Here is a 67,004-nt window from a genome sequence, read left to right as displayed (position 1 = left end):
AAAGTTTAATTAAAGGGCAATTCTCTCAAATAGCACTTTTTAAGTTTTTCTCACAAAAAATAAACCTCAAGAAAAAAAATGACCAAAATAGCCTCTTTTTATTTGAAAATTTTAATTTTTTTTTATTTTAAAAAATTTGAAACCATATCCCCAAAATCCACCCCTTAACTATAAACACTAAGTCTAGATTAGTTAACCCCAAGGTAAAAAACATTTTTAGCCTTTAATAAATTTATTTTTGTCATTTCTTCATTGATGGCTATTTTTTTTGACAAAAACTTAAAAAGTGCTATCCTAGGGAATTTCTCTTAATTAAATATAATACTAGTTTCGTTTTACTTTTAAGTTTTTTTGAAAATATTAACATTTTGAAAACTGATAAATTATAATGATGAATTATCATATTAATTATTATATTCTTAATTATTTATGTTAAATTTCGAAATTATTATATATATTAATTTAACATATGTATAATGTTTTTAGTGTTGTTAGTTTGCTTTATTCGATATTGCTTTGTATTTTATTATGAAATAAACAGTTTTTTGGAAATATTGACATTTTTAAAAATAAATATATAAAATAACGATTTGTCATAATATGATTGATTATTTTAAATCCTACATGGACGCTCTCAATGGCTTATAACCTCAACTTTTATATAGAAAAGTAAAATTTTTTGTTAATATTACTATTTGGCTTTTGATTTTCTATTTTACTATAAAAGTTTACATTTTTAAGTAACTTGTCAAATCTTAATACCTAATTTAGTTTAACTAAAGATATAATTTATTTTAATTAAATATAATACTAATTTCGTTTGACTTTTAGGTTTTTTTGGAAAATATTAACAATTTGAAAAATGATAAATTATAATGATGAATTGTCATATTAATTATTATATTCTTAATTATTTATGATAAATTTCGAAATTATTATATATATTAAGTTAATATACGTATAATGTTTTTACTTTTGTTAGTTTGCCTTATTCGATATTGATTTGTATTTTATTATGAAATAAACAGTTTTTTGGAAATATTAATATTTTTGAAAATAATTATGTAAAATAATGATTTGTCATAATACGATTGGTTGTTTAAATCCTACGTGGACGTTTTCGATGGCTTATAGCCTATTTATATTTGCGCTTTAAATTTAAAGAGCGAATATCATAGTGATAACCATAGTCTCTGTTAATGGGTTTAATCTTTTATTTTTCTGGTAACGTTAGTGGATTTTCTCTTTAGAATGTGTATCTATGAAAGGAAAAACATGCAACTGTCCGTAGTAGGCCTAGTCCATAGGTCCTCATTTTTATAAAACCCAACCCATACTTTGGGATGTAATCGCGTATCTGAATTTGGTTAGAACCGACGAACTTTAGTTACTGATGATGCGAAAGGTGAACTAGTAGTTAAATACTGATATCTCCGATGTATTTTACTACTTTCACCTTTAAAATAAAAGACTCTGCAATAAAGGTGAGATATGTTTCAATATATTCTTTTATAAAAGTGATTTCTAAATATAGAATAAAAAAATAGAAAAATGCTATTTTTTCTCTATAAATAGAGGAAAAATATAAATTTCTATTAAATAAAAAGAAATAGAGGTGGTCGGAATAATTTCATCTATAAATGTTATTATAGAAATGAAAATAGTAACGGGTAAAATATGTTTTAGGCTACATGATTCTAGGTATCTCATATGTAGGGATGGCAATTGGACCGCGACCCGCGGGCCTGGCCCGTAAAAGTCCCATGCGGGGCGGGTTTGGGCTTAGATAACTTAGGCCCGATAAAGTGCGGGCCTTGCGGGTTGGGTAATTTCGGGTTTGGACCATAGCGGGTTGGGTCTATGCGGTTTAGCGGGACGTGGGAAACCCGCACTTCTTCATTTTCATCCTTCAGACTTCTCACCGACGAAGAGACGACTCTTGCGACCACCAGAGCTTCTCTCCTTCCTCCAGCCACCGCCGGAGCTTCTCTTATCCGTCGATCAACCACCATAGGCCGTAGCTTCTCTTTCTCGGTTAAACAGGTGTCGATTTCTTCCTCTGAGTAGACACCATTTAAGGTTAGTCTCTGCATGCATAGAACTCTGGCTTGATCTCATAGAAGAGTTTGTTTCTGAGCTCTTAATTTTTTTCTGAATAAGTGGCAGTTGTTCTAATTCATAGATATTTGTTTCTTATTTTTGAAGTATCAATAGTGATCCCAAGATCCATATGGATGGTTTTGACTTTTGTATGCAAGCTTGAAGAGTACACGCCTGTTCGTTCAGTTTGGCTTCTCTTCCTGCCAGACCCGTCTCGTATGAGTGCTGGGAATATGAATCATTATCCGTGGGCTCCGCTCCGTTTGATCCGCTGCGGGACGGATGAGGGTCGAGTGATTTAAAAAATTTGGTTCGCGGATGCGGGTGCAGATTGAATGATTTTTATGTGGAACGGATGCGGATCAGCCAAAATTCAACTGCGAGTACCCGCCAATCCGCAAAAATTAAAAAATGATTTTTTTTTGAAAAGATATTAATTTAAAAAAAAAAGTTAAAAAAATTATTTAACTTTAATTATAAATAGATTAATATTATTATTTGTAATAAAAAGTATTTAATATTTTAAATATGTTTTATTAAATTTAAATTTTAGTATTATTTTTAATAAAACATATTTAAAATATTAAATTTTATTTTTATTTTAATAAAAAATATTTAAATTAATAATTTTTATTATTATTAGTATTATCCGCGGGTCTAGCGGATCACCCACAAATTTAAGCGAAGTGGGTGCGGGTTTCATATTTTCTTCTTGCGAGTCAAACGGGTCAAATTTTTTGAATAAAAAAAATCAGTCAATCCGCGGGTAGACGAGTCAAACGGGTCAAATTTTTTGAATCAAAAAAATCAGTCAATCCGCGGGTAGACGGGTCAAGCGGGGTGGGTTCGACCCGCAACCCAGCTCTACATGGGGATTGAGGGTCCAGTGTTGGTCCAAATATTTTTCCTAATATTTCTTAATAAAATTAAACCATTAAAATTATTGGGTCCTGTTTAGTAATGTTTTTTTTTTTAAATTAGAGCCTTAAATTCTATAGAAAATTAGTAAAACCAATGTTGGGCTGTGTGTTTTTGCATTACTGGCACATCGTCAAACCCGGGCACACTGGACCAACCTTAAAGCCGGGCCTGCTTCCAGTGTGTCTTACTTCTCGTATCTTTTTCTTTTACAAACATTTTTATTTTCCCTAATTACATTTGAATCACTGTCTATCCATTAAGACAAGTATCATTTTGGCATTTTATATAAATTAAGAAAATGATTAAAATGTAATTATGTTCTTGTTAATTACACATATTTAATCAATAATAGTTGAAAAATAATTATAAAATTAATGCATTTTGTATTTAACTATAAACTTAAAAGAAATATAAATTGCACTGAAATTCTAATATAATATTTATAACAAAAATGTCAAAATAACACTCCTTGTAAAACAAAAAGGAGTAATATTTTAGTATTTTTATTAGTGAAAACATGAGTTATGTTTAATAAAGGTTTGGATACAATAGATTTATATTTATTACAAATCCCCGATCAAGGTTTTTGAAACTTTTTCGTTACTAGAATATAATTTGTAGATTTGCAATTCAAAGTACTTTTAAAAGTAAAATTATTATTTATTATATGTTTAGTATTCTCCATCCTTCATATATATCATGCGAATTTTAGTTATACATTCCTTATTTGTCTTTTAGTAATCAATGTCTGGCATAGGTTATGAAACAAAGATTCATGTGTCGAACCTAGTTTTAATTTCTATAAATTATCAGTTAAAACAATAATTTTAAGAAAATAATTAGTTTATGGAATCATTAAAAGCTTATGTTTATCCTTCACACATTTGTTAGCATTTTTATCATCTTAAGAGTTGGAAAGAGACTACTTTGTCTCAAGTACTTTGGTTAGATTATGTTTGATTTTGTTTTCCCTTTGAACCTACGTCTTGAGATCTCCAGTCATGATAGGTAGGGTTGCAATCAAGCATCCTCATTCGTTATAGGCTTTAAACCCATTCCTTTTGATGATTTAGCAACAACATCTCGTGGCAAACCTTTAGTAAATGGATCCGCTAGGTTGTCAGCCGATTTGATGTAGTCTATTGTGATTACACCAGTTGAGATAAGTTGTCTAATGGTTTTATGTCGTCTTATGATGTGACGAGATTTACCATTGTAGAGATTATTTTGAGCCCGGGCTATTGCTGATTTACTATCACAATGTATGCGTATAGCTGGCACAAGTTTCTCCCACATCGGAATATCTTCCAAAAAATTTCTAAGCCATTCGGCTTCTTCTGCTGCTTTGTCTAAGGCTATGAACTCAGATTCCATGGTAGATCTGGCTAACACTGTTTGTTTGGTAGATTTCCATGATATTGCTGCTCCTCCTAGTGTAAAGACATATCCATTCGTGGATTTTGAGTTTTTAGAATCTGATATCCAGTTAGCATCACTATATCCTTCTAAAACTGCTGGTTCTTTACCATAGTGAAGCCCAAAATCTTTGGTGTAGCGCAAGTAATTGAGTACCCTCGTTATGGCTTTCCAGTGTGTATGACCTGGATTACTTGTATATCGACTAAGTATGTTTACTGCATGCGCCAGATCCGGTCTAGTACAATTAGTCAAGTACATGAGACTTCCGATCACACGTGCATACTCGTTTTGTGAAGCCGCTTCACCTGAATTCTTTGTCAAGTGCATTTGGGGATCTAACGAAGTTTTTGCCGTACTGTTAGAGTAATTTTTAAATCTCTCTAATATTGTTTGAGCATAATGAGATTGGGTTAAGATAATTCCATTTGAATTTCTTGTGACTTTAACCCCGAGAATTACATCTACTAATCCCAAGTCTTTCATCTCAAATGTCCTTTAAGCATGTTCTTTGTTTGATTGATAATGTCTTTATTGCTTCCAATAATGAGCATATCATCTACATATAGACATAGCAAAACATACGCATTTTTGGTAGTTTTGTAGTATATGCATTTGTCACATTCATTTATTTTGAAACCATTTGACATCATTGTATTGTCAAATTTTTCGTGCCATTGTTTAGGAGCTTGTTTAAGCCCATAAAGTGACTTTACAAGTCGACATACTTTGTCTTCCTGTCCGGGAATGACAAAACCTTCAGGTTAATTCATGTAAATTTCTTCTTCTAAATCACCATTTAGAAAAGCAGTTTTTACATCCATTTGATGGATTTCTAGGTCTCTTAAGGCTACGATTGCTATCATCAGTCTTATTGATGTTATTCTCGTCACTGGAGAATATGTATCAAAATAGTCAAGGCCTTCCTTTTGTCGGAATCCTTGAACTACAAGTCTAGACTTGTATTTTCCACCAGGTTTTCGTGTCATTATCCATTTATTCCCTAATGCTTTGCAGCCAGGTGGTAAATCCTTTATGTAATAAGTATAATTTTGCATGATCGAATCAAATTCACTCTTGACAGCTTCGTTCCAGAATGGAGCTTCTTGTGAAGCCATGGCTTCTGCCAAAGTTTTTGGAACATTTTCTACTAAAAATTCCATTAGGAAATCTTCTCCAAAAGGTTTTTCTTTTCGAGCTCTTTTGCTCCTTCGAGGTTCATCTTTTCTCCATTTTCTGAAATATCATTTATAGAAATCTCGACGTTTGTCTCAATTTCTGAGTTTTTGTCATTGTCTCTTTCTTCTCGAGTTCGTTTTGGACCTTGTTTTTCCTTATATGGAAAAATATTTTCGAAAAAGATGCATTTCTTGATTCCATGACTGTATTTACATGAATGTCTGATATTTCAGATTTATGTACCAGAAATCGATAAGCATTACTATTATGTGCATATCCGATGAAGATGCAATCCACTGTTTTAGGTCCAATAGAGACCTCTTTGGTGGTGGTGCCGCAACTTTTGCCAGGCACCCCCACACTTTGAGGTATTTATACGAAGGTAAATTACCTTTCCATTATTCATATGGAGTTTTGCCAGTTACCTTGTGTGGAATTTTGTTGAGGATATAATTAGTGGTAAGCAACGGTTCCCCCCACATGTTCTGGGGTAACCCAGATTCCTGCAACATTGCATTCATCATCTCTTTTAGAGTTTGATTTTTGCGTTCATCAACTCCATTAGATTCTGGTGAGTAAGGAGTTGTAGTTTGATGGATTATTCCATGTTCTTTACAGAATGCATTGAATGGACCATCATACTCGCCTCCTCTGTCGCTTCTAACTACTTTAATAGTTGTTTTAAGCTGATTTTCGACCTCGAGTTTAAATTCTTTAAATTTTTCTAAGGTTTCGTCTTTGCTATGTAATAAATATACATAACAATATTTTGTGCAGTCATCTATGAAGGTCACAAAGTACTTTTTTCCACCTCTAGTTTGTATGTATTTTAAATCACATAAATCAGTGTGAATTAAATCTAGAGGTTTATTAGTTCTTTCAACACGAGGTGATGGCGTTTTTGTGAGCTTAGCCTGTACGCATACTTCACATTTTTGTTTACTTGTTTTGCATTTAGGAATTAGATTTAAATTCATTAATATTTGTATAGATTTGTAGTTTACATGGCCTAATCTTTCATGTCATCTATTAAAAGACTCAACCAAATAAGCAACTGGCTCTTTCTTATTCATTGAAACTTTTGGAGCTACAACTTTCGGAAGGACTGTCATTACATTCAACTTGACAAGTCCACCCTTAACATACCCTCTTCCTAAATACATCCCATTCTTCTTTATCACGAGCTTGTCCGCCTCAAAACTTGTGGCGAATCCATTCTTGCTGAGCAAGGTTCCCGAGACCAGGTTCTTCCTCATGTCAGGCACATGCTTCACATTTGTCAGAGTGACCTCACGTCCAGATGTCATCTTCAAAATCACATTTCCGCGTCCTTCAATCTTGGAGACTGCAGTGTTTCCCATCTTGAGCTTCTCCTGAGTCTTGCTTTTCTCATAGGTGCTGAACATCGCTCTATCGGTGCAAATGTGGGTGGTTGCACCAGTGTCATACCACCATTCCTTGGGGTTGTTGCTTTCAACCATGTTGGCTTCAGTCACCACAGCAATGAGATCTTCCTCTGTGAGATTTGCCTGAGCCTTATCATCCTTGATCTTTTTGTGACACTCAACAATCTTGTGCCCCACTTTGTGACAGTAGTGACATTTCCCCCTGAACTTCTCCACATTCGCATTCGCATTGATTTCAATGCCTTTGTTCTTGAAGTTTTTTCCAGAAGCCTTCAGGGCTGCATCAGTTTTGGAAGGCTTGGCATGAGAATGGGTGTGTGTCTTTCCTTTGCCCTTGTGCTCAGCCATGTTGACATTGTGCTCCTTAGTAGTGACATTGTCAGCAATTCGGTTTCTGGATTCCATCTGAAGCCTCATGATGAGCTCCTCGAGCCCCATCTTCTTCTTTTTGTGCTTCAAGTAGTTCTTGAAATCCGCATAGCTTGGAGGAAGCTTTTCAATGAAGCTGAGAGTTGTGAATGTCTCGCAGATGGACATTCCTTCCGCAGCGATTTCATGGCAAATGAGCTGAAGCGCTTCCACCTGATCCATGATGGGTTTTGAATCCACCATTTTGAAGTCGTGGTACTTTGAGACCACTTACTTCTGGCAGGCAGCGTCCTCACCTTTGTACTTCTTGTCCAGTGATCTCCATAGCTCTTTCGCCGTGGGGATCTCACAGTAGACACGGTACAATGGGTCAATGAGACGACCCAAAATATAACCTTTGCATATGAAGTCGGAATTCACCCATATGTCAACAGTTGCAAGACTGTGAACATCATCAATCCCGTAAGGCATAAGGGGCTTGTCCTCCTGGATGAACTTGTCCAGCTTCATCGTTGTCAGGAAGAACATCATCTTCTTCTGCCACGTTTTGAAGCCTTTGCCATCAAACTTGTCTGGCATCAGTCCTTGAGTGAACACACAAGGGACAACCGGGGGAGTTTGAACTGCCACCGGACCACTTGCAGTTGCTGAAACTGAACCCGTCTGATAAAGACCAGCACCGAATAGGCTACGGCGAGTGGTTTCATCAGCAGCATTTCCCGCAGGGAGGATAGTGCTTGTTGTTGACGCTGTGATGTTTCCAACGTTTGTCACGGTTGCATCAGTTGCTGCAACGTTGAGTGGAGTCTGATTGACATTTGTGGTGTCAATGGGGGTGTTGTTATCGTTCGTCATTGTTTTTTTCTGTAGAGAAAACCATGAAGGCGAATCAGTACTCCATTCAACAAATAACATATTATTTTAAAGAAAAATAATAGTTTAAAATCGATGGTCATTTTTGGTGTTTGAACCAAATCATATCGATATTAGTCTGGAAAAACCGTTTCGCAAACTCGCTTAGAGAAGCGTTTGCAGAAACCGTTTTGTATAGACTTAGAATGTTTCATAATCTCGCTTAAGGAAGTGGTTATAGAAACGATTCATATACTTTGTTTTAAGAATCGTATATCAAAAAACTTTTCGCGATAATGCTAGAAAGCAATCCGCAAATCGTTATGAAATACATAGGAAACGTTTCGCGGAAGAGCTATAAAACAATTCGCAAACACGTTTACAAAAGAACAAAGAAACGTTTCGCGGATAAGCAAAGAGAAAATCGCAAACATCGTTTTGAACGAAACCAGAAAAGGTTTATATCAATAAACAGAACTTTTCGCGGAAATGCTACAGAGCAAATCGCAAACAGCGTTCTAAAAACCGTTAACAAATCTTTGTTGAACCGTTTTTCAATCCGATTAAACGCTTTAAATAGAAAGCGAAATTAGAGTTAAGATTGTAGAAGCCGGATAACCAGACTGAATAAACGAAATAATAAAAGCGATATGTTAAGGAAATAAAAGATCGTAAAGGATAGACTGCATCACGTTTTTTTTTTCTAGACAAACTGCTTGTCGTTTCAAAATAAAATGCATGTGGTTTTTGACAATTTAAATGGCAAAACGTTGAGCTTAACTTGGTCCAAAAAGAATATTCTTATTGGACCGGAGACCCAAGGCCCAAGGCCCAGCCCACGCCGAGCCGAGCCGGCCAACGGCGGCGGCGGCGCACGCGTGGGGAGCTCTCTCTTCCACTGAGCTGTTTAACCACTCATAATACAAAAGCTTATATATATTACTCAACTTTTCTTCTCCCAGCCGATGTCGGATGTTGCTTCACCTCTTCTTTCATTTAAAATACAACCACCAAGTGGCCCATTTATATTCACATTTTCCCAATTAATTTTGAAGTCCATTGACCTTAATTAATTGATCCAACAGTTTTTGGTTGGGAAAAATAATTTAAAATATATATTACAAAGCTTATGGTAAGAGCAAATATATTACTTTAAAATTATGAAATTATCTGCAAAAATAGTAGAAAAAGTAAAAATGAAACCAAACATCTGCGCAGATTAAGATGCAGTAAAACTTTAAAAGTATAACTGTTCATGATAACTTTTTTGAGAGGACTATTTCTGCATCTATATTGTTTATTTTTCTGTTAAAAGGCATTTATTAACTCAAAAGTACTACAAGAATCGATAAAGGATCAGAACAACATTGATAGAAGCAGAAAAGAGGGGAAGAGTGGTTGAGGTTCCGAATGGTAAAAGCAGATCAAGCGGTGCAGATCAAGCAGATCATGCAGATCAAGCAGGACAAGTGCAGATCAAGCGGATCATGCAGGAGAAATGCAGATCAAGCAGAACAAGTTATGTTTCAAAGTTATGAATGGCAAAAGCAGTTCAAAAGTGCAGATCATATATTTAAACAATAACAAATTACACCAAAAATATCAAAACACATAATAAAAAATACATAAACAAAGGTAAAATAATTTAATGATTTGCCCATAACATATCAGCAATGTTGTCTCTAATGTTTGTCATATGATCTCCATCAGCCATATTTGTTGTCTCCATGTCATTTATATCACTTTCAGAATCTTCGTTGCTGGTATTTGTATGTCCCATTTCTTCAACAAAATCTTCATCAAAATAATTTGAAATTCTGATGAAATTATGCAATCCCATTGTAGCAGTCACCACTCTTTTTTGAACTGCGATATCATATCTCAGAAATTCACTCAAAATCCTTCATTTCTTCTTCCAAACTCCAAATGTCCTTTCAATAACGGAACGTAGAGATGCATGACATCGATTAAACAGTTCTTGTTTATTCTTAGGAGGAGGGCCATTGTTGAAATGAGACATGTGATACCTAATAACCTCATTCCGAGAAGATCTATATGGAGCCAAAAAACCTTGCTTATTTGGATACCCAGAATCAGCTACATAATACTTGTCTCCTGGAGGCAAAGGAAAATCAGAATCACCGTCTTGTGCCATCGTGAGAACTGCTGTATCGTGACATGATCCGGGTGCTCCATTCCAAACATATGTAAACAACATATTGAAATCACATATCGCCATGATGTTAAATGATGTCCTATCATGTCGATTCCAGTACATTCCTTGTAGTTCAGGCTTCACTTTAACACATACATGAACTCCATCTACAGCTCCTACAAATCCACTAAAATATGGCCAATATCTTCTGTCCATTTGTAGCCTTTCAGGAATTCGAAGTAGTTCTCGTCTTGTTGGAGTCTTAACATAATCACAAGCAAGTAACTCTGTCGCCCTAAGAACTTCAAAAAAATTTCTATTCACTGTCTCTTGTGTCCGTCCAAACCGTAATTCAACATCTCTTTGAACTTCATTGTGCCCACAAATTCGCAAAAACATTGCCACACTCTCTTCAATGCTAACATTAAGAGTGGGATGTAAACCATATTTTGATTCCAATATGTCACATAAAGATCTGAAAACACCAAGAGACATTCGTAGTAACTGAAGACACGCAGCATCATCTTCTTGTAGTCGACGCCAAATATTTCTCCATCCTAAACCACCATCGGTTTGAGCTGCTCCTCTTTCAAAGAAACGATTGTAATAACTCAATGATGGTTGAATTATTAACTCTTCAAATTGCTCATTTTCTAAATTCCATAACTCAAGTCTTTCATCGTGATTTAGACTATGGGGATTTTGTGATCGCAACTGACATATACGAAAAGCCTGAAAATTTTAACCACAAAATAAAAAACTAAATCAATGAGAAATATCCTTATTCAAAAATACAATACATAACAGACATTACAAAAGAAAATATGAAACAAAACATAACGACAATAAACAAAGCACGAATCTTATTAAGCTAGTTATCCGATGTGGAATCACTTTCTTGTGTTTCATTTAGATTTAGTCCACGTTCAGTTCCCCAGATATTGAATAATCCTCCTCGTCGTCGTGGACGTGATGCTTTACTTGTAGAAGCATAATTCGTGAATTCCGGTGAAACACCTCTGATAACATTCTCGGAAACAGGAACTTCTTTTTCATGTGTTGTAGTTTGTACTTCTGTTTCTAGGGAAAATCCATGTTGAACATTTCTCGGAGGAATATATTGTGGAGCATCTTGTGATGATCCCCATCGATGAGTGGTCGGTGATGATCCCCATTGCGGAACAGTAGATGTAGGACCCCATTGTTGAGTACTTGTTAATGAACCCCATTGTTGAAAATTTTGAGGTGCACCCCATTGTGGAACAGGATGTGTACCCCACTGCGGAGCATTTGGCGGTGTACCCCATTGTGGAGCATTTGGCGGTGTACCCCACTGCGGAGAATTTGAAGGTGAACTCCATTGCGGCGCATTTGGCGGTGTTCCCCATTGTGGGGCACTTGGTGGTGTTCCCCATTGTTGGAAACCAGAATTACATTGCCCACAAGTTGGACTACCAAACTTTTGTCCAGATTCTAACCGCTTTCCCACGAATTCGTTGTCCGGTGTATATCCAGTAAGAACTTGTAAAAACTTCAACTTATCTTCTGTGGTTCTTTCGGCTCTGTCAACAAAGTACTTGCGCCAAAATCTTTCTTCTTTAAATGCATGAATGCATGCCCAATAGAAATTGGTGTCATTTGGAAGCTCCATTGATTCGAATATCTTCACCGCAGTATCGAATCCATTGTAATCATCTTCGTCAAAAGAATTTGGACGTAGTTGTTGCAAACTTTGGCGCTGAAACTCTCTAAAACCCGTCATCGTATCTGTCAGAGTTGTCTCGAATGATTGTTTTCTACGAATTCCTTGGGATCCACTCCTGGCAGCGATCCGGGAGGTTCCTGCACCTCTTTCCGAACTACTTCCTTGTCTTAGTCCACTTCGTTGTTGAACTCTAGAAGTAGGAATCTGAAAATGATCAGCAGTCGGTGAAGAATTCTGACGCAAATTCTCACGGGTGAACTGATTTGAATGACGCATTTCATCATCAATATTTACGCGATAGACTTCTTCATTTTCTTGTGTCTCCTGGACCTGAGTGTCTTGCATATCACCGCCATATGTTTCAGTTTCATCATTATTTTGACCATCATTCAGCAACTCTTCTCTTCTTTGGTGCAAAGAGTATTGAGACTGTGATTGGACGTCGTATAATACAAAACATCGTTGCATCACATCCCAAAGCTCCGGTGGTTTTCGTTTAAATGATTTTACAATCCTATCTACCTGTTAATAAGATTATGTAGTTTTTAGCTTACAAATATTATAGATATGTTATTTTTTAAATATATTTTGGTTGTAAGGGATATTTTTTGTACTTACTTCACGATCTTTCCACCATGAATCAGACGCAGATATCACAGATGTCGTAGGATCAACCGAAATACCCGTAGAATTTTTCATTAGATGCTTCTACTTTTTGTATTTTCTTTTCAGCTGATCAAGTTTTTCTTTGAAGAACCGGTAGTTTACGCTGATATTGTATATTTGGTTGAACTTATGAACGACAAACTCTTTACCAGCGGGTGTAGGATCTTTGAAACGATAATCGCTCATGGAAATCGCTCGATCGTACAATTCAATAAATACTCGTTCTCGGTTAGGATTCCATTTAAAATTGTCTTCCCTCTATAAATTTACACAATTTTGAATCATTTTATTTTAGTATTTATTAACTATTCTAAAACATTAAAAAAAAAATATTATATACTTACCCGTGCTGACGTTTCAGTAAGTAGATTTATATCTTCTTCATCAGAAAATGTTGTACTTTGTCGGCGATTTGACGTCATATCTACAATTTTAAAATTGTATAAATAATATTAGATCGAGCTAATTTGGAACTATCTTTATAAGCAAAACATGAATGTGGATTTTGGTAGATATCAAAGAGCGTCGAAATCAAGAATAGCCCATGATTTCCTAAAATGATTTTCTTATTCTTATATTAAAACGCATATGATTCGATACAACATTTTAAGGGTAATTTCTTGGGCTAGTAAATGATTGTATTTTAAAACATTTTAATCATAGGAATGGAAAAAGTGCTCAATTAGTTTGTTGAATATTTTAAATTAATACTAGAGTTTGCCAACTACATAGCATAAATTAAAGGGGATCTCCAAGTTGATATTTAAATTTAACCATAAAATCTATATTAACAAAAATGGAGATGTTTATATTGATTTTATAATACAAAATATTTTTTTTGTACAAAATCATATTAATTTATGACTGATAAATTTAGAAATAATATCTTAATAATAAATGTATTACTTTCTAAAAAAATAATTATAGTGTCATCTATATTTATTTATTTTTTATTTTCTGTTTTACATTTTATGTGAATTAAAATGTAACACATACCTTTTCCAATTGATACAAGTATAGTATTATACTAATAAGCATTGCATGTATATGTTATACATTATATAAATCTTTTTCACAAGCAAGTAACTGCATGTACGTGAGTTGTGTAAGTATGAGTTTTCCACCCAATTAATTTTTCTTATGCTCGATGCTTGTCTCTTTTAATTTTTAAATGATTATTACAAAAAAATATTTTGACAATTCTTATAGTCTACTGTTTCTTTAAAATAAATATGGTCATATATATATACGTATGTATAATTCTTATAGTCTACTGCTTTAAAAAATATTTATATTATTATTGACATAATTTTTATTTTTTTATAACAATGAATATTTTTAAAATACTGTATCAACAGTGTGGCATAATATTAAAGGTGGACATGTTTGTAGTATTTAAAAAAAATTATGAAAAATAAATAGTATGTGATTTCAGTTGATGTAAAACAAGATATGATAAATCTAAAACTTTTATTTTTTAAAAAAATAATTTTTCAGTTTAAAATAATGATATCATTGATATTTTTATGTTTTTTTTTTTTGATGAAATTTGAAATTTATTGATCAACATTTGAAATTTTTACAAACGGGTAAAAGTTGTTTAATGTCTTAGGTCCAAACGAGAAACAAACCGAATACTAAAGAGTAACTTGAAACCATCTTCTTAGTAACCTTTCCAATTTGTGGCCATGAGTGTATCGCAAAGAGCAGATGCGGTTTCGAACTGCCTTGTCTATGAATCTTCTTAATTGATCCGTCTGAGTCACTCGTTGGTGGTGACGCCTTGAATTTCTTTCCTTCCAGATGTAGTACACAGCTGTTTGAAAAAGCATCCTTGCGAGGATTGAGTCGAGGCTTTTTCCTCCCATAGTTCGTATCCGATTGACAGTCCATTCCCAATCGGGGTTGATGTTCCGTCCAACAAGTGGTTTTGCTAAAGATTCCCAAGTCGTGTAAGAGTATGGGCAGGCGAAGAACAGGTGATCTCTTGTTTCATTTCTCTCTCCACAGAAGCCACAAACCTGAGTAATACCCCATGTTCGCATACGATCTCCCGTTGATAGCCTGTTCCTTATTGATAGCCATGTTACGAAGGAGAATCTAGGAACCCCCTGTGCGAACCAAACCACTTTACACCACTCAACGTTACTTTTCCTTTCCCGTAGTTGATATTTTTATGTTAATTTACCTAAAAAATTTAAAACCACACATTTTTTAAAAAAAAAATTAACCATATTTTTAATTTTGGTAGTTTGTTGAATTTATAAGATTTAAATTTACAAATTTGTTTTAATTTTTATAGACTACAATAAATTGTCTTTAAATAATTAATTAAAGTAAATTTACCTTTTGGTTCAGAAATGCAAGCCCTCTGGTACGTCTAGTAATAGTTTTATCGCCGAACTCAATTATAATAGTGAACACTGAAGAATAATTGATTCAACACAAAAAAAAATTAATCAACAAATCTAAGAAAGTAATAAAGAATAGAAAATAGGTAAAACCTAATGCTTGTCTCTTTTAATGTCTTTTGACTCTTGCTCTATGCCATATTTCTCAGCCTTGATTTCCTATTAATCAATAGAAAGAAAATTTCTAAATTAGCTATAATGAAGTGATATAAAATAAAGGAAAAAAGTAATGTTGATTTCACAAAAAGGAGAGAAGCATACGTGGATGTCTATTCTCATTCTCAAGAATGAATGAGTGCAATGGTGTGTGTTGATATCTGTCATTTATAGTAGATATAAACAAATATTTTAAATTTAATTTAAATTAGAAATATACCTATTGGTTAGTTAAAAGAAGCATTGCATGTACAGCTCCTATTTCTATGCGGGAAGAAGAACATGCAGGACGCCTGCCTTTTATCACAAGAAGACAAAAAAATTAGTATCCAATGCAGTCCTCCTGCTTTTTAGATTTATCATACAGAAAAGTGTGAATGGTTAAAATATATGAAAATAAAAACAGGACAGGAGATCTGTGTTTATCCTGTGCTCCCATTCAAACACTGAATAAAAGCTCAGCAGAAAGGCAGGGAGACGAGAACGACGTTGAGTCTATAGGAGAGGTAGGCTTTAAGACCAGATGATAAGCAAATTTATATCTATCGTGTTTTCTGTTTGTGAAAAGATGATCCACGAACAATTTATTTTGCAAACCAAAATAATCCTCATGCTGTCTTGCATCATCACATGATTATATAAAAAGAAGCATAAAGACAAATTAAAGTTCCTTTGTTACCCCAAAAAAAAAAAAAAAATTCCTCTACTGATAACATTCCTAACAATATCTCAGGATGACTCTAACCAACCCAACCAACGGCTTGCGTGCATCATTCCCCTTCACTCATCAACTTGATCAATTATCAGATATTTTAGCAATCCAATCATTATATCAAAATGTACTTCTATGTTAATTGGACCGTCCAAATATTTTCTTGAATTGAAAAATCTAACAAGTAGAAACGAGTGGTACAACATATAGACTACATAAAGAAAAAAAGATCCCAAGTAGTTTTTCCAAAGGTAATCAACACGGTACGATTATTTTTATTTTTTAATTAAATATAGAACAAAACTTAGGTTTGACTCCCCTATGGTGAACTTTTAAATTCACTTCACCTTTTAGAACTTTTAAATTCACTTCACCCTCTAGGATTTGGGTTTAGGGTATAGAGTTTAGGTTTATAGTCTTATTTTTGGGTTTAGAGTATATAATTTGGGTTTAGGGGTTTGAATTTGGGTTTAGGATATAGGATTTGGGTTTAGGGGTTTTGATTTGGGTTTAGAATTTAGGGTATAGGGTTTAGAATTTAAGATTTAGGGTTTAGGGTTTAGCTGGAAGCGTTAGCGTCGTTAAAATTAGCGTTTTTATTTTTTGTAGCTATTTTTTATTTAATTTAATGTTTTTTAATTAATAATCTATGTGTCACTTTGATTGGTCCTAAAGGGTGGGGTGAATTTCAAGGTTCATCCGGTAAACCTAAGAGCATGATTATCCACAAAAACCCATTTGTGTTTCTTAAGGATTATTTAAGTATATAAATGTACTTTAGTGGACTTAAGAACTTTACTTAAGAAACTATTTGATTTTGTGCCTCCAATGGTAGTTTCTTAATAAGGATTCTTAAAAAAAAAAAATTCTAACCACAACCTAACTCAAACAAGCATATTCAAACCAATCAAACAATCCTAACAATTTGCAAGCAAATTCAGAAAACGCATGCTTCCAAGTCTCAGAATGCAATACCTTTTTAGTCTTTGGCTATGGCTTTGCCGTGTTTAAAGTCCTGAACCGACCGGAGTTATATTCACATGTGTAATAAAGCTATGAGCGCCATTAAGACCTTCTTTGATAATGCAGCAGACAATCACAAACTAAATATGAGACTAAAATACCTCAGAGCGTGCAAGCTTAAGTTCAGCTTCTAAAGGAGCTAGAATGGCTTCAATAGGAGGCATGTCATCATCTTTTTGAGCAGCATGGACCCTTCTTAAAGTGGCTTCAGCAGCAAACTGAGCAGCCATAGAGGCCTTCTTTTACTCATTGATCTTCCTGATTTCTAGATTCTGCAACATTGTTCACCATAATCAAATAACCAGCTGAAATAAAAAAAAGAATTGATGCTTAAGGAGGGTTTTCAATAATTACTTTGCCTTGGAGAAGAGATTCAGTTAACTTAAGCTTCTCCTCCAACTTAGTAAGCTCATTCGTAAGCTATAAGTACAAAATAAACATGAGAGACATTGGGGGTGATTGGTAGTTGCTGTAGGTTTGCTGTAGGTGCTGTCCACAGCCTTATTTATTTCTAAAGCACCAAATTCAGAGCAATCAAGCTTTAAATTTTTTTTGAAGCCACAGCTCTAGAAATAACCTACAGCTGTACAAGTGCTCTGCAGAGCCAAATATCCAAAGCAAATTTTTAGTGCTTTCATAAAATTCTACAGCAGTAAAATTTAAAGCCACAGCAAAAAATCTACAGATTTTTTTCTACAGCAAAAAATTTAAAGCTACAGCCATTACCAATCGGACCCATTATATAGAAACTAAAAGCAAGTGATGAAGATTAATAACAACAACTACACACCTCTTCAACAGCTTTCTCTCTTTGCCTCTCAGACAACCTCAACGCTCTGATCTCAGTATGTGCTTCCCCTAACTCTCGATCCTTATGTGAGAAACCAACCATTCAAGAACAAAGTAAAAAAAAAACAAAGTCCTTAGATCTGAATCGACACATTAAAGAACTAGATCAAGCACTACCTCTGAGTTCGTTCTCTAGGCGATTAAGCTCCAGCTCCAGTAGGACTCAGGGGAAGCAAGAGATGCGACGGAGGTGAGACGTGACGGCAGAGGATGAAGCACTACCTCTGAGTTCGTATGCTGGCCTGAAGATGAACTCAATCACCACCACGAGCCAAGACTGAGTCGACAAGGATGAAGAAGACCCAAGGCGAAGGTGAGACGCGACGGCGAGCTGGTAACAGAGAAGCGACGGAGACGACCTGAAGACGGAGGAGAAGTAAAAAAAGAAAGAAAAGCAAAAAAAAAAGATAAAATATGGTGCTGACACGTGGTTGCTTAGAACCGATCACCAAAATAGCCCATTAAAAATCGATAACAACCTTTTTCTTTAATCACTAATTTTATTTAAGGATCCTATTAAAGGATTCCCGATAATGATGGTCTAAGTTTTGTCCCCCACACGGTGTAAAGTTTGACCTATCTAATCAAATTTATTATATGAATCAAATAAGTGACACACCACCATGCCGACATTTATTAACCAGTAGGATAAGATTTGATCGTCAAAATAGGTGCATTACGTGTATAAATACTATATTATATTATATATATAGCAGTATAAATTTTATTAGAGAGTTAGTGAGATTATAAAAATAATTATTCTATTTAAATCTTGAGCAGAGTCGTCTCTGTTTCGTCGTTGTTTCTTTCTTCCTCAACGTAGCTGTGTATATATATTTTCTCTTCCCATTATCATTGTTGTTTGGTAAAGATAAAGATCAGTGAGTCATCTTTCTTCTTCTTCTCTCAAGACAGGTAAACACAATCTCTCTCCTCCGCTCCTTCTTCCTCTCCTCTCTTCTCTGTCTTTTCTCTTTTTTTTTTTAATAAACTTTCCCTCTTTTTAGTTTTTCATTTCTGTTTGGTTGCTGAGAAACGGAGGAAAATTTTCTGAATTTTTCTTTCTCGGTGACCAGATTCGGTTCGTGTTTTGTTCTTCTTTTCTAAACTCTGTAGATTTTTTACCGTCTTTAATCATTTGTCTCTTTATTTGTTTTCAGATATTTTTGACGAGCTTCATTGATTTAAGTTCTTGAATTACAATCAAGATCCATGGCGGAAGAGCATCGATGTCAAACGCCGGAAGGCCACCGTCTCTGTGCTAATAACTGCGGCTTCCTCGGCAACTCCGCAACCATGAATCTATGCTCCAACTGCTACGGCGATCTCTGTCTTAAACAACAGCAGCAAGGCTCATCCTCTCTCTCCGCCGTATCTCCTCCATCGCCGGTGATAACTTCCATCTCTACTCCGTTGATCCATCCCCTCGTTCAAAACCCATCTGCTGAACTGGAGGTAACGGCGAAGGACGTGCCGGTGACGATAACGGCGACGGAGCAGCAGCAGAAACGGCCGAACCGGTGTACCACGTGTAGGAAACGGGTCGGGTTGACCGGGTTCAAGTGCCGGTGCGGGACGACGTTTTGCGGGGCCCACAGGTACCCGGAGGTCCATGGATGCACCTTCGATTTCAAATCTGCCGGTCGCGAAGAGATCGCGAAGGCCAACCCGTTGGTCAAAGCGGGGAAGCTTCAGAAGATTTGATGGAGCCGTTCGATGTGTTGACTTTTTCATCTTCATATAAAACGCGTCCGTCAACACAGATGGATCTCAGCCGTTCATCATGGTTCATTTTATGTAAAAGATATGTATTTACAAAGTGACACGTTTCATGTGGTGCAGGATAGAGACGCGCTCCTCTTATCTTCCCAATCAATTTTCTTTTCCCTCAGAAAGAAATAAGATATTCTCGCGTTGGCCCTTTTCTTAATGATTAAAGCTAATAATTTTTTTTGTGTGTGCTAATAATCTTTAAAAATCCAAGGATTATAGGTTGAGAAATTCGATCATATAACAAAAGGAATTCATAATCTATATAATTATAATGATTTTGTTATTGTAAATATTTGTTCTTGTTTGGTTTCTCTTATTTTCTTTTTCTTTTTGACAGTGTACTATTGCTTTAATCAATTATTTTATACTATGTGTTTAATAGATAGTAAAAAAATGATACTGGAAATTTCCGAGTTTGAATATGTTATAACATTATATTATTATATTTTTTCATATTATTATATATTTTTACCTTCAAAAATTGAATATAAATTCTGTTTGTTAAATATTTTTCTAAGAACAGGTTTTATATAATTATTTAATTTAATTATTTTCTTGTTTCTGAAAAATAAATATGACTATTTTCAAATATTTTATAATATTTGTATTGATACCTATAGTAACTTTAGTTATACATAACATCTGTTTTGTTAGAGTAAAATAAAATATGATTCTTTGTGATACTATAAAAACATGAAATTCCGTAATAAAACAAGAATAGTCAATCAAAAGTATTGTTCCATGATTAACAGAGCAGGAAACAGAGCGTATACGTTCAAAAATCTATTTTTATATAGTCGATGCGTAGAATAGTCGATTTTTCACTTGTAGAGTTTTGGAGTTTCTTTTATAGCTCATTATAGTCAAAATATAGGTTAGATACTTTCATATCCTGAAATATGGAAAGATATCTCTTCAGTATACACTTTCCATTTTACCTGAAAACATGAAGAAAACGCGATCCAGAGGTCGGAAGCAGTTTAAGTAGAAGAATAAGGTCGGCGTCATATTCTAAACAGAAAAATGACTTCATAGATTAATTGTCCCCAAAACCTTCTCTTTAGATTTCATAAATGAGGCCAGTAGATAACTCGTGCACTATGATCGACCGGAATTGTATCTTCATAGTAGGTTTGCGGGTAGCTGATAGACTATGAATTTTACTCATTTTTAATCATGGTTTATGAGTGTTTTAAGATATATTATTACTATATAGAGTCTATTTAGAATACTTAAAGGTTCAGGTATTATCTGGAAGAAAATGATGTATTTGGAGTTATTTGGAGACTTTCTGAACTTTGCTGGATGGTCGATTATTTGTCAGAATATCGACCGATAGTTACCAAGGAATATCGATCGATGATGAGCTCTTCATATCGATCGACGGCGAAGCCACCCGAGAGTTAATGACAAATTAGAAGAATTAAAGTTTCACAAAAGTTTCAATAATTACATTTTAAGTCTCTGGCCGCATGTTAGGCTATTTCTTAGGGTTTTGTATCATTTTAGAGGCAGATTTGCCTAGAGACCTTTTTAGACCTAATTTGGAGGAAGCAAGAAGCCACCATTGAAAGGGGTGACTTTAGAATTGGAGAGATAAATCAACACTGCAAAACAGAGAAGATCTTGAACTCATGTGCTTTTATTCATTTTGTTGCTTACTCTATTTACTCATTTTATTTAAGTATTATTCAGACCATCATAACTATGTGTTCCATGAATATGTATGAGTAATCTTTATTGTTAGATTTAGGTTTCTAATTAGGTTGATAAATGTATTACTAACAACAACAATTGTTAGAGTGTTTAGAAATATAATTCTTTCATCTAGTTATGCTTAAAGCTAAGTTTAGGATTGATCACCCTTTAAATTTAGATCTTAGGATTAATTGGGATCAATCCATTGCTTGCCTCAATACCTGAAAATAACTAGTATGATCTAACTGACTAGATACAGACGAGAGTTGGTCTAGTGAGTTAGAGAATTTAGATCAAACCTGTCCGTAAAGCTCTCTGGAAGAAGTATCAATCGACTCAGCGATAGCCCTGTCGACCGATATTTTGAAAGCTGTATCGATCGATATTCGTAACGAATAATCGATCAACACTTTCTCGTGATTAACATACGAGAGTTGAAATCCGAGATCCAGATTAGATAATCAGATTGATTATATCTAAAGTTTGAATTCAAGAATGATTAACATCAATAAACCCCTAAAAACCCTAAGTTTTACTTATCATACCTGAGAATATACCTGAATCTAGCTAAATCTCCCAACTGTTAACAAACCCCAAAACAAATCAATAGAGCAATACACTTGCTCACCACTCCATTAACTGCTTTAAAACTTATAAACCATTTAATCTAGATTTATTCCAAAACCATAATCTATTGTGTAATCCTAGAGTCTTTGTGGATTCGATCCCTAAGTACTACATCCGAACCTCTTATTTGAGAGAGTAATTCACTCCCTAGGGTAATTTGAGCGATATCAGTAGCGTGAGCACGACGATGCTTCTTAAAGATTTTCTCAGATTATCTTAGCCTAAACCATAATGAAATTCGGTAGTAAATGCCTCATTACGAGGATTTGAGAGAAATTATCGTCATGTAAGCTGTTTTGGCACAGATTCATGTGTGATCATGTGATCTTAGTTGATTCGTGATCTCGGATTAACATTACAATGATTTACAAGATCCGTCTTATGGCGCATGACATCAGTGGCCGTGAAATCATATGATCTAGATGGAATGTAGAAGAACAAGATGATAGATTTGTCGATATGCTTTCATGAGAAATGTTGTCTTTCTGCCTATGAGCAAGTGGTTATGGCTGAGCCAGTATATAACTCGAGGAATGCTACAATGGGCAGAGAATTTTATCTGATTGGTGGTGGCCACATAAGTCTGTCAGAGTTATCAGGGGAATCTTGTCTTCCTATCTTGTGAGAAGCAATAATCTTAGGTTTCTTTCCTCTCTCCACATAATCTTCTTGTTCTTTCTCATATGTTGCAATTTTCTTCTTGCGATCTCGCTTTCTTCAGAATCTTGGATTAAATTCGTTTATAGATTCCCCTTCCGTCTAGCGTATCAAGGTAATCTCTTTGTTCTCTGGTCATAGAATTCTAGGGTTTAGTAGATCTTTTGCTTTTGTTTCCGGTAGAAATGGAAGGTACCCCTAACCGTAGTACATATCTTTCTCCTTCTATACGTAGTTAGGTTAGATCGAAGAGAAAATTGGTCTTAATGTTTCGGGATCCATCATTTCATCGGGGTCTTCTATTGATATAAAAGGAAGGTCAAAAATCTGGAACCGATGGCTGTGTCCATGAAACCTAACAAGATAGGACCTCCTTCGGTGTCGGGAGGATGATATCAGATAATGGAGAGAGAGAGAGAGAGGTATTCTCTTGCCGAAGAAGGACAAGGTCCCTAATCTTGATAGTCGAGGTTCTAATTTTGGACTAGATGAAGTCATTGTTTATGTGGCTTCTTTGAGTTGGGTTTTAGAGATAAGGTCATGCATTGATAGTTAAGATATCAGAGTATTTTGAGATATCATCTTGTCAGCTTAACCCTCTAATTTAGAGGACTCTTATATCTATTCAGAACCTTGGTATATTTACAGACCTTGGTTTGAAGATCAATGAAGTTCTCTTCTCATATTATTTATCTCCTTTCAGTGGTGGTGAAGACATGTTCTATCTCCATCCTAGGATGGTGACACCATTGTGAAGGAATTTTCCCAAGTAGATAGGAGTGGGGCTGCCTTTAATAAGAAGCGAGTTGAGAGATTTGCTTTTATGGCTCGTTATTTCTGCAATACATTCGATTAGAACCTCGACTGCTCTAGAACCTGTTAAAGGAATGAAAAGTGCAGAATCAAAAAGTGGTGAAATCAGAACCACCATGAGCACAAATGTGATGAGTATTGCTTCCTTCTTCATCACATCTTAAAAAAATGGAGATGGAGAAGAAACAACAAATAAATCATGTATTTCATTGGGTAATCAAGAAGAGTGAAAGCCGCGTTTAAAGTTGAAGAAAAAGTGAAATCAGAACGAGTAGTGGCTGTGGAAATCAGTAAGTCTATCTTCATATGTGATATTGTGTGATATTATGCATCATCTACATCAAAATGTTAACCCTTAAACACCTCCAACTCCAACTCCACCATCAAATTATCATGTTTTATACCTAGTGTCGTCTACCCTGAATGATGCATGTGATGAGAACCTCACACTACTCTTAATTTAATATAAGGTTTTTTTGTTTGGAAAATGTGGCTTTTGTAGGTTTGAGATAACAAGTATGGAGTAAATTTGAAAAGGAGCTAGTCGGGGTTTTTAGTAAAGGTGTGTTGTTCTGGTTTTATTGTTTGTGTTGGTCTTCGATTTGTGGTTGAAGTATGGTTGTTGAGAATTTGATAGTTCATGTGTTTTAAATCATTTCTTTCATTCTTTAGATTCTAACTTTGTTTGAGGACAAACAATGATCTAAGTCCGGAGGAATTGATTTATTGTGTTCTTTACACATTTTAATATTTTTTATAATTTTTTTCCATTCTTTATCCAGTATGTTTAGTCATTTTCGAGTTATTATATGTGTGAAGTTGGCTTTTGATGGAATGTGGATCACCTAGAGAAAAATATGAAGAAAAATATAAATTGGAGGTTTACGAATGTATCAACCAGAATAGAAATGGAGCAGACAAAAAAAAAAGAAATGGAGCGGACACTCCTGCGACCTAGATTTGTAAGAAAGTTTTCAAATATTCAGGTTTTACCTAGGGGTCCCTCTTTTCCCTCCTTGCCATCCGCCACAGACATGCAGTATACTGATTCTTATTATTTTTATCAGACCATGTTACTTGTTACAGAGTTTTTGAGAGAGAAAACTTGATACTTCTATTATCTAGAAGGGAGAAGAATCTCTACACAGTTAGAAGAATCTTGAAACCTCTTTTGATACGTTGGCAAATGAACATCATGTTTTTCATCCATTATCTTTATTTTCTCTTTGACTATGGATGAGCTAGACACAAATAGGGTTGTTTTCTTTGATTATCTCTATCTATTGCTAATCTTAATGTGTATGTTAAACTGATCACTTAACACATCAACATATGTTTAATCTATTCATTGAAAGTGTATTAAGTTGTTATAAATAGCAGAGATCAGTGATTTGTCCTTAGTAAAAGAAAAGTGATGTTATGGCAAATCATGAACCAATTGAATCAAATCGTAAAGCTTGTCATCATTCTCTAATTCAAAGGAAAGATTAGATATTAGGACGCTTGATAAAGAAGTATACCTCGGTAGTGGGTTTATCTAATCTTATTGTTCAATTTAGATATTGATTTGTATTGTTTTCCATGAAGAGTTTTGTGGCTCACGGTCCTCATTATCCCGATAAATCACTCTGGACTTAGTTTTTTTATAACTAATTACTTGCTTTTTTTCTTCTTAATTTTACTCCACTCAATTTGTTTATCTTGATATTGATCTCATAGAAACAAAATGCAGAAAACGGTCATCTGAAATTGAATTTAAAGTATTACAACAACCAATGTTAGTTTGCATTACATAAGCCACAATTTTAGTGTATCATATATAACATATAGGTCCAAGAACCTTAGTTTTAGCTATTTGTCTCTATAGTTGATGTGTAGAATAATCGATTCTCTTCTTCTAGGGTTTTGGAATCTCTTTTTATAGGCCATTGTAGTAAATTTGGTTAGATACTTCTATATGATAAAATATTAAAAGATATTTAAATGATCAATTTTACCTAGAAGCAAGAAAAAAGACGACCTGAAAATCAGAAATCGTTTAAACAGAAGAAAAAGATTGGGTCATGATTTATTATTAAACCATAAATACCTAGATTAGTTTTCCCCAACGTAATTTATGTTTCAGTTTTTAATAAAATTCGAAGGTGTATAATATTGAAACTCTTGATTTATTATTAAATAAATATTAGCTAAAGTTGAGATCTTTAATAAGTTTAAAAGGTACAACAATATAATAATTTGACAAAATGTTTTCAGTTACATCGATTATTATATTTCTCTACATGTTCATATACAAAAAGATAAAGAAAAACAGGACTATATGCCGAATATTAAGTATGTTCACCTAGATATAAAACTATAGATGTCATTCAACTTCATAATCATTATCAATATTTGTGACAAGATTCTTAATTATACTATGATATATTTATTTATTCTATTAAAATAGAGTTATTATTTTATCTACTGTTTGGAAAAATATAGTATGACCATTTAATTATTACTTAATATGTTTTATTTGATTATTTATATTATTAATTAGGTATATAAAATTTCTAGACATTTTTAATAATCATTAAGGATATAGATAATAAATCAATTTTAATTAAAAATTTGAGCTTTATGTTAGCTATAAAATATCTATTGAAAAAACTGACAAAATCCTGCTTAAATTTTTAAATATTTTTTTTATAAGAAATGCATTAATTAATTCGTAATTATTAATATCCTGTTATTATAAGTTAATGTTAATTAAAATTTTCTTAAACTAAAATAAAAATTCTATGCCATTTTTTATAAATGTATAATTATAGTCTATATTATATTAAAATAGAAGTACTATATGAATTAAATATGAAAAAAATATAATATTAAATAATATTATAAGTACTATATTTAAATAACTATTTACCATTCACTGTTGAAACATGTTAAAATTCGTAAACAATATAATATTTTTATAGAAAAGGTAAAATTATTAACATATGTTAAAGTTTTATATCTACAAAATATAATTAACATTTAGTTCATTTATTATTTACAAAATATAATAGTATATAATTAACCTTTAGTTCATGTATTATTTACAAAATATGTTACTAGAAAAACTTTGAATTTTTATAATTCATCTATACTATTAGAAGGGAATCATTCTAAAAAAACTACTTAAAAAAGGTTGTTGCACCCTTTCCTTAGATTTAAATACATATTTGGTCTTACCTTATATCTTTGTAACAATAAGTTAGTCAATAACATTATACCATAGATTTGCAGATTTTTACTTCTTCCCTTTCTTGAGTTATCATATAATTGATCAAATATTTCTCTAAGATTACTTTAGTCAATTTGCTAACGTATTATACAAAATGGTTTGGTCAACTAAAACACGAACCAAAACAATAATTGTATCAGCTTTCCAATAAATTATTATGTCACCCGTCATTTTAACAGCTTGAGTAATGTATTTACTTTCAGAAAATGCATACATATAATCACATTTTGACTCATTATATAAGTAGATTTCTATTTCCATATTTTCAACATGTTATCATCAAACTATATGGGTTTATCTGGTATAACACAAACTACAGTAATTACTATGTCTACTTTGTTTTCTAAACGATGATAAAACTCTAAAAATAATTAGCAAAAAGAAAAACTGTAAAAAAAAAATTGAGGTCAACAGAGATGATTTGAATAAACTGTAAAAAAACTCATGTTGGTATGATATTGGAACAAATCATAACATACCATTTAACTACAATAATTTAGTATAAAGCTTAAAATCTACTATTACCTAATTGATCAAATAATTTCTTATAATTTTCAGATGATTGAATATTTGAATTTAATTGAGATCTTTAGATATGATTTGGATTTTATTTAAACTAAGATTACTGGATCTTACCAAATATCTAACAACTTTGGTAAAACGTAACTCTAATAATATACTTGCATGATCTCATTATTTTTCAATATACTGAAGCATAAAATATATGTGAAATATAGTCTCATATTCATTATAAATGAAATAGACCAAAATATCCACATATAAACTTCAAACTACCACAAATTTTCTATAATTATTTAGTGAAGATTTGCCACGGTTTAGTATAAAATTTAAAGAAGTTATTGTATCATCAAAATCAAACAGGCCTGGACATTGTACCCAGACCCAAAAATCCGAACCGGAACCGATTCAAAAATAATCGATCTGAAACCAAACCGAAAATATAAAGTATTTATTGGATCAGAAATTCTTCTATCCGAAAGAACCTGAACCCAAAAAAAATGAACAGACTCGACCCGATAAAAGCCAATTAATACCAGACTTAAAAACATGAATATTCAAAACTATGATTTTTGTGTTCTATTTTCTATATTTATTTTATGATTTAGTTAAAATATCTTTATACAAACAATATTTGTTATTATTTTCTAACATTTTCAAGTAATATGAAGTTTAAAATGTAAAATCTAGAGTTTAAAAATATTTTATTTTAATTATTAATAGTTTATTTTAAGTTATTTTGTAAAATTTTAAATATATATAACAAATTTCGACTAAATTTTATAGGGTTTGGGTATACCATGTACTTTTAAGATCCGAAAATACATGAATTCAATATGGATCCGAAAATTAAGAGTATTGTACATGTATTTTAATTATAGACCAGAACCAACCCAAACCAGAAAAATATTTACGAATACCTATTGGATCCAAATTTCTAGGATCCGAATTCCGAAGGACCCAGATCCGAAAAAATTGGACCAAATCCAACCCAAAAACCCAAACGTCCAGACCTAAGTGTATGAATGAGCATTCGGGTACCCATTTGGGTACGAGTCAATTCTTTAGGGTATTAGAGTTTTGAGTTTTTGGGTAGGGTTCGAGTAGGTCCTCCCAAATATGAATATGTTCGGTTCTGATGTATATGAACCTGAAAATAAACAAATAACCAATGTATTAGAGTTTGTAATACCTTAACCGGCCTAATTTTAAAATATAACTAATATATATTTACATTCCGGATATCTTAGAATACTCATTCGGTTTTCGGTTTAGGTCGGGTAAATTATTTTTCTTTTTCTTTAAATCTGAATTATTCGAGTCCTCGACATTTGGATCCAATTAGGTATTTGAAATATTTCCGGTTATAGTTCAGTTTGGTTCCTTTTGGAATCGAGTCAGTTCGAGTCCATAATGCAAATAACTCTAAAATACATGTAATTTGGATATGTAATAGTCTAGCTCAGTTTGGATATTTAGGAGCAAAAAAAAAAATTTAAGTATCCGAAAAGACGAAAGACGAAAAAATACCTAAAGTACTAATTCATATCCAAGTTTATTTATAACCCAAACAAAACCCGCGCTTTTGAAGCGCGGTTCAAAATCTAGTTAGTCAATTAAAACATCATCTTTTTTGACATCTCCTTTGTTACTAAGTATTCACAGAAGTGCCACTGCCATTTAATTTTAAAAACAAATATTATGGTAATTATTTAAATTGAGAAAGCAGATATTTCCTATTAATACAGAAAGTTTTATACACCAGTTGATCTTACTTTCCTATTAACATGACACATAAAAATAATTGAACAAAATGTTATATGCATATTTATTCATTTAATATGTAACATGTTGATCAGAAATTATATCCCATAAACATAGCAATTTAAAATAGTGTAATCTATCCTATACTAAAAGGGATATAAGAGGAGTAGGGAGGCGGTCCACGTCCTCAATTAAATCAACCAATGAGGTTGCTTAGTTTTTCCACGTCAAAACGACTTGGACCGGTCTTGGGCTGTATTTTTTTTAACGGTGAAAAACGAAGAAACATGTTGATCAAAAGCCCTGGTCCGATAAAGTCGGATAATGTCGTGAATCTTTGACGTCTCTCTTCTCTACGCTCTTTGGAAACCCTAAATGAATCTCTTCGACAACTCCTCCCTTCGCCGTTTCCCCTTCCTCAACAGATCGATCAATCGACACCGTATTCATTAGTGAGCAATGAATCCTTTGAGTTTCTCATTAATGGATTCCTTTCGCCTTATCATCTCTACCTCTCTTTATAAGTCTCTTCTTTACACAGAATTGTTACAGAAAAAAAAAAAACACTCAAATGATGAATTCCAGCAGAAAATTCCAAAACGATCTTACCGCGAATAAACCTGCAGACGGAAAAGACGTTGTCTCCTCAGAAGTCTCCGGCGATCCTAAGTCGAAGAAACCAAACGGCAAATCCGTTGACTCCTCCGCCGAGCCGCTATGTTCAATGATAAAAAAAGGAAGAGGTCGTCTCAACTGGAGATCTTCCCACACTCATCTCAGACTCCAACGAGCAGGTAACTCATGATTTCACTATACTTTATTACTCAGATCAAAATAGAAACAACTAATGGTAGTCACCTCCGCTACTGACTGCTGAAAAAAGATCAAAGCTTTATTATTTTTTTTTCTCTTTTCTTCTTTGTATGACTGCGAAAGATTTTTCATTCTGTGTATTAACTGATAGTTCAACCGATTGCTTTATAACTACGATGTTATCTTATATTTTCTTCTCTTCGTTTTTGTTCTCTGTTTCTTTTTGTGTGAATCTAATTGATAAAAATGTTCCTCTTGGACATGTAAATTGGTTTCTGACTGGTGCTTGAAGCCTTGAAGATATACCTCTCTCTATGAAAAATTACTCTTATAAAAGGATGAGAGCAGGTAACTAAATTTTTTAGCTTTTGAATATTTTTAGTTGTTGAATCTTTTACTGGTTTCTGCTTTGTAGCTCTCGAGCTGTTTTAATGGTCGTTACGTGTTTTTGGATCTTGCAGTTTTCTACTTTCAGAAAATGATCATACCGTCGGAAGCTCGATGGAGAGCTGGAAGATGCAGAGCAAAAGGTCCCGGAAATTAGGAAGACAGATAACAACGTGTGTGAGGTGTCTATGATTCAAGAACCGGCAACTAATGGGGTAAAGAGAATGATGGAAACCATGGAGATTCTAATGACGCTGGAAAGAAGCTATGAGTTGATAACATCAATGCCGACAGTGGTTTTCCTGAGGCAGAGTATCCTGGTGACGATATTCCTGGAGCTGGAGCTGGAGCTGTTACAACAAAGCTCTCTCAAGGTGTGACCAGGGAAGCCCCAAAAACAAGCATTGGGGATGGTAGAAGGAACTACAACCGCCACAGCTGTCTTACCTCCTGAACCTGTTCCAAGTGGATTCACTGCTGAGAGGTCACCGCTGCAGGAAGACACGTTGCTGCTGTTTTGTTCTCCTTTTTCTTTCCTTTCTCACTGTGAAATATTGATTTAAATGTTTACAAATTGAACTCCCTCCAGAATAAAATTAGACTCATGTACGTGATCGATGTACAGTCCCAGACTGTTGAAGCATTATTCAGCCAAGAAACAAGAATAGCGTGTTAGTTTTATCAGCATCCGGCTAATGGATCCCCAATCCTGTACTCTCGCGCTGCAAGCTTATTTAGAAGTGAGATCACTACTTTGATGTCACCAAATGAAGAAGAAAATATAACATACAAAAATTTTTCTTTTGCTAGCTATGTTACAATTTTAATTTTGATACTAAAATCAAGAAAACTAATATGGAGTAGAGAGCATCAATGGTTGCTCAGTTTGCTGCAGAAACCATCTTAAGAAGGGTCCATGTCGGCACATAAATATGATGACACGCCATCAATTGAACTTATCTTTGCTCCATTAGAAGCTGAGCTTATTAAGCTTGCACGATCAGAGGTATTTAATTCGTCTGCATAAGTTTAATTGTTTGCATAGGACATATAAAATTTATCACGACACTGATACTGCTTTGTTTATGCGTATATTGGGAAACTTCAAAAAAACAATCGGTCTTCGGATCATCTCACTAACTCAAAATAAAATTGTGAAAGAAAAAATGAAAAGTGGGAATTTGATTGAAGTAAAATATCGTCCAAAGTTGTATGCCGACTTTTTTTATATTTCTGGTTCGATTGTAATATATTGTAGAAATTAAGTATATTATTTCTTCAAAAAATATTATTATATAAAATTAACCATGTGAATATGATACAATAAAAAAACATATTTCAGTATATACTTCTTAATTTTTATTTTCTTCATATTTCTTCATATTGATATTATTCTTTATTTTATGATGATTAATTATTTTCTGAGAAAGACAAAATAACAAAAATTATATTTTAAATAGATATATAAATGATAAAAACAAAAGTAAAGTATAAAGAAAAAAAATCATTTATAAAAAATTAAAATATCATTTTTTTAAATAATAATGTTTATATACAGTTAGTGTTCTTTTTTCGTAACTGGAGATGATGCCACATGACCTAAAATCTCGAAAACCACATTAAAGTAAAGTTTTTCTTCAAATTTATTGGATATGCAATACCGTGTGATTTAGACGGCAAAACAGGCCATCATTTTGATTGGTTTCCCTCTCATTTTGAAGAAGTAATTCAGATGGCGAAACATGCAACCACATGCAATCCTTATAATCTTCTCAGACTATGGTTAATTAATTTATTCACTTTTCTTACAATAATTTCAGGACCAGTAATGTAGAAAGTGAAATAAATTATATCTTCATATTACTGCACAAGTGACCTATCATTGTTTACATGTGCTGTGCATATATGATCTGAATAGTAGAAAGTGAAATAAATTATATCTTCATTTTACCGCACAAGTGACCTATCTTCCTCTGAGTTTCTTTATACGCCGCTTACCGTGTTCAACTACGGCTTTTGTTCTGTCACAAGGAGTCCTATGTCGTTAAGGTTTTTGATTCTTGAATATTCTCTTCACCAAGTTTATATAGTGAGCTGATTCATTCTTCATTTTCTCTGTAACATCAGATGCAGTTTATGATTATTTTTTTAAGGCAGAGCATCCGTCTACTTTCTACCTCACGTATTATAATTTGAAAATTTTCTCTGGCGAGATGGATCGTTACGAGCTAATGGTGAAGTTCCAAAGTGATCTGAAGATTATAAGTGATTGCCTTGATGCTTGGTCCTCATTTTGTTATTTTCTCCAGCAGGAAATATATGTTGAGAAACTTCATCAAAGGGACTATTCTAATCTCAAACTTGAAGTAAATTAATTTATTTCCATTTTTACACTTAGGAATATAATTTGCTACTTGAATATAATTTGCTACTTGATATCATCGGTGTTAGATATTTTAGATGAGAATCTCAACCTCTCATTAAACCCCTTTTATGCATAAGTCATCAACTATATATCGAATAAGGCTTACAAGAAGAGCATGCAACACTTTTCCTTTTTGGTTTCTCATTTAAAACTCTTAACTTCACTTTAATACTTTTTTGGTTTCTCATCTAATACCATCATTTTATTGGCATGCTCCCTTGCAGGCGTAAGTGTATGGTTCACATGTTTCTTTTGATGAGACTGAAAGGTTTGTGAAAATTACTAAAAAAATTACTTCTTACCAGGCAAATGGACAAGATGTGATCATGACACCGTAAATGTGGGTTCTGTTCTTAAGCTATAGAGGTGAAGTGAGTAGCGTGTGTATTGTATTAACATGATGCTAGACTTGATCAATTGAGTAGCTTCAAATTGCTTTTTCTTGCAGAGTGCATACTCTGTATGGAGCTCGAGATTAAAGAAATCATGGAATCCAGTCCGAGAAAGGATATATAGTGCTCTCTAAAGACGATAAAGAAGTTGGGACTAACTAAGAGGGAGGGCGGTAAGAAGATTTTGTCTTAAGATTAGTCTAAAGTGATTCCCTGATCAGATCATTGTCACGTGAATGATTATAGGTTCATACAAGTGTATGCAGTCTTAAATATCAAGTTTTGGTAATGGTTTGTCTAAAAAAATTGTTCTTTAGTTTGGTTTGGCTTGGACAATGATACTACTTTTACATTTGGATCAATTTTTTATACAATTTTATTTCTATTATAAAACTTTTCAATCTCATAAGAACCCAAAGATTCTAAAATCAAAACAAGGTTTAAATCAGTTGTAAATCTTACAAATATCTATTTAAATCATAACCAGTTTTGTTAGGTTTTACTCATCTTATTTCTCATTCTATATATGATTTTAATTTGGTTAGATACAAGATAGTGGATAAATACAAATAAATTTTAGAATTTCTACCAATTTAATAGTTTAAAGTTGATTGTAATATATATATATATATATATTCATGGTCTATGTTCATAAATGTAATTTCTTTTTAAGTTGACAAAAAATTATACGAATACCCCGGGCGTAGCCCGGGAAAACCCCTAGTTTATAGAATATCTTTAATTTATGTAAAATGTAATCACTAGCAAATTTTATTATAATGTAACTAATGCAATCAATCAATTATGAAATAAATAATACTATAGAATTAAAAAAAAATTCATCGTACAATATATATCTGTTAAGAAATGATGTCACCTTTATATTTGTATACAACTTTATGAAATATTGTTTGCGTATAAAATTACTTTATATATAAAAAAATTTGTTCACCTATTATAATAATATAATAATATGAAATAGTTTTTTAATAGTTTATATTGTATTTTCAATATTATTTTATAATGTATAACACCTATTATAGTAACCGGAGATCCTTTCTATTAAAGCATAGTCATTATGATATTTGAAATATAAGATAATATCAAAAGTTCTCTCTTAGTTGAAATCTAGGATAGATTTATCAAAAGATATTTTGTAAAATAATATATTAAATTTATAATGTATTTTTATTTAAACAAACATAAGTGTAACATTAATTGTTGTATTTATGATATTTTAACTTCTATTCTTAGTTTTAAAACTAAAAACTAAACCTCTAAAATATAATAAATAATTGTTTTTAAACCTAACACTGAACTGGATTATTCTCTGAGTTACCAGATCATTGGGTCGGTTGACCGAGTTTGAACCACATATCAATATATTAATAAATTTAATATACAGTTATATATAAATATAATATCATTAACAACTAAAAATATAAGATAATATCAAAAGTTTAATTACAAAAAATTAATTTAATATTTCAAAAAAATAATTTTAATTTGCATTTTTCTTAAAAACAATTTATATGAAACAATTTTAATATAAAATTAAACCTTTGGAAAAATGTTAACATAATAAATAACTAAAAAAATTATTATTAAATTAATTTTCAAAAAACTAAAATAAATAAGAAATACAAACTTATAATAAAATGGGAAATTTCATGTTTACCACTTTTCATCTTTACCACCACTAAAGAAACATTTTCAAAAATACCTTCTTCGTTAAGTGGCAAAAGACTTTTATACCATGGTTCTCTACATATATAATAAATCATTATTTAAATAAATTAAAAAAAATTTTATGTTTTCGAACTATAATATTTAACCTTTTTATAATGTTTTTTTGAATTTTTTTTAAAAAACAAAATTTCAAATTTTTTTTTATTTTTTTTTCAAAATTTCTTTTTAAAACTCGAAAATTATGTTTGAACTATTTAAAAAAAATCTATTTTTAAAGTATTTATTTATAGATTTATTAGAATCCTAAATTCCACATTTCAAAAACCTTACCACACCCCTCAACTCTAAACCCTAAGTCTAGATAAATTAATCCTATGGGTATAAATGTCTTTTACCTTTCATTAAAAGTGAAGGTAAAAATGATTAATTTAAACATGAAAAATGGTACTATAAATGTGGTATTTGTGACAATTTCCCTAATAAAATTATGAATAAAAAAAATCAATTAATGATGGCATATCAATAAATTTTAGGTTTTTCTATTGTCATTTTATTCGAATAACATAATAATTTTTTTATTAAGATTTAAAGAATCAGAAATCAAAGAATTTATTCAAATTTATATAATATTAATAAGTATATGAATTTTTTATTTTTTTTGAAATATTATCTTTTTCTATGAATTATTACAAGGTCAACTTGTTCGGAGTCATAGACTAATATCAGGGTTTTTGGGTTTTATAAGATTTTATCAGTTTTTTAATTAATAGAATATTCTACGCAAAACATGATCATGTATGAAAACATTATAATAAAACTAAAACAAAAAATAAATTGATGCTTATTTCTCATATAATTTTTAAATATTGAACAAATATTAATGTGTAAGCACAAATTATAATTCTTCAAAGTCTAACTGTAGCACACAAACGAAAATAATTTAAATAAATCATGTTAACAAGTTTATCAAGAAATGATATGTAATCTATAAACAATTACATTGTTTTCTTCGAGCAAAAACTAATTTCGTACTCTAAAAGCGCAGTCAAAATTTAGTTAAATATATTAATAAAAATTCAGTTTTAATTATAATTTTTTTTTTTAACTATAATAAACTATGTTGAAAATATAAAAATCGTACCAAAAATTTAAATATTTTGTAATAAAAAAATGAATTAATATAGTAACTAAAAATTCAAAATTCATATTATTTTTCAAATTCAAAAATACTTATGTAATTTACTAAATTTTTCTTGAAATAAAATTTTAAACATAAATATTCTAAACGCAGAGTAATAATGTTCTAAATTTACAAAGGATAGAAAATTTCAAAGGTTAACCATCTTCTTCATCTTGAGCTTCATCATCTTCAATCTAAAGATTGAATCGATTGAATAGAGAGGAATATATACTAATGAACCTGTTGAGGATGAAATTTTGGACGGCCGTGAAAGACATGACATCTTCACCAGGCGGCGGGCGGCGGGTATATTTTGAATCACCAAAGTTTGGCTTACAAAAGGATCAAAGATTTTCATCTTCTTTTTTGCTTTAGCAGCTTTCTATCATCATTCGATATATATATATATATATTGTTTAACGAAAAAAAAAATATTCCTTCTTTTTCGTATTAGAAGATGTTGTGTCTAAAATTATTAAGATTAAAATTGCTTTAAAAAAGATCACTAAAACATAAATAATTTAACCAATTATAAAAATCTTTAAAATCTAATTGGTTAGACAATTTTTAATAAAATTAAAATTATTTTTAAAATGGTAAAACTTCTTATATATCGTTTGAAACAACAATTTCTTTAAAAATGTTACGAAATGGATGGAGTAATTCAGAATATATATTTTTTTTTTAAAAAAGAAGAAAAAAATTCAGAATAGATGATTCTATATATGTGTGCACCCATATGTAACTAGGTATGTAACGAGAAAAAGATGCACAGTATGTGTGTGCTCAGAAGATTACTGCTGAATGTTTACTTATCGGTTCGTCTCCCTAAAAAAGAAAGTACGTAAAAGTTTTCTTTTCGTAACTAGGTGATTATCTGTGCACATGCACCAGATAAAAAGTATGTATATTCTAATAATTGTTAAATATTAACATTAATCATTCAACCATAATTATATCATGTCATAAGCTCTATATATATTAATATGAATATCTATTAAATATGATTTTAACTCATATAATTTTACGATCATTTGTATTTTATTATAACAAATATTTAAAACTATAGATCACAAATTTTTTTAATGTGAGATTTTTAACAGTTTTCGTAATTTATAATCGTTTTAAAAAATTTAAAATATAACATATACGAAAAATTTGATTTTTTTTATTATATGGTTAATATGATTGTTCAATTTATTATAATAATATAACGTTAAAATAATGAAAGGAAAGTTTTATGTTTATTACTTTTATGATACCACTTTTCATCTTTACCACCACTAAAGGGACATTTTGAAAAATATCTTCTTCATTAAGTGGCAAAATATTCTTATACCCTTGTTATCTATATATATAATAAATCATTATTTAAATAAAAAAATAAAAAATAAAAATAATTATGTTTTCGAATTATACTTTTTCATTAAAAAAATTTGAATTTTGTTTTTCGAAATTTTTTCTTATTTTTTTTCAAAATATCTTTTTGAAAATCGAAAATTATGTTTGAAACTATTTTTAAAAAAATTTTAAATATTTTTTAAGTATTTTTATTTATATATTTATTAGAATCCTAAATTTCACATTCCAAAAATTCTACCCCACTCCTCAACTTTTAGCCGTAAGTCTAGATTAGTTAACAATATGGATATAAGTGTTTTTTACTCTTCATTAAAAGTGAGGATAAAAGTTATTAGTGTAAACATTAAAAGTGGTACTACGAAGGTGATATGTGTGGTAATTTTCCAATAATGAAAGATATGTTAAATTGCTATCAAATATTTATTATTAAAATTATTAATTGTCAAATATATATTTTATTAATTTTTGATAATTTCTTAGCTTTTATTTAAGGAAAGAAAAAAATATTAATTATAGATTGTTAATTAATTTTATGATTAATTTAATAAAAAGTATATGACATATATGTTTAATGTACCAACATATTTTTTTAGAGATTTTAATATATAGGATACGAAACCATGTCTGTGATGATTAAGAAATATGAAAAGATATGCCTGGTTTATTCTGATATATGGATAAACACAAACGTGGATTTCACTAGAAACAGACGACTTACTAATTCTATCTTTTTGCATTACATTTGATCTATACAAAAATTAAATTGATTTCTTTCGTCGAGCACAATAGCATTATTTGCTGTCCGATATTTTCCACGTAATGAAGAAACAAAGTTGAATTTTTTAAGGTCCAGAACTATATATAGGTTAATCTTTAAAAAACTATTAAGAGAAAGAAATTGAACTTTCGAATACTTTAGAAAAACTGAGGCATCTATATTTATTCTACATGTTGTAGACACATATCTTGTCGGTAGACCGGAGTTGTCATAAGCCTATCTTATCTTGATTTGGCTTGACTAATCCGTTACAATATCCCACTATTTTTATAAGGAAACAAGAGTGATCTATAACTCAAGTATTTTCTTTTGTAACGGGAGAATATTGAACTTCAAAAGTTATATTTGAATTAAACAATGTGGTAGTCACTTCATTTTTAGCACTAAATTCATTATTCTCGGACCGGATGCAAGGAAAACAGCCATTTCATATCCAAGTTATCGCAATATGTTCAATTCATACTCGACTTATATGGTCGTGCTAAAAGACTAAAACATACATGAACTTTCAAAAAATTCAAATAACATACCTAATGTTTATTTTTTTTTGCCAAATCATACCTCAATCGCCACATCAACTGATACATCATCTAATTTTGCTGATCTAGATGCTACATCTGCTAATTTTGGTGACAAAGATACCACATGTATATCTTTTTTGAAAAAAAAAAACAAAATAATCATTTTATAAAAATATTTTTTTAGAAAATGTAAAATTTATAATTTTTATCATTTAGTAAAGCTAACAAATATTAATTTAATAATTAAATTTTAAACTTATATAAGAAATAAATCCGTAAATGTTTCGATCATATCATAATACCGTCTTTATAAGATTTATATATGTTGTAATGTATCAAATTCAATACTACTGTGTTGTAGTGTGTTACTCTTGATTAATCATGAGTATGTTATTTACATTTAAACAATTTAGGTTAACATATCATAATATTTTAAATGAACACAGCCATAGGTTAACATAGTCATAATACTAGGATCGGCCCGCCCTACGGACGGGATATACTTTACTTGTAATCAAGAGTATTATTTTTTATATGATTTTTGGTTTGTGTTTTAGTTTTACATTTGCAAGAGATGTATATGAGATATACTATTTTCTTGATTTAAAATTAACTCAAAAACTAATTTTTACCATTAGCATAATTTTACTATTAGCATAATCTTTCTCTCTCTCTCTCCCTCTATTGTTTTTCATATCGTATTAGTTCTTGTTGTTTTTATCCGAAATAGGAGGTGCGGTTGGACGAATTTTCTTTCGAATGTGTCAACGCTGTGATTGTTTTTTTATTAGGTTAGCAGGTGTCATTTGTCGAGAAGAGAGTATATGTTACGGGAAGTGAGTGTTCCAAATAAGGCACAAGTTAGTGTTTGGACAAAAGTACAACACTTCAATTTCATGTAAGAACATGTTTAGTATTCCACACTCAGCTCATTCGTCCACCGTCCACCGTCCTCATTTTATTGTGATATATGCAGACTCAAACTTAGAAGTATAATAAGAAAAATGCACTCTATGTATATCAAAACTCAGCCAATTTTGGAGACACAGAAGCAGCCAAGTTAAATAGAATTCACAGTCCAGTAGTCGGTATGGAAAAGATGTAATTGAAATATACTCACAAATCACAATCATGCATACTCACACAGGATTCTATATCCATAAGCGTCTGCACTAACTGTTGTATCCTTGAGATCACGGCCAACAGCCTTTTAGGGAGCCACATTAATGAAAAATCAACACCAAGATGTATGAAGAGATTCATTGAATGTGAGATCGTGTGAGAAGTATAGAGTAGGTATTAATGTGAATGTTAATGAAGACGCATGAACCAAGTTAATTTCCGTAACGGCGTCAGATTAAAGAAGTCTATTCGGCTTCCAAATGACATTGATTGGAATCGTTGGTCATCGGTGAAACCGTTGGATTTCTATTGACAGTTGACTGAACGGGAATTGTTGCTCGACGGCCACTTTTCCTAAGTTTCGTATTCAGTTTTTTTAGAGAAGGTGTATTTGGACCGTAGTAAACACATAAAACCCATTAAATTCAAGAATTAATGAATAATGAAACATTGACTTTTGATTGACCGTGACACATGTCGTCACCACAAACTACGTAGGAAATTATTATGAGCTAAAGATAAATAGATATTTTTAAAAAAGGTTCACTAAAAAAAGTTATCTCCCCTCTTCTATCGTCTTCTTCTTTTCTCTTCTTCTCTGTTTATTCTGTTTCTCATCTCATTTTTTTTGTTTCTTATCACTTTTCTATGACAATTTGTTAAGTACAACCATGAGCTTAACAAATTTCTTTTCATCACCTTTTTGTGTTGTTTATTAAGAGAAATGAACTGATGATTTTTTTGGAAGAAAACCTTCATATTTATAATGGAAGATTAACACAAAGGAATGTTTGAAGAGATTCATTGAATGTGAGATCGTGTGAGAAGTAGAGAGTAGGTATTAATGTGAATGTTAATGAAGACGCATGAACCAAGTTAATTTCCGTAATGGCGCCAGATTAAAGAAGTCTATTTGGCTTCCGACTGACATTGATCGGAATAGTTCGTCACCGTTGAAACCGTTGGATTTCTATTGATAGTTGACTGAACGGAAATTGTTGCTCGACGGCCACTTTCTCTAAGTTTCGTATACAGTTTTTTTAGAGAAGGTGTATTTGGACCGTAGTAAAAACATAAACCCCATTAAATTCAAGAATTAATGAAACATTGACTTTTGATTGACCGTAACACGTGTCGTCACCACAAACTCCGAATTAGTGACATAAAATCTGATGTGGATGGCCTATGAGTGAAGGAAACCCTTCTTTATATATAGAGATTTACATTTAAAGGATTTAGATTAACATATCATAATTTTTTTAAATAAACACAACCATAATTAATCAAGAGTGACACGACTGCAATACTAGCATTGAATTTGAATAATTACAACACATATATAATTCTTATAAGGACGGTATTGTGATGTGATTGAAACATTTACAAATCTATCTCTTATATAAGATTAAAATTTAATTATTTAATTATTTTTGTTAATTTATCTAAATAATAAAATTTTACATTTTTTAAAAACTATTTTTTATAAAACGACTATTTTGTTTTTTAAATGTACATGTGGCATCCTCGTCAGTAAAATTAGCTGACATAACATCCAAGTCATCAAAATTAGATGATGTGGCAGCTGATGTGGCGACCGAGGTATGATTTGGCTAAGAAAATAAACATTAGGTATGTTATTTGCTTTTTTTGAAAGCTCAGATATGTTTTAACACAGTCATATAAGTCGGGTATGAATTGAACATATTACAATTTTTGGGTATGAAATGACCGTTTTCCCCGGATGCACATATAAAAAAGTTATTTTTGAACAAATGATAACTTGGAAGAAAACTTCAAAACAGTTTAATCAATATGTATATGTTGCAATGCATTGGATCGTCAGTTGAGCTAAGTTGTTCTCAAATATAAATTTAATAACCAAGTGAATATTATTTTGGTTAATGATAGCCATTAATATGTGGTCAAGGCCACCGACGGCTTGACTAACGTATCCGGCTTAATGAATTTTTGTTGCTCTGACTTGATGAAGCTTTTCGCTTAAGCCCCAAAAATGATTACCCGTCTGCCTAAGACGGCATCTCCAATAATGACACCAAATTTGGTGTTGAAATTACATCAAATTTGGTATTTTGGTGTCAATTTTTTTTGTCTTCTCCAATAATAACATCAAATCTTACACCAAAAGCAACATTATATATTATTTAATGTTTTCAGTTTTAAAACTTTTATATTTCTATTATTTGTAATTGATAAATAATAATTTTGTTACATCTAGATTATATTTATATTTTATTATTTGTAAGTGATAAATAATAATAGTTATTTACTAATTTATTTTGAATATAAATTAAAATTAAAGTTAAAATTTTAATTATATGAAAATAAATTAAAAATATAAATAATATAATATTATTTATGTTTAATTACAAATTTGATAGTAATTGATCTATATTATTAAATGAAACATATTACAATGTATTTTAGAAAATTTGTGTGATGAATATTATTCACCAAATGTGAAAATAAATTTAAAATAAAAATAATACAATATATTTATTTTTAATTATAAATTTGATAGTAATTAAACTATATTTTTAAATGAAACATATTAAAATATGTATTTTAAAGATTTGGTATGATGAATAGTGTTACACCAAATTTGGTGTAACACTATTCACATTACACCAAATTTGGTGGGATGGTGTCAAATTTAGTGTCTTGTTGGAGATGAAATCATACCAAATTTAGTGTTTTGGTGTCTCGTTGGAGATGGCCTTAATGCAACTAATCGGTGACGTGGAGAGGAGAATGTTGCGCAAGATACAAATAGAACATATGCATTTGAAAGAAGGAAACAAAACGGCAATGAATGAATTGTTATGTCATTATGTGCACTTGAAAGAATGTGGCGGTAGGGCTTTTTATCACCGTGCTTAAATGTAAATTGCAAGTCCAATTTGCATCAATACTATAACATATATTTAGCTTTTTTAACCTAACATATAAATAGTTTAAAAAAATAAATATCTATATTTATTTTACATGTTGTAGACCACATCTTGTCGGTAGACCCGAGTTGTTATAAGCCTATCTTATCTTGATCGGGCTTGACTAATCCGTTTCAATATCCCACTGTTTTTATAAGGAAACAAGAGTGATCTATAACTTAAGTATTTTCTTTTGTAACGGGAGAATATTGAACTTCATTTTTAGCACTAAATGCATTATTCTCGGACCGGATGCACATATAAAAAGTTATTTTTGAACAAATGATAACTTGGAAGAAAACTTCAAAGCAGTTTAATCGATATGTATATGTTGCAATGCATTGGATCGTCAATTGAGCTAAGTTGTTCCCAAATCTAAATCTAATAACCAAGTAACACTACAAGAAAACACACCGAATTCCGACGGAGGTTCCGACGGATACCAAGGTCGTCGGACATTTGCGACGGAATACTGACAAATTTCCGACCAAATCCAAAAAAATGAAGTCGTCGGAATTCCGTCGGCCATTTCCGACGGAATTCCGACGACATACGATTCGTCGGAATTTTCCGACGACTTTTCGACGACATTCCGATAAAAAATGTAACCGTTGTAGTCGTCGGAAGTTCGTCGGTATATTCCGACGGAATTCCGACGACATTCCGATTAACAGCAAAGTCGTCGGAATTCCATCGGTATTTTCCGACGGAATTCCGACGAACCATGTGACCGTTGCCGACAAATACATATGACCGTTGTATAGCCGTTTGGGATTGGACAATTCCGACGGAATTCCGACGGACTTCTTTATATCCGTCGGAATTTCGTCGGAAAGTCGTCGGAGGTCCGTAAGCAATTTCCTATAAATACAACCCCTCCTCATTCAACTCATTCACACTTCATTCTCTCTTCATTCTCTTTAGTCATAACAATTCCGTGAAAATCATGTCTTCAGAAGTTTATTATCGTTCGTGGATGGATAAACCTCATTTGGATCCGAACACCAATTTGCTTACGGAAGAATACGTTCAAGGGATTGGAGAATTCATGAGGCTTGTTCAACAGCAACCGGATGCAAAAAGTGGTATGTTAAGATGTCCCTGCTCTTCTTGCAATAATAATAAGGTTATAAAAGAATTTGATGTTTGGACTCATTTGTATATGAAAGGGTTTTCACGTAATTATAAAGTTTGGTACCTTCATGGGGAAACTGGTTATGAATATGGTAGTACTAGCGAACCTCAGCCTGTTAGTGAACCTCAGCCTGATATTAGGTTAGAAGAATCTAGAACGGATATAGATTATGGTGTAGGTACTGAGCAGATGGTACATGATCATTATAGAGGGGAAGAACCAAACCCCGAGTCTAGGAGATTTTTTGACATGTTGGATGCAGGAAAACAACCTTTGTATCAAAATTGTAGAGATGGTCATTCAGTCTTATCATCTGCAACTAGATTAATGGGTATTAAGACAGACTATAATTTGGCTGAAGAATGTATGGATGCGATTACTGATTTTGTCAAAGGTATTCTACCTGAGGATAACCTTGCACCGGGTTCATACTACGAGGTTCAGAAACTTGTTGCAGGTCTTCAACTACCGTATGAAGTGATAGATGTATGTATTGACAACTGCATGATCTACTGGAGAGCGGATGAGACACGGAATGTATGCAAATTTTGTGGGAAACCTCGTTATCAGGAGACGAGGGGAAGAGTTCCGATCCCATTCAAAAGAATGTGGTATTTGCCTTTGACGGAAAGATTGAAGAGGTTGTATCAGTGTGAGCGCACAGCAAAAGCAATGAGATGGCATGCAGAGCATTCCACAAATGGTGAGATTAGACATCCTTCAGATGCAAAGGCTTGGAAACATTTCCAGTCAACATATCCAGAATTTGCGGAAGAGAGAAGAAATGTTTATCTTGGATTATCTACTGATGGTTTCAGCCCATTTGGAAAGCATGGAAGGCAGTATTCTCTATGGCCAGTTATTGTGACACCGTACAACTTACGGCCGAGCTTGTGCATGCGACGAGAGTTTTTGTTTCTCTCAATTCTAGTCCCCGGGCCAGATCATCCTAAAAGATCACTAGATGTGTTTCTTCAACCACTAATATATGAGTTGCAACAACTATGGGCGCATGGTTTTGAGACATACGATGTTTCGCGCAAAGAAAACTTTCAGATGCGGGCAGTACTTATGTGGACAATAAGTGACTTTCCAGCATATGGTATGTTATCTGGATGGACAACACATGGGAAGCTATCATGTCCATATTGTCAAGATGACACAGATGCTTTCCAACTAAAGAACGGAAGGAAAACGTGTTGGTTTGACTGTCACAGACGATTTCTACCACCTGATCATCCATACCGCAGGAGTAAGACTTCGTTTACGAAGAACAAGCAGGTGTTTGATGGTCCACCTGAGGAAGTTAGTGGGAAAGATTTGTTGAAGCAGTTTAGGTATTTTGATGCAGAAAGGACGCCAGATGTAGGTGGACATGAAAACATTCGAGTCAATGCGGTTGGAGAGCTACATAACTGGCACAAAAAGAGTATTTTCTGGGATCTACCATATTGGGAGAGTCATCTATTGCGGCATAATTTAGATGTCATGCATATTGAGAAGAACTTCTTCGATAATCTGATGAACACAGTCCTTAACATCCAAGGTAAAACGAAGGATAATTTGAAGTCAAGGTTGGATTTAGTCGATATTTGTGATCGTTCTGAACTTCACGTTGATGAGAACGGTACGGCCCCTTTTCCCATTTATCGGCTAGATGGTGCTAGAAAAGAAGAGTTCTTTGATTGGATTACAGAGAAAGTGAAATTTCCTGACGGATATGCATCAAATTTGGGGAACTGCGTTGATAGAAGCGAAGGAAAGTTTACTGGCTTGAAGAGTCATGATTGTCATGTAATTATGCAGCGCCTCCTTCCGTTTGCCTTTTCAGCATTATTGCCACGTAATGTTCATGAAGCAATTGCAGGGATTAGTGTTTTTTTCCGTGACTTATGCAGCAGAGTATTGACTGAAGAGGGTATTAATAATTTGAAGACAAACGCACCAGTCAGCATGTGCAACCTTGAGAAGATATTTCCTCCATCATTCTTTGATGTAATGGAACATCTTGCTATTCATCTCGCAAGAGAATTGGAACTTGGTGGTCCTGTGCAGTACAGATGGATGTATATTTTTGAGCGTTATATGCATCATCTGAAGAAGATGGTCAAAAATCAAAGCAGGGTGGAAGGATCTATAGTGGCACAGGTGATCAATGAAGAAACTGCAATCTTTGCTGAAAATTATTTTCCACCAGAAGTGCAAACAAAACACCGAAGACCTGCTCGGCATGATGATAGAGGGGAGAGAGCAACATATCATGTTACTGTCCCAAGCATGTTCAAGGAAATAGGACGACTTAGTGGAAAATTCACGAAGCGGAGACTTACGGACACTGAGAACGCTCATTTGCAAACATATTTGCTCACCAACTGTGAAGATGTTCTACAATATGAGAGGTAAAAATATTTATTCATTTATTGTTAGATTAATATTCAATAAATTTATTTCATATTGATAATATTTTTGTATATAGTGTATATATGGCGGAGTTGCGTATGACTCACAGGCATGCAACAGAAGATGAGCTTCGACAACTTAGAGATAACGGATTTGCTGCGTGGCTTCGTAGTTATGTGAGTCATATATCCTATTACCCTATGCAAATGATTAGTTTAAATTTAATATATATAAACTAATTAATTTTGCAATCATATATGTTTTTTTATAGGTGAATGATGGTTTGGCCAGAGGTCTTGTGTTCGATGATTGGATACGCGAATTTGTGCAGGGACCAAACTATGTGGTCAAATCATATCCTAAATTTTGTACGCGAGGATATGCATTCACAAGGAAAGGTCATTCTAAGACAACATATGATGCTGGTGTTTCATCTTCTTCTGGTGACGATGTCTACTACGGCAACATAAAAGAAATATTGGAAATCCAATTTCCTGGAATGGTTGGATTGCGTTGTGTAGTATTCTATTGTGATTGGTATGACACCACCCCAGATAGAGGAGTGAAGATTGATGCGTTTGGTGTTACATCAGTTCATTCGCGGCGGAAACTTCAATATTATGATCCCTTCATTCTTGGTTCGCAAGCTGATCAGGTATGTCAATATATTCATAATTTTTTACCAATATAATTAATTAATGTTATATATTGAACTAATACTTTGTATAATTGATATGTATAGGTGTGCTACATCAGTTACCCTCGGGTGACGTACAGAGACGATCCATGGGTTACTGTAACGCAAATCAACCCAAGAGGACGAGTGGATGGAACTTCTGATGATGATGAACCATTGCAACCAGAGTCTACCAGCAACGCCCAGGCAGTTGAAGATTTGGAAAATGTTCAACTCGTTGAGAATTTGACTGTGTTTGGACATGATGCTGTCGTACATTCAGAGCCGGAAGCCGAGGTTGGGGAGTTTGATGAAGATTCAGAAGATTCTGATTAGTTTTTTTTTTTTTTTTTTTTTTAATGGTCCGTCGGAAATCCCTCGCAATATACCGACGACATAGCGACGACAACGGGTTTCATTGAAAATTGGAAAGGTCGTCGGTATTTCGTCGGAAAATACCGACGACATTCCGACGAACTTGTCGAGTTCGTCGGAATGTCGTCGGTATTTTCCGACGAAATACCGACGACATGTTTTTCTATAAAGTTTCAATCATAAAAATCTATAAATTTAGATGCCAAAACTATGAAAATAACACATAATAAGTGTTTAGTATAGTATTAGATCGCAACCGTTCAAATATAACAACTCATTAAAATATTTATGTATGCATATCATTGTTTTCATAACATCTCATCTTAACATTATGTACTTATACAATCATATTTATATAAGCTTACACTACAAAAAATATTGTTGTGTAAAATCGTGTTATAAAACATTTTTATTGTTAAATCTTTATGCAAATACTATATATATTATCAAAGGTTTGGATTTTGCATTTAGAAACTTGAAAAGAACACCCTAAACACTAAGTCGTCGGAATTCCGTCGGAATATACCGACGGAATGTGTCCGTCGGAAAATACTGACGGACACGTTCCGTCGGAATTTCAATTAGCCCGGGAGAACCAAACCGCTTGAAAATTTTCGCGAATCGGCATTTGGTATATTTTAAATATACCGACGGAATACCGACGAACCCGTGTCCGTCGGAATCCACGGAAATAAAAACCCTTCTCCTTTCTTCTTCGTTATCTCCGCGGCCTCTCTCTCTCTCAAAACTCTCCGGCGATTTCGGCGATTTCGGCGACTCTCCGGCGATTCCGGCCTCTCTTCACCGGCGAATCCTCTCCTCACCCTCCTATCTCTTCCCCAAACCCCAAATCATGTAAGAATCATCCCAAACCTTTTTTTTTTCAATTGTTTAGGGTTTTGGAAGTTGATCTCGGATTTTAGGTTGTTTGATTGAACATTTTAGGATTGAATGGATAGTTTAGGATATATAAGTTAGGATTGTTGTTTTAGTTTTTTTTGGAACATTTTTTGATTTTTAAAAACGTTTTTTGATTTTTTAAAACGTTTTTTTTTATTTTTAAAAACGTTTTTTGATTTTTAAAAACGTTTTTTTGAAAAAAATATAAATATTTAACACCATTTTTCTTCATTTATAAATTTTAACAACATTTTTCTATATTTATAAATTTTTTATAATTTTGTATACATATATATATATATATATATAAAAGGTTTAATAGTTTTTTTTAAAACGTTTATAAAACCTTTTGTAAATATATAAATGAAAATATGTTTGATGGGTTAATTTTTTTTTTTTAGGGCCGAGGATGAAGCCCGCCCCGCAGCCCGTCTTCGACGTAGTTCGGTGAGCGGTTCCCGTGCATCGGTATCGTCTCATGACTCGGTTCCCGCATATATTCCCGCTCCAGCTCCCTCTGCCCCTCACGCTGCCCCTCACGCTGCTGCTCAACAGGATCCGGGGGTCATGCCGGTTCATCTATTGGTTCAACAACCAGGTCGAGAGCATCTCCCGTTTCTCCAACTCAACCCACGACGAGGCCATAGCACTTGGTTAGTATTTTTTTTTATTTGTACCGTTATATTTTTTGCTTTAATTAACTTGCTAACTTGTATTTTTTTTTAAAGGTTCACCAAGTCGAAAAATGGCATTAGCCGGAGCATCAACCAGATGATGTACTCCATGCTCCGTTTTGGATATCCAAAGTGGAGTGTGATCCCTTCCGACGAACGAGAGTTGTGGTTTCGTCAGTTTGCGGTATAGTAACCCTTCATTTTTTTTAAGTTTTTACATTTTTTTACATATATTTACTTATTAAATTGTGTTTGTTTTGTAGCAAGAGTTCAACTGGCACTCCGATCTTACGGAAACAGTCCGTAAGAAATTCAACGAAAAGGCCATGGACTCTTACACAAAGCAGATAAACGCGTGGAAGACAGTTTGGCAGAAGAACAAGAAGCCACGGTTCATCAACGGGGGGGGGGGGTGTGGGAGCAGTTGATAGCTCATTGGGAGAGGGAAGACACTGCAGAGACGTCTTCTAGGAACTCCAGGAACCGGAAGAGCGATCGTGGCGGGAAAGGTATGTATGTGCACAACCTCGGCGCTTGCTCCATGTCTACTAAGGAGGATGAACTTGTAAGTTTTTTATTATTATTTATCTTTATATTTTTTAAATAAATATTTTATATATTTTTTGGCTAATAATGGCGGTTTTTTTAGATCGAAGCAAATGACGGTAATCCCGTTGATCGTCTCCAACTCATTAAGGTGGCTCACACTAACAAGACGACGGGTCAAATTCAGGACCCCGTGATCAGAGGTGTAGTTGATTTGGTGGAAGCTGAGATAGTTTCTCAATCTCAGCCTCTCTCTGATGACGGCGACTCCACGGGAGCTTCAACCAACCTGTCTCTATTGCAAATAAATGAGATGGTTGAAAAGGTAATTTTTTTTATTAATATATTTTTTTTATAATGTCGATTACTTACTTGTCCATATTTACTTACTTTAAATATTTTTGTAGGCGGTTCCTAAAAGGAAAGGAGGCCGTTTAGTTGGGTTGGCCCGTCGTGCTTCTTCGTATCCGGCATCTTCTTCGCAAGCTCCGTATGCCGATCCCATGATTCTCGAGGAGCTACATGACAAAGATGAACGGATTGGGGCATTGGAGGAGCAGAACACCACTATCCTTTCGGAGAATGCCACTATCCGTTCGGAGAATGCCACTATCCTTGCTGAGTTGGCATCCCAGAAGAAGTTCAACACCGAGATTATGCAGAAGCTAGATCGTTTGATGTCTTCGAGTTCATCTTAGTTTATTTCGGCTTTATAAAACTTTCGGAATGTTTTTTTTTTCTATTTCGGTTTGTATGAATTTTAAACTTTATGAATGTTTTTTTCCTATTTCGGTTTTTATGAATTTAAATTTTATAATATTATTAGTTTTAAATTTCCAATTTTTTAAATTTATTAATATCAAAAAATATATAAAAATGCAAAATTAATTTGTAAAAAAAAAGGGTATATACCGACGGACAACGGTCGTCGGAATATACCGACGGACATATATCCGTCGGAATTTACCGACAAACTCATTTCCGTCGGAATATACCGACGAACGTGGTTCGTCGGTATATTCCGACGACCGATGTCCGTCGGTAAATTCCGACGCCCAAAGTTCGTCGGAATAAACCGAGGAACCACGTTCGTCGGAATTGTAGTTTTCCGATGAACTCTGGTCTCGTGTAGCCGCATCGTAATATCGTCGGAAGTTCGTCAGAATGAAGTTTCTCGGTATTCGTCAGAAAGTCGTCGGACGAATTTTTTTTTTCCGACGAAACGATACCGACGGACGGGTTCGTCGGAAATTCGTCAGAATAGACCGATTCCGACGAATTTCCGACGATTTCGGCCATCAGAATCCCCCTGTTTTCTTGTAGTGTAAATATTATTCTGGTTAATGATAGCCATTAATATGTGGTCAAGGCCACCGACGGCTTGACTAACGTATCCGGCTTAATGAAATTATTTTGCTCTGGCTTGATGAAGCTTTTCGCTTAAGCCCCAAATGGTTACTCGTCTGCCTTCTTAATGCAACTAATCGGTAACGTGGAGAAGAGAATGTTGCACAAGATACAAATAGAACATATGCATTTGAAAGAAGAAAACAAAACGGCAATGAATGAATTGTTATGTCATTATGTGCACTTGAAAGAATGTGGCGGTAGGCCTTTTTATCACAGTGCTTAAATGTAAATTGCAAGTCCAATTTGCATCAATACTATAACATATATATAGCTTTTTTAACCTAACATATAAATAGTTTAAATAAATATTTTGCCTGTATGTATATAGCTTTCCATCATTAAATTTGTATTGCAATTACTTGGTAGTCTTCATTGTGCTGCCTACACAGAGTCAAGGACCACACAACTTGCAATATGTATCTATTTTTCTTACTCGATTAAAACATGTTTTCCTTCGTATCCATAGAAGGTAAAAGGTATCGTTTTTTTTCTTCACAGGTGTCGTATTTTTCTTCAACTCTGTAATAAGCGATGAGTAACAATCTGATGTGGTCGAACAATATTGACATATATACTCAATGACGTTTAGTAGTGGGGTTAACCACTTTTACATTACATCATTTTTCCCGTGACCAAAAAGAAAAATATTATATATGGCAGTGGTATGTGATATTGAAAAGTGGAAGCAAAAGAAAAGGAATATGATTAAACAAGCAGGGGGATTAATACTACTGTATATAATTTGGCAAAATAAAAATGAAAATGAAAATATTCATCTGGTAGGGCAGAAGATTTTAAAGTCATCCGCTCAAAAAAAAAAAAAAAAAGGTTATCCGCTCACAAAGCAGAGAGATTGGTCCCACAATTTTTTTTCTCATTTTCATATGCATTCATTAATCTATAAGTACAGTAGGATAAGTGTCAGGCTATACATATAACCTTTATGCCATCATTCGTTCCAATCCCAATAGCTCAGCGAATCTCCTTTACCAGTTTTTAAAAATAAACTAATAAGTGGGAAAATGGTTATAAATTTTAGGGATAAAGCTTGGATTTTTCTGGCGATTATGTGTTTTTCATTGTTGATTTGCTCAACTAAAGCATTGGTCTCTTATGATCATAAAGCTTTAATCATCAATGGACAGAAAAGGATCCTTCTCTCTGGTTCCATCCACTACCCAAGAAGCACCCCTGAGGTAATCTTTTTTATTCAGTTAAATAATCTCTTTATAATCAAATGCAAAATTTCTTGGGTTTTGATTAAATTTACTGAACAATTGCTTTGATTTTTCTGCACATGGGGTCTTATTTTTCTGGTTTTTCCCCTTATAGTCCAGGGTATTTCATTACAAAACTATATTTGTTTATATAGAATTGTGGCTACTTTGTTATATGCAGATGTGGCCTGATCTGATAAAGAAGGCCCAAGAAGGTGGTTTAGATGTTATACAAACTTATGTTTTCTGGAACGGACATGAACCTTCTCCTGGACAAGTAATTTAAAGACTTCTACCATTTTCTTACTTGACTCATAGTCATATAAAATCTCAATGCTGTATACTTCTGTTTGCTTCCAGTATTATTTTGGGGATCGGTATGATCTGGTTAGGTTCATCAAGCTGGTGCAACAAGCCGGTCTATATGTTAGCCTGAGAATTGGTCCATATGTTTGTGCCGAGTGGAATTTCGGGTAAATATATTAAAAATACTTTTCTAAGAATAAAAGAATATTTTCATTTGATTATATAAATTTACCGGTATATGTTTTCTGATTTTTAGGGGAATTCCTGTCTGGCTCAAATATGTCCCTGGTATGGTTTTCAGGACTGATAATGGACCTTTCAAGGTACACAATTATTGTAGAACAAATCAGTCTCCAGTTTGAATTCCATTATGAAGGTTTAAAAAAAAATCATTTTGATGTGAAATTGAAAGACTGCAATGCAAAAATTCACAAAGAAGATTGTGGATATAATGAAAGAAGAAAAGTTGTTTGAAACTCAAGGAGGACCCATCATTCTCTCACAGGTTTGTATCTTCTTTTGTTGTTTAAATTGATACGATTTTATATTATACATGATTCACATCTAATACATTCTAAATATATATAGTAATGATATTTCTTAAAAATGGGTAGATAGAGAATGAGTATGGACCAATGGAATGGGAGATAGGATCAGCAGGAAAGGCATACACAAAATGGACAGCTGCAATGGCGTTGGGTTTGTCCACAGGTGTCCCATGGGTTATGTGCAAGCAAGATGATGCTCCTTACCCTATTGTATCTCTTCCTTTCTTTTTCTTGTTTAACCTTCCCCTTAGTTATATATATAAGTAAGATAGGATGTTCTATTCTGGTTTCGTTTAGTTTGGTTCAAGTTTTTGGTTTAAATGGATCGTGATCGATTTAATGCTAACTTTTAGTATGGTTGAGTTTGGTAGACTTTCTATCTTAGCTTGAATTCTGCTTTTATCAATCTAGTTGATTTGAAATATCTTTTGTATGAAAATTAAAATATTTGATGTGATTTTGTAGATTAATCAGTTTATTTTTATTTCTTACGAAAATTGCACAATTAAATATGGATTAAGTTTATATCATTTATCAGGATTGACTCCTTTTCTTTTGTCGGCACTTAGATATTTTTTCGACAAATGAAGATATTTCTTATTGTGTATTTTTTGGTGAAAACACTATCGAGTTTTTTTTTGTTATGTTTTATAATCTTAAAATTTTCTTCCTTGGTGGTTTACCTTTTGAATATATTTGTTTAGCTTCTAGTTTTCCTTTTATGTAATTCACTTTTTCTTGTTAAATATTGTTGTTTTATTGATAGTTACAATAAAATATCGTTTTCTCCTTTTTGCTGTTTTTCCCCTATGATGTCTTTTTCTATTAAATTTATTTGGGACCACTGACCAAAAACAAAAATAATCCACGAGGACAATTTTTCTTCAACTTTAAATTTTAAATCTCAACAAATTTTATTCAACTTTGGAGTAAAATTTATACTGAATGTTAATAGCTTTTACCTTGCGCTCTATAATAGATAAACACATGCAACGGGTTCTATTGTGAGGGTTTCAAACCAAACTCGGTCGATCAGCCCAAGATGTGGACAGAGAACTGGACTGGTTGGTAAGTCACGAAGCTATTCAATATATACAGAATCACTATTCTCTTGTTAATTGTTAGTTTTTATATATTCTCTGATGAAATCAACAAGCTAGAGTATAAATTATTATTTACAGCGTGTGAGATCATTTCAGGTTCACGGAATTTGGAGGTGCGATACCAAACAGACCGGTCGAAGACCTTGCGTTCTCCGTGGCTCGCTTTATACAGAACGGTGGTTCATTTATGAATTACTATATGGTAACTTTAAAAATAAGTTCTAAGAAAAATTAAAACATTAATAATTTTATCAAATCGCGAACTTTATAAAAAATAGAATATATTTTATTTAACTTATGATTGAAGAGTTAATTTAGAATTGTTACAGTACCATGGAGGGACGAACTTTGATAGAACATCGGGCGAGTTTATCACCACAAGCTATGACTACGATGCTCCTCTTGATGAATATGGTAACTAATACTGATATCACATGAAAAATGTTACATTTTACATATTTTCTGACGAGTTTTTGTGGGTGTGTGAAAAGGATTACTGAGAGAACCCAAGTATAGTCATTTGAAAGAGTTGCATAAAGTCATCAAACTATGTGAACCTGCGTTGGTCTCTGTTGATCCCACCATTAATTCGCTCGGCAATAAGCAAGAAGTAAGTATGCAATGTAACTTTGAACAGAGGAAGTATCAAATGTTCATACAATTTTGTTTTTTTTTTGTTTGTTATAATTTCAGGCTCATGTGTTCAAGTCCAAGACTTCTTGTGCTGCGTTTCTCTCAAACTACGACACAAGTTATGCAGCAAAAGTTATGTTTAGGGGGTTCCCATATGATTTGCCCCCTTGGTCTATCAGTATCTTACCTGACTGCAAAACCGAGTATCACAACACTGCAAAGGTTAATAAACAGATAAGCTTTTATTGAAAACACTAATTACTTGTTTTACCAGAGTCTTTTGACTTGTGTAACTCTTGCACTCCGCAAAACCGACTCTGAAAATTTGGAGAATATAGACAATTTAGCAAAAAAATTAATACTATATCTTTTCATAAATTTGGAGGCATATATTTATGTAAAATATTTTTAGAACTTTGAAGTTATAGGCAAATATTTCATTTGTCTATACCCAGGACCGATCATGAAGTTATAGGCAATATATTGGGGGGTTTTAATATAAGAAAAAACTTTTAACACTAAATACTTCCAGATGACTTCAAATAGCCTAAGAATGTCCTAACTTTGCTGGTCTCATAGGAATTGTATCCTTGTTATTGAGATTGACAAATATATATATATATATGGCATGTGTAACGTGTTATAGATTCGTTCACCGAGCATACTTATGAAGATGGTTCCTACTAGCACGCGATTTTCATGGGAATCATACAACGAAGCAATCCCTTCTTCAGGTGACTATGGTACGTTTGCTCGAGATGGTTTTTTGGAACAAATAAGCATGACCAGAGACAAAACAGACTATTTCTGGTATCTTACAGAGTAAGTTATGTTTGACCTAGTTGTGACACATTAAGCCTCATTTTCTTGCTGATTAATTAGTTCCTGATCACAGTAAACTGGTTATGTTTTTATTCATTCTCAGCATTACAATTAGTTCTAATGAGGGGTTCTTGAAAACTGGCGAAGATCCACTTCTTACCATTTGTTCAGCTGGTCATGCTCTTCATGTATTCGTTAATGGTCAGCTTGCAGGTAAAACAAGATAAATTTTAAGGGCCAAACTCTGTCTTCTCCTGTCCTTAAAGCATTCATTTTTTAGGAACTAGTTATGGAGCATTGAGCAGCCCCAAGCTCACATTTAGTCAAAGGATCAAATTGCGCGAAGGCGTCAACAAACTTGCTATCCTAAGTACGGCAGTGGGTCTTCCGGTTAGTTCATCATCCAATTCGCTTGATTAATTACTGCCTTTTTCATTCAGGAGATGATGATAAGTTCTGAGATTTGTGTTTTTTATAATACAGGACGCAGGTGTGCACTATGAGACTTGGAATACTGGAGTTCTAGGTCCAGCCACACTGAATGGAGTTAACTCTGGAGCATGGGACATGTCTAAGTGGAAATGGTCCTATAAGGTCCTAATGAACAATAGTTTGATAAGTTAACTGCCACTGAATCTTTATACCAACCATAACACAGTACTAAGCTATGCGTGTGTGTGATCTGAGTAGATCGGTACCAAAGGTGAAGCTATGAGCCTTCATACCACAACCGGGAGTTCCTCTGTGGAATGGACAGAAGGATCATTCGTGGCCGTGAAGCAACCATTGACCTGGTACAAGGTAAGATACACTCCATCCGTTTCATATCAAGTGTCATTTTGACCTTGTGCACACAGATTAAAGAAACAATTAATTTTGTATATTTTCTATATAAAAACACAATTACCTATACACAATTACCTATCCACCTAACCATATTTCGACCAATAGAAAAATAAATTACTACGTAAAATTAATAAATTTTGCATTAAAAATCGAAAACGACAATTATTTTGTAACGAAATTTTTTTTCTACAACGACACTTAATATGAAACGGAGGGAGTATTTCTTAATTTTCTTAATAGATGTTTTAGGTTTAATTTATCGTTGATAAAAGGAACGGTTTCCCAGATTGACATACCAAATGCTATTTCCAAATATACACGTGATATTGGTTAGCTATCCTTCCAAACATCCGACAGGATTGTATTTTTTTGCCAGCTTATGTGTGTATAATTGCATTTTACCTATTTTTATATAATCTTTAGATGACAAAAAGCAATTGGTTAGCTATTATAATGTATTAATCAAAATTAACAAAAGATAGCAATTCAAGACTAGATATGAACCAATTGGTCAAGTTCAGAAAAAAAATCTCAAGCTTAGAATTGTCTTAACCGTATTGTTTGACCATGGCACGCGTCTTAGTTTGCCAAAACCCAAAAAAAAAGAAGAAATTTTTATGAATTTCAGAGATTAGTTTAGGTTTCGGGTATGATAACCCCCTTAATAAAAAGGCTTTGAAACACTTCATATGATGTTTTGAATGTTTTATTAATATGCGTTTGGAACACTTCAAAACATATAACTTTGCTAAACAGAGAGAACATCAGGATAAAAACATGTCTACCAATAAATTTGGATCAATATGATAAAAATAAACTTATGGATCGGCTGGGATTGTGTTGACTATCTTACCTTAGTTAAAAATGAGACGAACTAGTACCTTACTAAGACCATCTACATTGGAATTTCTTCCCCTAGTGAGAGAGGTAAGAACGTCTCTTGTTTAAGAGACTTCAACTTGGTTTTAAGAAACCCATGTAACACTTGTTATCTATTTAAAAATCAAACATTAAATTTTTTACTTTGATTGTTTTAGACATTTAGTGGAGCCTCTCTCCATTGAAGATGGTCCGTCTCATAGACACTCTTAAACCATCTTGTGGTGGACTATATATATGTGTGTCTGTGTTTTATTGAGCTTAGTTACGAGCATAATTTAGACATGTTCATATCAGATTCTTGCACTTTTTATTTGCAGTCTTCTTTTAATGCGCCGGTAGGCAATGAACCATTGGCATTGGACATGAACACAATGGGAAAAGGACAAGTTTGGGTAAATGGACACAACATAGGACGTCAATGGCCTGCCTACACGGCTCATGGTAACTGCGGACGCTGCAACTATGCTGGGATTTACAACGAGAAGAAATGTCTCAGTAATTGTGGCCAATCTTCTCAAAGATGGTGAGAAGAAAATGAAAACTGTCTTTCTTCTTCCTCGTCTTTCCTCTATATATTATTTACATGATTGATATATTAATGGGTTCTCCTTTTTTCAGGTACCATGTGCCTCGTTCATGGCTTAAACCATCTGGGAACCTTCTAGTTGTGTTTGAGGAATGGGGTGGTGATCCAAGTGGGATTTCTGTTGTTAAAAGAACAAACAAATGAAGCTCTTAATCCGGTTTTTATGGAGAAAAAAAATCTACTAGAGGGTGCATCTTCCCTGAAGTTATAATTAAGGTTCTGTGCAGTGCTTACAACATGTACAGTGGCAGTTATTGGTTTATATTGGAAGAATGGTGTATCCTCGCCTAAATAATATATTTGCAAGTGTATAATAAAGCTTATTCATAGAATAAACCAAATACAGGAATCAATGCTAATTACCCTAGTTATAAACACCATATGAATATATTTTATATCATCTTCCCAATCTTCTGAATAAAATAGTTCTTTGCCAAAACTAAAGTGTACCAGGCTTCCAGCAAATATGACGTTAATACAAGTTTATAGAGAAGAGGACACACACTAGAAGGTCTGTCCTAATGATATGTTTTGTTTTTATCTCTATCTTTATTCCCTCTTTAGATCTGTTTCATTTTAAATATCCTTATTTTCACCAAGTATGATTATTTTACTGTTAATTGTGTGTTATTATTAGTAGTTTTTTTTTCATTTTTGAATATTTTACTTATTGATACTAATACCTTGCATGTTATAATTTCCAATTACTTTTATCATTTTTATAGTCTATTTGGAAAGCTACACATCATTTTAACTAAAAGGTTGTGGTAAGAGAATTTTTTGAGGGGTAAAACAAAGATAGAGCCATGGAATACAAGAGAGAGTCATTGATTTAATATTTACTTTTATATATTGTTTTAAGTAAACTTTTATACTTATCAAATTTTTGGAATTTATTATAAATTATAATTAATTATCATTGATTTAATATTTACTTCTATATATTGTTTTTTTAACACTTTTTTTTTTGAAACACTTCTATATATTGTTTATAAATTAATGTATGTTATGAAATCTAAGATTCTTTTGTTATTTTGTGTGTATACATACCTTATTTATTTTTATAATTACAAATCATTTAATAGATTAAGTTATTTAATTATACTTATTGTTTAATCTAATATTTAATAATGATTTAAATATATATTAAATATTAAAAATTATTGTGTCTATAAGTCGAAAATAAATTAATATTAATTATTTAATAATAAGTACGAAATTATTAATTATTTAGATATATAGAAAATTTTATTATATTTTTAAAAAGATATAGTAAAAATTTATTAGATTACAATCTTAGAAAATTTTGTGTGAATATATTTTTAGTTACTTTATTTTGGAAATATTTAAATATTTAGTTGAGATAGTAAAATAATTATGTTGTTACACGACATATTAAAGTGCATAAATAATATAAGGTCTAAGTTTAGTAATATTACACTATAAACTAAAGTTAAGTCAAAAATATGTTTTTGTTTTAATAGTATTAATTTTATATTATGCTATTTTATTATTTGTTAAGGTGTTTATATAAATAATTAATTTTAGAAAAATATTTAAGTATATTAGAAATTAATTTGTGTATATAATTCAGTTAATAAAAAGTTTTTAAAAAAACTGAAACAGAAGTATCATTTATGAGTGAAAAAGCTTTGGCACAAAACATAACCGCATTCTTTACCTTCTGCTTCACAACATTTTTTTTTTTTTTTTTTTTTTTGTAACTGTCTGCTTCACAACATCCCAGGTGGAAAACATTAAAAAAAACACACACACACACACATCAAAAATAAGATAGATAAAACTCACGCGTTAATCAAGTCACAGAAGATTACGATGAACGCTACTAAAGAACAAAGAAAACATATGATCAGAAAAAAAAAACATATGATCAGATATCAAGCCTCCCGGTCGGAGACAACGTGCTGGTCCGGTATCGAGGCGATAAGTTAACGAACTCCAAAGCCTGGGTTCTCAGCTGAACCGGAAAATCAGCTGCACAACCGATCCTTGGACCGGCTCCAGTGGACCATTTCAGCATCAACTGATGACCCAACTGTAAAGATTTTGACTGTTTCTTTGAGTTGATCCTTTGTAGCATTGCTTTCTGTGGAACGTCATCTTTTGGGCTCTCAAACCCACCTGATAGCGTTCTCTGGTAACTATGCCCTTTAGTCTCCTCAAATGTTCCGTTACTGTTTTCATCCGTTTCAGTCTCTGCATTGCATGACGTTGCGTATTCTTTCTTCAAAGATTTGGTTCCATCTCCATTGGGTTTAATATAGTCGTCGTAATTGTCTGAATCTTCACTAGCTTTGTGCACCTATACAAGACAAGTAACTAGTACTATTAGCTCTCAAGTAAATTCCTCTCAAAAGAACCATATTCTAGTAAATGGTTTCCCTCCATTTCACAAAGATGATTTTTTTCATTTGTTAACATATTAAAAGATACATTAAATTTGTGTCATAAATATATTAGTTTATGTGATTTCAGTTTTCAATAAAATTAAACAAATAGTAATTCAATAACTTCAACTAACTTTTTGGAATTTAAAACATACTGTAATTAAATTTTTTTAAATCGTTACAAAATCTATGCAATTTCTTTTCCAAAATATGTATCTTGTGTAACGGAGATAGTATCATTCTGTAACCAAGATTTGATCGTGTAAGGTTAAGTAGAACAAGAGTTTACCTCAACATCGTCTAAGCTGACTTCATTCTCCCGAAGAAACGAGAGAAAGGTTTCCAGACTATCATCTGACGGCCTGTAATGTCCACTGTATGCAGAGATTGTCTGAATAGATACAAGACAACGTACGGAGATATAATAATGAATAGAACTCGAGTTAACTATTTTTGAAAAATGTAAACTAAAAGTACTACAGTAAATGTAAATTCAAATGCAGAAATAGAAACTGGTGTTTTGATACAATTGCAGACTTAGTAAATTACCTTGAGGACTCCATTGTCAACGACCACCCTCCCTGCGGCTAGTGTCGCTCCTCCAGCCAAAAAACTTGAGTGATGGAACCTTCCTTTCTTCTTCTGAAGTATACATAAACCAAAATAAAAAGACCCATTCAAAACTTTTTATCAACTATTCAAGCTATAACCACCAAAAAGAATAAACCGGTTTTCAAGAAAACCTACCAGACCGGCATAGAGTTTCTTGAAAGTACTCATAACAAAGATCCATTTTGTTCCCTCAGATCCGTGCATGGTGTGTAGAAAATTTCCGGTTAACTTGTGAACAATCTTCCCATCGATGATCACATACTCGTACTCTTCCCTCTCTTGCTGGTTACAGGAAAAAAGATTCACATGAGAGCTCCTTAAAATATGAAATAAAAAAACATTAAAAATTTGATAAGAAAAACATGGCACATACAGGGCCAAGATATTTGATGCATTGCTGCTTAAGTTTCGACCTTGAACAATCTATAAGATCCATATCTTTCCCATCTCCAACATCCAACCTGCAAGAAACCGTTATTTTCAGTTACAAAAAAAAAAAAGAAACCGTTATTTTATAAAAGTTACAGATAAGATTCATATCAATCTTATTTCTTAAACTACAAGAAAACACTTACAAAAGGAACCTTAGGCAATAACTTGTTTAAATAAACCCAGAGAATATTTGGTTTAAGAAGGTTTAAACATACCAGTAGAAAAATGGCTGGCCAGCATCAGCTTTACACCATTCTTCATAGTACACATGTAGGTTGTGTCCATACCGGTGCCTAGGGTCAATCTGATTTTAAATTTTATATTTTAGTATATACTTTTATAACTAAAAAATAAATTAATCTGGATATTAACCTAGCAGTAACAAAAAGATGAAGAAAATGATGGAAAAGGTTCAAAATTACTGCTTCAATCCAATGCTGAAAGGCTAGTTTTTGAGCTTTGTCGACTATGGACAGACCCTTGCCCACCTAACCACAACCAAACCACACGCTTACAAAACCTTTTTTTAACCAAGAGGATACCAAGAGGATAATTTTTCTTACAATAATATTAGGGAAAATAAATTGTAAGAGAAAGATATTTTTTAAACGGATCTTGATTTTAGTAAGTACAAATCTCATTTTTTTTTATTGTTTTTATTTGAGGATCTTTTTTGACGTCAACTTTTTTTTCTTTATATTAAGAGAAAAGGAATAAGGCATACCTTAGAGGCATTCAAGCTCACACGATTCCATTTGGAAACTGCAGTTTCAGGTCTTGAGTAATCGAAGAATGAAATCGTACTATGATTTAACCTCGCATAATCCATCGCTTGCCACCTTTATTCAATCATTAATTAACGTTAAATCATTCAAACTAATCTCTCCATCTAGTCAATGTTTTAGCTTACCAGAGCTCTTCGGCGACAACCACGGAGTCCGCTAATCTCCGGCGCGTGCGATAACTCCTGTAAACCTTCTGTACTTTCACCGCGGCCACGCTAGGAGGCGAGTCATCACTGGCGCCTTCAAGCGCGTCGGTGAAGTTAACGAAAGATTCGTCCCGGTGGCCTACCGGAGAAATGAGCATCTCACCGGTGGCGTGAGAGAACGGCGAAGGCTGGAAATCGAAGTTGGCGACGACCTGCATCTTCTTTACTTCTAAGGAATAAGGTAGACAAAACTCACTTGGTTCTTTAATGTCTGAACAAGAAACGGAACTCAGAGAAAGTAGAGGGTTGTAGTTTATCTGTCAACTTGTATGAGAAGAAGACTTGTGTTTCTCTGCGATCAGTGTTTTGTGTGCATTTATATATAATAAATGTCTCATCTCTAACCACTAGGACCAATTCTTTCTCTTTATTAGATTTTCCTATTCTAAATTTATTTTTTTTTATTATTTTTGTCAGCAAAAAATATATTTCCGTTTTCCTTGTGGGCAAAAAGAAATAGACAGGTAACAGCTGATCGTGAATTTATTATCACAGCTGATTGTGACCAATTTTTAATATGTAAACTAGACCCTAGCGCGGATTTGAATTTTTGGTTTTTGGTTATTTATTTAACTAAATAATGTATTTGTAATATTTGATGTATTATATTCATTAAGTAAATAATTTTTTGGCATCTTAAACCATCTATTTACGATGAATATTCGATATCATATAAAAAATTAAAAAAAAATGTAATTAGAGAATTGTAGACGATATATAAAAACAATGATTATTAATGTAAAATATGAAAAAATATTATATTATGATTTAGTATGACATAAAAAATTATAAATTAGTTATACATGTTTAAAGATTTTTAAACTTCTATAAAAAATTTAACATATAAAAAGGGCGATGAATTAGTCATCAAATTGTAAATAATTTCATAATTTTATTAATAATAAATTATTTATATTCTTTGTTTTTCGTCAAGATAATTATTAAATGTCCATAACATTAATATGTTAAAAGACCATATTATGAAAGCCCATGTTGTAATCGTTTTTTTCCGGGAAGTGTAACAAAAAAAATTACATTTAACTCTTCGTTTTGTTTAAGTTTGTGTCGGTAAAAGATTAAAAAAAATTTCTCTATCTTTTTCAATGTTCAATTTGAAGCTTATTATGCGGAAATCATACGCAAATATAGGCAATTGGTTGAGATCTCTATATCTTTATATTCTTATAAATTTTAAATTTATTGTTTCCTCTTCTGCAAGCAAATCAATTACCGAAGTAATAGATCAATTGGTTGGAATCAAATCTATTCTTATAATTAGTGTAATTATGGTTGCAATTTCTATATTTAATAGGTACATTAAAGATACAACATTGAAGATATTATGTTTTGATTAATAGAAGATATTGGATTTTGAGTTTGTATTTATTGATTTTTTTTTTATAAAGCTTAGAAAATCAATGGGATGATTGGTTGGTTGATACATCCTATAAAGAAAACGAAAACTATAGGTTGTTTGAATATTGTACATCGATCAATGCATGATGTAAGTTGACTATATAAAACTTGAACATGATCATTTCAAACTAAAGTATAGGTAGGTTATATGCATTTGTTATATTGTAGTTAATATATTTAAAATATTACATAAGTCAAGTGATTCACGTTTTCGTAAAAATAAAATTCAAGTTCATTATTGGGCCGTACTCGTACGTAATAAGCTACGTTAAATATGATGTATTTTTCGGTTCATTTAATGACATTAAGTTTAAATTTGATTAAAAAAACTCATTAATTTAACTGGAAAAGAAAAGCATTAAAATAGGTAGGTTTATTTAATGACATTAAGTTTAAATTTGACTAAGAAAAACTCATTAATTTAACTGAAAAAGACAAGCATTAAAATAGGTAGTTTAATTTAATTCTCAGTGGCATTTAAGTGTAAATAAATTAGAAAACTTAGGGGTATTTTTTAATTGGTACTTCTCTTTTAATAATAGAGATATTAAAAAATAAGATTGATTATTATAAACTTGTACTCTTTTTTAATAGATGAAGTTCCGGATATTTTTTGTTTCAAATTACATTTGGTATTTTCACTTTTCAATGTAAAATTTATTAATTTTATGCAACATGACTTTTATATTTTGCATAGTTATTGTTATTAGTTGAAATGTGGTTAGTTAGATAATTAATAATTATTTTGTTTAGAAAATGTATAAAGTTAAATATTTTATTAAACTATGTATCTAACCTCAGAACTTCATATAATCAAAAATGGAGGGAGTATTATGTCTTGATCTTTAAACCCTTAACGTATAATCTGAATTGGTTTTATTTGTTTGCATCGTGCATTTTAAAGTTTCTTATCCATTTTTTTTAAAAAAAGTTTTGGTTTGTGAATATCACAACATAAATTCAAACCAAGTAGAATATATGCTGCTAGAAATGAAGTGGAAGATCAAAACATTTTTAAATGTGTGCGTCATCTTTTTTTCTTTTTGCTAAAAATGTAAATATCATTTCACGAAATGAAAGTTGAAGTTTACTTTAGCAAAAAAGAGTTGAAGTTTACATAATGTTTTTACAAAATATAAGACCTCAAAATTGGTTCCACGGCACAAAAAAGGTAAAAATGGAAGCAAAGACGATTGGTACGATAATCTTCAGTTTAGAAGCGAACATGACTAAAGTAAGGATACAAATTTGATAAAGTCGAAAGAGAGATCTCCCCAGGACAGACACGAAAAGAGAAGTTGGAAAACAAAGGGGACCGTGAACAACAAAATGAAACAAGAAACTGATTCATCGAACTGCCCGAACCTAAACCATTCCTCTAAAGAAGCAAAAGGAGGCCGTTCAAGGACCGGCCTTCTAAGTCCGAGCAGGCTTCGTAACACTCCTAATATGCATACAGCTGGGAATGTGGACGAAATAATGTGGACAAAAGCGAAACAAGAAGGTGTGAGTCATCTTTGGTTAAAACCAGTTAAGAAAAACACATTTTTAAATGTGGACGAAATAATTAAATGGGCAAACGACTCGTAACACTTCTAATATGCAGACAGCTGGGAATATCAGAAAAAGTCTGGCTGTCTACCAGAAAGTTAATATTAAGACAAGTAGAGAACAAATAATGACCTTTAAAAAATAATAATAATGAACTCGTGTCAAATATAAATTAATTGACTGTAAATGCCAATGAATCAGCGTTGTACTATTTTGTTTCAAAAATGAATATTTAAAAAAAAATTACACATATTTAAAAAATATATTAAATTTTATTTATACATATATTATTTTTATGACTAACTAATAGAATTGGTTATAGGTATAGATACTTTTCATAGCTAAAAATTAGTCTAAAACTATATAAGTCTACCAAGCGATTTTTAACTTTTATTTTTATAATTTACAACAAAAATGGTTTTAGAAAACTTTATTTTCACAGTAAAAATAGTATTATACAAAGTTACAGTAAAAATAGCTACAACAAAAAATCTAGATCTTAAATTTTACAACAAAAAACATAAAACTAGAGCTTATTGCAATCAAACTCTAAATCTCGAAACTTTTGACCAATCAAATTAAATTTAATATACAATTAATTTATTCAAATTTTATAATCTACCATTATTATATAATAAAATGCATTAAAATATGGACCATTTTAAATAGATTACTGACAAATATAATTTCCATAGGTCATAAAAGCCAATACGATAATTAAAAATTGTTGGTCGTATCAGTCTAGAACATACAATTTGCATCAGAAAACATGAAATACCAGGTTTGAATCTAGCTAGTAGAAGAGATTATTTAGTATTATTAGAAAATTATTCTTCTGCAGTTTCAAACATCTTCCATTTTCATTTTTATTTAAGTTCGTTTCCATTAGGTTTTTTTTCTTGTGTGTTCTTGTTATTGATCTGACGCCACGTAACAAAATAATTCCTACGATTTTTCTTTAAATAAGGGTTTTATTGATGATTTTCTTGATTTACACAGACGGAACACGGAGTCCAAAACCACACATAGCTTTCCATATCATTGGTTATTTGGACAAAATCTTGAACTATAGCAATTCCACCATATTTTGCATTCCCTCAATGGAGTGACATTCACATACGATATTACAAATATTGTATTCGGTTTGCACAAATTATGATTCAACTATGGATGAAATAAACATCATATGCTGAATAAATTCCTATTTAATAACCTTTCAAGTCTGAACCGAAACGTTAATTAATTCCAAAGTCAGTAAAACATCATATTTTGCCATTTATATCGTTTATAATGCCGGAAAGTAACAGAAATTTACAGATAACCAGATATGTTATAGTTATATTTATTTATATAAATATTTATAATAATATTAAATTCATTCACCAATACATTTGTTTAAATCGTTACACAGTACCTGTAAATACGTACTGAAGGAAACAAATTATTCAGTGTAAGCTCGAATCTCATTTACTTTCACTATATATATAAGACTATATATATGGTATGAAATTAATGAACACATAGTCATAGATAAATAACTATATATATATAAGAAATAATAATATACTACATTATATTATCATGAAGTTATTAGTTTATTAAAAGTTATTGCTATTTGAATTTTGAATGTTTTGTTATTGTCGAAATATATTTGAACAGAACCGGGCCTCGTGGTCTGGTGGTAAAAGAACCTCAGCTGAGGTGCCCGCCATCACGACTTCGAGCCCCGGCCACAGCGGATTTAACATCCCTTCCGTTGGGGCGCTGGACCCCCTACGGAGGGATAGTTGGGAATGTGGCTGCCCAGATACCAGAGTTATCAAAAAAAAAAAAAAAAAAAATATTTGAACAGCCAAGATCTAAACTAATTATGAGA

The 67,004-nt window shown here is 32.5% G+C and overlaps 4 protein-coding genes, 2 long non-coding RNA genes and 1 pseudogene across 8 annotated transcripts; 3 read left to right on the top strand and 4 right to left on the bottom strand.

Annotated features, from left to right (window-relative positions):
* Positions 1-9,809: 9,809 nt before the first annotated feature.
* LOC106417379 lies at positions 9,810-11,119 on the bottom strand (annotated as a pseudogene).
* On the bottom strand, positions 10,866-12,241 carry LOC125586059 (the record flags this gene model as incomplete). The annotated part of the gene is made up of 1 exon (XM_048755853.1): positions 10,866-12,241. A coding segment is annotated over one exon (972 nt), but the record flags the coding sequence as incomplete, so codon positions are not given.
* A 91-nt stretch (positions 12,242-12,332) lies between these two features.
* LOC106418541 lies at positions 12,333-18,331 on the bottom strand. The gene is made up of 6 exons (XR_007322247.1): positions 15,557-18,331; positions 15,442-15,497; positions 15,274-15,339; positions 15,116-15,192; positions 12,722-13,193; positions 12,333-12,625 (listed from the first exon to the last, which is right to left on the bottom strand). It is a non-coding gene; the product is annotated as an uncharacterized LOC106418541 (long non-coding RNA).
* Positions 18,332-18,550: 219 nt separating this feature from the next.
* On the top strand, positions 18,551-19,850 carry LOC106418564 (zinc finger A20 and AN1 domain-containing stress-associated protein 6-like). 2 transcript variants are annotated; one of them, XM_013859286.3, is made up of 2 exons: positions 18,551-18,835; positions 19,081-19,850. In XM_013859286.3, the coding sequence occupies exon 2, from the start codon at positions 19,133-19,135 to the stop codon at positions 19,622-19,624; it is 492 nt and encodes a 163-aa protein (XP_013714740.1). In that variant the 5' UTR covers positions 18,551-18,835; positions 19,081-19,132; the 3' UTR covers positions 19,625-19,850. The 2 variants fall into 2 exon arrangements, with proteins under 2 accessions (XP_013714740.1, XP_013714741.1); XM_013859287.3 differs by having other exon boundaries at positions 18,774-19,001.
* Positions 19,851-26,874: 7,024 nt separating this feature from the next.
* Positions 26,875-30,923, top strand: LOC125585329. The gene is made up of 2 exons (XR_007322246.1): positions 26,875-30,203; positions 30,317-30,923. It is a non-coding gene; the product is annotated as an uncharacterized LOC125585329 (long non-coding RNA).
* A 20,780-nt stretch (positions 30,924-51,703) lies between these two features.
* On the top strand, positions 51,704-58,127 carry LOC106418278 (beta-galactosidase 2). The gene is made up of 18 exons (XM_013858946.3): positions 51,704-51,971; positions 52,174-52,269; positions 52,353-52,465; positions 52,555-52,621; positions 52,711-52,803; positions 52,913-53,056; positions 53,826-53,914; positions 54,046-54,151; positions 54,279-54,363; positions 54,441-54,559; positions 54,643-54,804; positions 55,229-55,404; positions 55,508-55,617; positions 55,685-55,794; positions 55,888-55,998; positions 56,095-56,205; positions 57,450-57,655; positions 57,751-58,127. Exons 1-18 carry the CDS (start codon positions 51,798-51,800, stop codon positions 57,860-57,862), a joined length of 2,184 nt encoding a protein of 727 aa, XP_013714400.1. The 5' UTR covers positions 51,704-51,797; the 3' UTR covers positions 57,863-58,127.
* A 1,369-nt stretch (positions 58,128-59,496) lies between these two features.
* Positions 59,497-62,471, bottom strand: BNAC04G27770D (IQ domain-containing protein IQM3). 2 transcript variants are annotated; one of them, XM_013857463.3, is made up of 9 exons: positions 62,081-62,469; positions 61,895-62,009; positions 61,593-61,658; positions 61,386-61,474; positions 61,112-61,199; positions 60,874-61,020; positions 60,676-60,768; positions 60,416-60,517; positions 59,497-60,041 (listed from the first exon to the last, which is right to left on the bottom strand). In XM_013857463.3, exons 1-9 carry the CDS (start codon positions 62,317-62,319, stop codon positions 59,610-59,612), a joined length of 1,371 nt encoding a protein of 456 aa, XP_013712917.1. In that variant the 5' UTR covers positions 62,320-62,469; the 3' UTR covers positions 59,497-59,609. The 2 variants fall into 2 exon arrangements, with proteins under 2 accessions (XP_013712917.1, XP_013712918.1); XM_013857464.3 differs by lacking the exon at positions 61,593-61,658 and having other exon boundaries at positions 62,081-62,471.
* Positions 62,472-67,004: the final 4,533 nt, after the last annotated feature.

This window comes from Brassica napus, chromosome C4 (genome assembly GCF_020379485.1).
Source record: "Brassica napus cultivar Da-Ae chromosome C4, Da-Ae, whole genome shotgun sequence".
Lineage (NCBI taxonomy): Eukaryota > Viridiplantae > Streptophyta > Magnoliopsida > Brassicales > Brassicaceae > Brassica > Brassica napus.
This window is presented reverse-complemented; position numbering and strand designations above follow the sequence as displayed.

Bases quoted from the DNA above. Each gene is read 5' to 3' on its own strand.
- LOC106418564 (XM_013859286.3), top strand. From the start codon at position 19,133: ATGGCGGAAGAGCATCGATGTCAAACGCCGGAAGGCCACCGTCTCTGT.
- LOC106418278 (XM_013858946.3), top strand. From the start codon at position 51,798: ATGGTTATAAATTTTAGGGATAAAGCTTGGATTTTTCTGGCGATTATG. The intron at 51,972-52,173 runs GTAATCTTTTTT...TGTTATATGCAG, and splicing joins ACCCAAGAAGCACCCCTGAG to ATGTGGCCTGATCTGATAAA. The intron at 55,999-56,094 runs GTCCTAATGAAC...TGATCTGAGTAG, and splicing joins AGTGGAAATGGTCCTATAAG to ATCGGTACCAAAGGTGAAGC.
- BNAC04G27770D (XM_013857463.3), bottom strand. From the start codon at position 62,319: ATGCAGGTCGTCGCCAACTTCGATTTCCAGCCTTCGCCGTTCTCTCAC. The intron at 60,518-60,675 runs GTAATTTACTAA...GTATCTATTCAG, and splicing joins TTGACAATGGAGTCCTCAAG to ACAATCTCTGCATACAGTGG. The intron at 60,042-60,415 runs GTAAACTCTTGT...TGTCTTGTATAG, and splicing joins TCAGCTTAGACGATGTTGAG to GTGCACAAAGCTAGTGAAGA.